Here is a 69,139-nt window from a genome sequence, read left to right as displayed (position 1 = left end):
GGAGGGGCAGGGAGATAAGGAGAGAACTGCCTGGTGGAGGACTGTGGGGCATCAGGGAGCACTCGCCCCATATAAGGGGGAGGCAGCTTTAGGCCCCAACTAACAGCTTTGTGGGAATAGACTCAGTGGACCAAATCCTAGGATTCTGCGGAGACTGGAAATTGATTTTTTTCATTTTTATTTATTTTAGAGAGGCGGGGGAGAGGGAGGGAGAAAGTCTTAAGCAGGTTCCATGCTCAATTTCGCGGTTTTCAAGTTTGAGACTACTTAAAACAATTTTCTCTCAAAACCTCCTATCTGCCAACAGTGCGGGCAAAAAACCACATCTGGGCCAAATTATACTCCCAAGTCAAGGCTTAGCCTCTGTCATGTGAGGAAAATCACTGTTGAGTAAATGTTAGCATTTACAAGTCTACCACATTGCCTTATCTACAGTGAAAATCTGGAAAGCCCGGAAGATCATTTTTTCCATAAATTTTGTGTCCACACCTGACCAGAACTGGTGGGATTTATGACCTTTAATTATCCTACCTAGAGAGAATATTTATCCCCTTCACTCTAGAATTACTAAGGTGTTCAAGTACAAAATGCTGCCTGACCCACGCTGCACTGTGATTTTAATGAATATATAGTGTGTGTGTGTGTGTGTGTGTGTATTCACCTTCTTAAAAATCAGAAAATTTCTTGGGGCGCCTGTGTGGCTCAGTTGGTTAAGTGTCCAAACTTTGGCTCAGGTCATGATCTCACGTTTCGTGAGTTCGAGCCCCATGTAGGCCTTGTGCTGACGGCTCAGAGCCTGGAGCCTGCTTAGGATTCTTTATCTCCATCTCTCTGTCCCTTCCCCACTTGTTCTCTCTCTCCCTCTCCCCCCTCCCTCTCCCTCTCCCTCTCCCTCTCCCTTTCTCCCTGTGTCTCTCTGAAATGAATAAACATTAAACTTTTTTTAAAATAAAAATGAAAAATTTCTGATTTTCAAAGCATATCTGTCCCCAGAAGCTTAAGAATTGTGGACCTGACATTAAATCATCCTGCTGCTTTGTGCTACGGAGTGTTTTCATCACTCTGTAGATACTGTGCCACTTAGGAAATTCATAGCAGCTACCAACGTGTACCCTATGGTACAAGGGCACCTGGGTGGCTCAGTCGGTTGAGTGTCCGACTTCAGCTCAGGTCGTTGGAGCCCTACCTCTGGTTCTGTGCTGACAGCTCAGAGCCTGCTTCTGATCCTCTTTGCCCCTCCCCTTTATTCTCTCTCTTTCTTAAAATAAGTATTTAAAAGAATAAGCCCTATCATGCAGTGTTTTGTATATTATGGGTCATGAAAATAACTCACTGGGCAGTGGCCATAATTTTTTTTTAATGTTTACTTATTTTGAGAGAGAAAGCACAAGAGGGGAGGGGCAGAGAGAGAGGAGAGAGAATCCCAAGCAAGCTCCAAGTTGTCAGCACAGAGTCCGATATAGGGCTCAATCTCACAAACTGAAATCATGACCTGAGCCAAAATCAAGAGTCAGACACTTAACCAATTGAGCCACCCAGGTAACCCTGGCCATATATATATATTTTTTAGTGAAGTAAAATGAAAGAGACTAGAATAGAAAAGATCCCAGTACATTCTACTTGGTAAGATTCAGTGTTGTTTCATGAAGGTTTTGTTCTCGTTACGCGTGTGAATGAACAGTAATGGTATATGTCTTTGTTACTGTGGGTCATGGTTTAAAAAAAAAGGGTTGGAGAAATCTTGCTACTGTAGGAAAAATAGTAAAAGTTTTGGAGGCCAACTCACCTGGACTCAAATCCTAGAGGCAGTAATAGAAATCCCAGAATCTCGGGGTGCCTGGGGAGCTCAGTCAGTTAGGCGTCCAATTTTGGCTCAGGTCCCGATCTCACGATTCATGAGTTCCAGCCGCACATCGGGCTCTGTGCTGATGGCTCAAAGCCTGGAGCCTGCTTCATATTCTGGGTCTCCTTCTCTTTGTCTTTCTGTCTCTCCAAAATAAACATTAAAAAGAAATCCCAGATTCCTCATCCCAGGGGTCCGGTTCGAGAGACATTATGTCTGTCAACAAACGTTTAAAAACTGCCTGCTGCACGTCAGGTCGTGCTGTGCTGAGACCCAGCAGTGAGCAAGACCGAAGGTCCCGCCAAGGTGACAGACCTTAGTCGCCACCTCTCCCAACCGTGTATTTACTGACTGTAATACCCGTGGGCTGTGAAGCACAGTGGAAATGAGGGGCTTGGAGTAAGTCTCAGTCAGCACAGAAGTGTTGTTGTGATTCCCGCAGGGAGACTCCCATTCTGACCGATCCTCCTGCTGCCGGACATTCTGGGGGCTCATCCAGCATGGCCAGGGAGCCAGCCCTAGAAGGAAGGGAGTCTTCCTCCCGGCTCCCTTGTCTCTCCTGCAGCTCTGCCAGCCGGGAATGTGGAGGGGAAGGAGAGGGATCCTAAGTGAGAACCCCGGCCACTGAGTCCCGCTGAGTTCCAGTTGGCTGCCACCAAGGTGAGTTGAGGACCCCTCGTCCTGATCAGTCACGCCCTGAGGCTGCATGGCTGGCCTGCCTTTATTCAGGGCTCACTGTCCTATGGTGACCACCCCCCCCCCCCCCCCGTGATCCTCTTATATTGTCGCTCTCCTGCTCAGCACCCTTCTGGGAGTCCTTCCTGCTTAGAAAGTAAAATCCAGGTTTCTCAGCCCCGCCCTGCAGGACCTGAGTCCTGCCGCCTTCCACAGCCTCCCCTCCGGTTCCCCCGCATAACCAAAACTCCCGTCCTGGCCTGGTGGTGAACTGTGCTCAGCCGCCACCTGCTGCCTAGGTCGCTCAGTGGGTTAAGTATCCTGCTCTTGATCTCAGGGTTCTTCTGAGTTGGGCTCTGCACTGGGCGTGGAGCCAACTTTTTTTTTTTTTTAACTGTTTACTTATTGTTGAGAGAGTATGCAAGCGTGCAAGTGGGGAGAGGCAGAGAGAGGGGACAGAGGATCCGAAGTAGGTTCTGCACAGAGAGCCCAATGTGGGGCTCGAACTCAGGAACCATGAGATCATGACCTGAGCTGAAGTAGGACGCTTAACTGACTGAGCCACCCAGTCACACCCCCGGGCGTGAAGCCTACTTAATAAGAAGAGAGAGAGAAAGGAAGATGGCATCGAGAAGACACACAGACGCCTCAGGCAGTCGTACAGCCCAGAGTGGACCCGGCACCACCTGTGAGGGCTCCTGCCCTCCCCCTCCTCACCCGGAAGTCGTACTGCGTCTAAGCCGCTGCTTACCAAGCAGTGTCCAGAAGATGCGGTGGGCAGAGGAGCAGCCAGGACACAGCGACAGGAAGCATTCGCCACATCTCCGACGTGGGAGCTGCAGGCAGGACCGTGGGGGAATAAGGAGGGCAGGAGGGTATGGCTGGGGACTAAAACCCTTCGCGGTCACGGCAGCTCCGTGCGGGGCGTGGGCCTCGTGGGTTCTGATCCAGACAAGCCAGCCGGCAAGACATACCGCTGAGCCTAGAGCAGGCAAACTGTGGAGACAGAAAGCAGAAGCTGGTGTGGGGCTGGGGTCGGCGGGGAGCCGGGAGGTGGCGTTTGGTGGGGACAGAGTTTCAGTTCTGCAGGATGGACTGAGTTCTGGAAGCAGATGGTGGTATTGGCTGTACAACAGTGTGAGTATGTTTAGTGCCACTGGATGAAGTGGCCTTTTTTTTTACAATTAAAAAAAAACAGTGGGGGGAAAAACCACCATTGATATGTCAGACGAATCTGCATCCAGACTTTGCATATCGTCCTGGCATTCAGTGACATTAAGGAGTTATACCATTAATCCTGAAGTTTTCACAGGTGAAATCAGATACTGCCTAGGAGTAATTTTGAAATATTCCCTCCCAACCCCTCCCCCTTCTAAAAAAAAAAAAAAAACAGGTGGGGAAGAGGTTTAATGAACGAAACAGACCAATTTTTTTTAAGTTTATTTAATTTTGAGATGAGGGAAAGCGTGAGCCGGGGAGGGGCAGAGGGGGAGAGAGAATCCCAAGCAAGCCCTGGGCCATCAGCGCAGAGCCTGATACAGAGCTTGAACCCACGAACCATGAGATCATGTCTGAGCCGAGATCAAGAGTTGGACACTTAACCGACTGAGCGCCACAGGTGCCCCCTAACCAGACCAGTGTTAACAGGGACAGAAGTGAGGTGATGGGCACATGGTGGTCTGTCACGTGCAGATCTCCACTGTGTGTGTGAAAATTTCCATAGTAAAAATTTAAAAAGTCTTGAATGAACACTAAAAAGCAAAGGCCCAAGTAAGCAGATTTTAGGGACAGGCCAATGTGCATTGAAGTCCTGCCTGTGTGACCCTAAGGGGAACTCCTGTCCCCCTCTCCAAGACGCCGTGTATCTTGCCTACAAAACATGGTGATCCCCGGTGTCATCTCAGGGCTCCCAGGAGATGATTTTTGTCAAAGGCCTCATACATGGAGGGCACGGTGCACCAAGTAAGCTACTGGGTCCATCCCTGACCCCAGGCCCATGGTTACCAACAGTGTGCTATATTGCGGGAATTTGTGACCCACAGGGATGTAGCCATGGACTTCACCTTGGAGGACTGGGAGCAGCTGGGGCTGGACCAGGGGGACCTGTTCTGGGACACGGCGCTGGACAACTACCAGAACCTTTTCCTGCTGAGTGAGTGTCCGCTCCAGCCCCGGGGCCCAGTCCCTGCTCTGCTCTTTGGCCCCTCTGACCCACAGGATAAATTCTCGGCTCCCTAGTGCCTCAGAGCTGGCATAATGTAGCCCAGCAGGGCTCCGCTGGCCAGTTCTGTCCCCCCCCCCCCCGGGCCACTGGCAATGCCTGGTGACCTTTTTCATTGTCCGCACCTGGGAGCAGGGGTGTGGACCTGGCATCTAATGGGTAGAGCCCAGGGTCGCCGCTGCGTATCCTGGATGCAAGGGCAGCCTCTACAGCCGGGGATTATCTGACCCCAAATGTCACCAGTGCTGAGGTTGAGAAAGCCCATCAGCCACACCGCCTGCCGCTCTGTCCCCGTCAGCACTTTTCCCTTCGTCCTTGCGGGGCTGACACTCAGGGTCTCTGCATTTGCCTTCCTGCCTCCAGCCTTCCCTTTTTTAAGACTTCTTCTGCGACCTGTTCCCAAGTCCTCCTCCCCCACTCCGCCAACCCAGCACTCCTGCGCGTTCTAACTGCCCACTTTATGCTCTGCCTCCCTCTGCTGGGACGGGCCGCTTCCTGAGGGCGGGGACTCTCCACTGGTGCGAATCGCTGGTGTGTCCCCGGTGTTTAGGACTAACGGCTCCTGCCACGGGGACTTACTGAACAGTGGCTCAGTAAAGGAACGAGGAGCAGGAGTTGCCGGGTATCACGCTGCGTCAGCACTGAGGACTGGCCTTCAGTCTTGCAGTCACCCCACAAGTCCGACTCCCTGTTTTGACGGTCCCTTTGAAATCGAGGTCCAAGAGGGGGAGTCACCTTCCCAGCTGCGCGGGGGTTCCCAGAGGCCCCCTGTGTTCAGTGACTTAGGAGGAGGGGACTTGCAGGAGTCAGCATGTAGTCGTACTCACGTCCATGACGTCCTCCAGAGAAAGGACACGACACGGGCGGCAAAGGGGAGACCAGAGCCCTCCCTCTGGCTGCGGTCCCACAGGGTGCGCAGTGGGGGCGCGAGTCATGTGAAATGTCTGCTGGGGGCGCTCACTGGAGACTCAGCGCCTGCAGCTCTTATTGGGAGCTGGTCACACAGGCGCCCTCTGCCTGGAATGTACCAAAATTCTAGGCTCCCAGCCGGACAGTGGGTGTTCAGCATGACAGTTGAGGCACAGGGGGCCCCTAGTACTGGTTCGGGCATGCCAGAACCCTCCTGAGATCCAGGGTTCCAGAGAGCGGCCCAGGGACAGCCTCGCAGTCTTTCTAAGCTCTACTGAGCGTGTGCTGCAGAAGCAGCTTCGGGTGGCTTGGACCTCAGCATCCTTTCTCTAAATGACACCCCACGGTAAACGCACAACTCCCTTGAACCCTGCACACACTCGTGTGTCTATCCACATGCCGTATCAGCTTCCTGGGGCTGCTCTGACAGATGCCACAGACGGCAGCGTAAAACAACACGTTTGCTCACCGACGGTTCTGGAGGTCAGGAGTTTGAAACGGGTGTGAGCGGGCTGCAGTCGGGCCGTTGCAGGGCTCGTTCTGTCCGGAGGCTCTTGTGCCTTTGCTCTTTCTCGGCGTCTAGAAGCGCCTGCATCGCTTGGCTCGCGGCCCTTTCATTTTCAAGCCAGAAGGTGCTTTTCCTCCACTGTAGCATGTCCCCGCTGGGATTAGGGCTCTGCTCCCTTCCTTGAGCAGTTTGCCGAGGGCAGAGCGCAGGCATGTCCAGGGTCTGGAAACCCAGCATGTTCCACCGAGGCCTCGGGCTCCATGGCTGTATGAGTCAGTACGTGCTTCTCCACCTGGCAGACTGCCCTTCCCTCAAGAGCTGTTGCAAGTCCTTTGTATCCCCAGCCCTGGCTTTCACAGCTCTTATCACCCTGGATTGTGACGACGGTCCCTCTCCTCCACTGGACTGGGAACCCTACAGGGAAGGCGTCCCCGGAGTCACCCGGAGTGGCACTTGGCCCTCAGGAGCTGTACGCTGGATAAAGCACTGAATCGTCAGGAGAGCCAGAAGGTTCCCACTGAGCAGCCCTGGCCCTTTGTGTCCCGGCTGATGACAGCGCTCTTCTTTCCCTGCAGACCCCTGCAAACCCAAACTGACCTGTCCAGATGGCGGCGAAGAGCTGGAGGCCGTGGCCAGGGAAAGCCCAGAATCGGAGGGCCTTGGTGAGTGGGCTGGGAGGGGGCAGGGGCTGGTGGGACATGGCCCTTTGTCTGCCCTCCATCTTTGGAACTTCTGTTTGGACCCCAAACATCCAGACGTCTTGACCCTGGACTAATGCACTTCACTCTGCCGCGTGCTGGCTTCTGTCCCCCGTCCCGGCAGGGGTGAGAACCCTTGTCTCGTGTCTGCCTACCTCTGTGTTCAGCACGTGGCTGTCCTGGTGCCCTTCCTCTGTCCTCTTTTCGGTCCTTCCAGACTTAGCAGGAGGTGGCCTTCATGCCGAGTCCGTGTCTCCACCTTCCTGCCCTGTGCCCGCTGAGCACCGCACACCCCCAGTCTGTTTCGCCCCTGTCTGCACAAGTCTGCCCCAGAGGGCACAGCCCAGGGCTGCCTCTGCTAATAACTCAAGCCCAGGCCTGCTGCAGCCAAGAGCATTTGTTCTGCTCTTGTCTAGGCCGCGGTTCCTCCAGAGGGGACAGGTGAGGCAGGGAGGGTGTCACACTAGTTGACATGTCCCCAGCGGGAAAAGGCAAAGACAGGGGCCTTGCCTGGGGTGCGGGTGACTTTTCTCATGGTTACATCGTTAACATGAGACGGGCCCCTGAATCAGAGACCACAGTGTGGTGGCTGCGTGGCTCAGTCCGGGCCTCCACCACCCACCCAGTCATGGTGTAGCTGCGTTCTAGGCTCGCCTCTCATGAGCTGGCGAACATGGACCCTCTGTAGCCTGGTGAGCACCCTGGTGTGTGTGCGTAGGTGACCAGCATGGACTCCTGCCACCTCAACAATATATGGGGGCACCTGGGTGCCCGGTCAAGCAGTCAGTTAAGCATCGACTCTTGGTTTTGGTTATGATCTCACAGTTTGTGAGTTCGAGCCCCACATTGGGCTCTGTGCTGACAGCATAGAGCCTGTTTGGGATTCTCTCTCTCCCTCTCTGTCCCTCCCCCGCTCACTCACGCTCTCGTTCTGTCTCAAAATAAGTAAACAAACATTAAAAAAAAGCATAGGTTGTTTCCAGACACATGTAGCCACACCTTTACCAACCAAATCCGTTCCCCAGCAGTTATAATTGTACTGCATTAATATCATTTATATCTCCTTCCCTGTTGAACAGCGTCCTTCTCCAAAAAGTGGGCCATAGCCAATGGGGGTCATGGTAGAGAGTATCTAAGAGGCTCCCCTTCCCTATGGAGCCCCTGCGGCTGCCCAGCTCTCCACTTAACCATCTTGGAAATGGGCTCTCTGTTTCCTGTGATGCCAGTCCTAGCCGGGTCACCACTTTGGCCCCTTCTTCATCACCCCCTTGAGGGACGGGCTTACCAAGGAGCCATCACCCGTTCTCCCTCTTGTCTGTGTTCTCACCCTGCAGCTCCTTACTGTTCACCCGGGAGGACAGGAGACATCTGCACTTTCCCTCTCTCAGACGTGGCTGAAGTCAAGAACTGTCCTCTGGCACAAGACTTCTTGGAAGAAGGACTCTCCCAGGAGATCATGGAGACATTGTCCAAGGATGGCCTCTGGAACTCCAGTCTGGGGAAGGCCTGTGTTGGTGAGACTTGGTTAGATAGTTTGCTGGGAGATCCAGAAAGTCTTCAGAAGTCTGACGTTGTTGCCAACAAGGAAAGTCTCACAGAATGCAGAAGTCCCCAACTCCAGAGAGACCTCGGTCCCGAGTCACTCCTTTCTGTGGGAGAGGATTCTGTGATGCTTGATCTTCCTGAAAAGAGCCCAGCACCAGCTGAGTCTCAGGAACATGGGACAGACTTTGGCTGTGACTTAGACCAGAGCCAGCAGAATCCTGTCCCGGGAGGCAAGAAACTGTATAAATGTAGTGAATGTGAGAAGAGCTTCAGTCAGAGTTACCATCTTATCCAGCACTGGATCATTCATACTCGGGAGAAACCCGCTGTGCATGAAGAGTATGAGGAAGGTTTCAGCCAAATGTCTTGCCCCTTTGTGCCCCTGACGACTGACACGGGCTACAAAACCTGCCCACATGACGAGTGCGGGGAAGCCTGCAGTGAGAACACACAGCTGTGGGATCCAAAAATTCACCCTGGAGAAGAACCATGTAAGAATCAAGACAGTGACCCTCCATCAGATCTCGGCGTACAGCCTCCTGAGGACCAGAAACCCCAGACAGGTGATCAGTCCTACAAATGTAATGAGGGTGGCCAGGGTTTCAGCCAAACCTCTCATCTCACTCAGCATCAGAAGACCCACACTGAGAAACACTATGAATGTGCCAAATGCAAGGCGACCTTCAACTTGATCAAATACCTTCTCCAACATCAGGAGACCCATGCTACGGAAACTACCTCCGAGAGTCAGGAATGTGGGAAGGGCATCGAGCAGAGCTTGCTGCTCGTCGAACACCAGTCTATTCACACTGGAGAAAAGCCTTACGAGTGTGACCAGTGCGGGAGGCTCTTCAGGAATATCTCAACCCTGAAGGTCCACCAGAGGGTTCACAGTGGAGAGAAACCTTACAAATGCAATGAGTGTGGGAAAGCCTTCTACCGGAGCACTCACCTTAATGAACATCAGAGGATTCACACTGGCTACAGGCCCTATAAGTGTCATCAATGCATCAAGAGTTTCAGCCGGCCCTCCCACCTGATTCGACACCAGTCTGTTCATACCACAGGAATGTCCTACTGCTGTGACAGATGCAAGAAAACCTTCACCCATCATGAATACCTTGTCCAACACCAGAAGATGCATGCTATGGAGACCCTCCATGAGTGTCAGGAATGTGGCGAGCGCTTCTTCTGCAGCTCGACTCTAGCATGCCACCAGAGCGTTCACACCAGAGAAAAACAAGGACTTGATGAGAGCGGGAGTATCTTGGATCAGGACTCAGGACGGAGAGAACATTCAGGGATTGACAAGAAGCACTTTAAGTGTAACAAATGCGAGAAAACCTTCAGCTGCAGCAAATATCTGACTCAGCACGAGAGGGTTCACACCAGAGTGAAGCCCTTTGAGTGTGACCAGTGTGGAAAAGCCTTTAGCAAAAGTACACAGCTCCTTCGCCACCAGAACATCCACTCTCGAGCAAGGCCGTATGAATGTGGGGACTGTGGGAAGACCTTCATCCGCAGCACTTCCTTCACAAAACATCAGTCCACCCACAAGAGTGAGCACACCTTTACATGTAGTGACTGTGGACAGACCTTCAGCCAAAGTGCACACCTCTCAGAACATCAGTTAACTCACACCGAGGAGAAGAAACTCTTTAAATGTAGCAAGTGTGACAAAGCCTTTCCCCAAAGTAACTGCCTCACTCAGCATCAGAGAACTCCTGCTGGAAAGAAGTCCTTTGAGTGTGATGAATGCAGAAAATCATTCCATCCGAATTCATGTCTTTCAGAGCAGCAGAGAGATCACACAGGTGAGAAACCCCACAAATGCAGTGACTGTGAGAAAACCTTCAGCCTGGGTGCTCAACTTCTTCAACACCGGAGAGTTCACACCAGGGAAAAGCCTTATGTTTGTCAGAAATGTGGGAAAGCCTTCAGCCAGAACTCGTGCCTTTCTGTTCACCAGCGAGTTCACACTGGAGAAAAGCCTTATGTTTGTTCGGAATGCGGGAAGGCCTTTAGCCAGAGCTCATGCCTTTCTGTTCATCGGAGAATCCACACTGGGGAAAAGCCTTATGTGTGTGCTGAATGTGGGAAAGCCTTTTCCCAGAAAGCAAATCTGATGCAGCATGAGAGAGTTCACACTGGGGAGAAGCCTTATGCCTGCAGGGTGTGTGGAAAAGCTTTTGGCCTCAGCACCCATCTCAATCAGCACCAGAGGGTTCACACCCAAGAGAAAATGTAGCAATGTCGGTATTGTCAGAAAGCCCTCTGCTGCAGGTCTCCGTAGACATCAGCAAGTTCATACTTGATGGTAACAAGGAGTTACTTAGCAATAAGCAACAAGTAGCAATGCTACAGGGTCCCAGCAGCAGCAATAGGGTTCCAGACATCTAAACACATTCATCTGAGCCCTAAAGCTGAAACTCACACTGTAAGCTCCTTCCCCACCAAATAAATACATCTATTTATTAATAAGGAACAATTAGAAAATTTGCACACCTGAGTTTCATGAAAACACAGTAATTGAGAGGCTGTGTAGAATGACAATTCAGTGGTAGACTTGAGCCAGTCAGCTGGGTTAAATCCCAGCTCTGCCATGTGCTACCTGAGTGATCCGGGGAGAGCCCTGGGACTTCCTAGGGCCTCAGTGTGCTCATCTGTAAAGGAGCACAATATAGTTAGCTACCTCAGAAGGCTGTTGTGAAGATAAATAGATGTGAAGATACACTTAGAACTGAGTGTCCAGCACATAGTAAGTACTCACCAGATGTGAGCTACAAGTCCTCATGACATACAACCAATAGGTTAAAAAAGGGAGGGAAGAGTTAGCAATCCTCTATTTACTACAGTTAATGTTCTTACTAATACTATGCACAGCTTTCATTTTGAGTTTTTCTCCAAAATGCCTCTGGCTAAGTTTAGTCTCCAAAACACAGCACCTTACTCTTTGAAAAAATAAAAGGCGGGGGTGGGGGTGGTGCCTAGGTGGCTCGGTTGGTTGGGCATCTGACTTTGGCTCAGGTTATGATCTCCAGTTCATGGATTTGAGTCTCATGTTGGCATTTCTGCTGACAGCTCAGAGCCTGGAGCCTGCTTCAGATTCTGTGCTCACTCTCTCTGCCCCTCCCCTGCTTGCACTCTGACTCTCTCAAAAATAATCATTTAAAAAAAATGTTAAGTCTAACTTTCCCTTCCCTCTTCTCTGTTGCAGTATTTTCTTAACTAACCCACAGAAGCCAAGAAGAGTATGTAAACTAACACCAAATAGCTAGAACTTTGCTCTCCTGACTCTAGAACCTCACTCAAGGGACGCTCTCCACATAACATATCACCTCTTCTTGTAATTTTCTTCCCCGTTTAAAGTTGGTTCTGTGGTATGAGACCTAGTGTGTGGTGGGAGTGCCCAGTATGCAGCAAGCCCTGGCCTGGCTGTGAAACTTCTGGAATCAAAGGGAAGCGGATGGCCCCATTTCCACAGAGAACCACCGTTCGTTGACAAGTGACATCTTAAAATGCCACATTCCCTCCTGTCACAGCAAGTTCTGGGACCGTGAAGCGTTGCTGGAGAGCCCGGGGAGGCCCCGTCCTCCCTGCTGGCACCCGCAAGCCAGCTGCTCAGCGTCGGCCAGGCCTGTTCTCCAGCTAAGACACCGGGCACAACCATGTGCCCTATTGACGGCACCTCCTCAGCTCTGGCTTTTTGTGTCCCACCGAGTGGCCTGGTCACATGTCTGCTGAAGCACAAAGAGAACTTTCTGAAGACACTGACACTTTTGATACCATTCATAGTTTTGGTGCTAAAGAAGTTTAGGAGTATGTGCTCTGAGTTCTTGAGCCTTTTCAACCTTGAAACTTGGGTGTCTGGGTGGCTCAGTCGGTTAAGCGTCTGGCTTCGGCTCAGGTCATGATCTCACGGTTCGTGGGTTTGAGTCTCATTATCAGGTGAGCTCATGCCCCACTTTGGGGGAGCCCAGCATCTCACCCCCCACCCCCAACCCCTTGCTCACTTGTGCCCACTCCCTCTCTCTCAAAAAAAAAAACAAAAACCAAGAAACAAAAATCCTTGCATTTTGAGCTCTGCTGGTTGGTTTTGTTGTTGAAACTGGGAACTCACAGGCTCGCCTCTGGGCCCACACCACAGCACAGAGCATATTGGTTTTCAAAGGGCCAAAACACTGAACTCCCTGCACGGTCCCTGCCGTCAGATCGCTGTGTCATCTGGGCGACAGGCCTGTTCTGTACCACAGGGCAGGCCAGAGGCAGGAACCCAAACAGATAAGTTTGTTCAACGAGAGTTTTGACACCAAAGATGGGGGTCAGACGTCCTGTGGGAAATCGGCAGCCACGGTGGGCGGGCTCTGTAACCACTGACCTGTGTGCTGTGGGCTGGCGGAGGGATGACTCGTGTGTATGTGTTGGTTTGCTGATTAAAGTTTTTGAGTTGGTATGTGTCGGTGGCTTTCTTCGGCCTGGTGCTGCGTACCTGGCCAGATGTTGGGCACGCAGAGGGCCCTGTTCCTGCCAAGTAGAAGAGGAGGGCTTATAATGGTAAAAGCTGCCCCGTGAGGAGGGACTGTTGTGTCTGTTTTCCCGAAGCGCTGGTGGGGCACAGAGCACCAGGGAACCATAAGATTTCGGCCGGTCTCAGTTACATCATCAGACAACACTTCATCCTAGTGTTCGTTCTCAGCGACCCTGACCGGGGAGGCAGCACGACAGCCTGTCATTCTCTCTAGTTACAGAAACACAGCAGTCCTCAAGCTCAGACAGTCACTGGAGCTAGAAATTAGTGTCACTTTCCTCCCTTGGTCTTTATTTTAGTCCCTCATCCCACCCTTTCTGTAATGACAGGTGCTAGTTTCCCGCTCAATGGCAGTCGTAGAAAGTCCTCTTTAGAAATAAATTGATTTGGGGTGCCTGGCTGGCTCTGTTGGAAGAGCATACAACTCAATCTCCGGGCTGTGAGTTCAAGCCCCATGTTAGGTGTAGGGGTTACTAAAAAAATACACTAAAAAGTTACCTAAGTCAAAAAGGAGCTGACTTAAAGGGACATGTACGGCACACGTTTATGGCAAGGAATTGACAGTGGCATATAATTGAATATCCTTCTGGTCACCTGAGTGAGGAAACACCCTTAACACCTTGCATCTTCCCATCTCAGGCGGAGCAGGACTCCGCCTCTGCACTTGGGGTAGACAATGCAAGTTTCCGCTGCATTTTACTTCTAGCAAACTTCTATTCATGGCAAGTGAGACTGGCTGTCCACTCACGGTCGTGGTTGAAAGGTTTAAGGGTGTCGATTGAATGAAGTGGGTTGGGAGGGTCCTGGCACAGGCAGCTGGCATCTCGGGCAGAAGGGGGCCACTCTGTGAACCCAGGCAGGGGGCAGTACACGGATGCCTAATGTTGGGTAGATCCTGCTCTAAGAAAACGACCTAGGAACCCACTGTATAAAAAAGATGAAAGTGGGAGTGTCTGGGTGGCTCAGTCGGTTAAGCATCTGACTTCGGCTCAGGTCATGGTCTCAACATTTTGTGAGTTCGAGCCCCATATCCGACTGTGTTGACAGCTCAGAGCCTGGAGCCTGCTCCGAATTCTGTATCTCCCTGTCTCTCTGCCCCTCCCCTTAAAAATAAATACACATTAAAAAAGATGAAAGTGGATGTGCCTGACCGAAGGGGTATGAGGAACAGCCCCACCCCCACTACTGCCCCAGCCCCAGGGCACTACTGAACAGCTTGCGAACCTCTCTTTGAGAGGAGCTTTCCATGCTCCCTTGAGACAAGCAGGAAGCCCTTGGACAATATCCCAGGCTGGGTTGATGGCTGCTCGGAGCAGCCGACAGAAATCTTGTGGTGCTCCCTGCCAGGGGGACTCCCCCGGGGGCTGGGAAGAGCAGTACTCCTGAAGGAAGTGGCTTCCACCATATCCCACCATGACCCAAATGACCAATCTCCCATGCACCTCATGGACACTGGGGTACAAGGTGAAAGCTGTTGGCACCGCTGGTTACAGTGAACGCCTATCACTCACCTTTCTGAGACCCCCCCCCCCACTTCACCTCCCCAACAGCCCTGCCCTCTCTTGGCGACGCATGTAGTTCTGTGCCCGCTATATTCCGTGCCCAGTTCTACGCAAAGAATATACGGCCTAGTTTGGGCAATCAGCCGTTCCCTTCCCCGACCATTGTGATTGATTAGAAATGGGCACCACCTAAGCTGGGCCAAGCACAGTGAATCTCAGAACCTCTGCTAAAGGGCATCTGGGTGGCTCAGTGGTTAAGTATATGACTTGATTACAGCTCAGATCATAGTCCTACAGTTTGTGGGGTCGAGCCCCATGTAGGGCTCTGCACTGACAGTGTGGGGCCTGCTTAAGATTGTCTTTCTCAAAGTGAATAAAACATTTATTTTTTAATGTTTTAAAATTTATTTTTGAGAGCAGGAAAGGGGCAGAGAGAGGGGAAGAAGATCCAAAGCAGGCTTTGTGCTGACAGCATCAAGCCCAACATGGGGCTCAAACTCATGAACAGTGAGATCATGACCTGAGCTGAAGTCAGACACTCACCCGACTTAGCCACCCAGGCACCCCAATAAATAAAACATTTTTAAAAAAAGCATCTGACTCTTGATTTCTGCTTGGGAGATGGTCTCATGGTTTTGAGATCAAGCCCCAGGTTGGGCTCTGTGCTGGGCGTGCAGCCTGCTTGAGATTCTCCCCCTCTCCTTCTGCCCCTCCCCCTTCCTCTCTGAAAAAAAAAAAAAAATCCATGGAGCAATTGCTGGTGCAGCCACCTAGAGCTGCTAGGCGTGGACGGTAGTGGGTTAAACACTGCCCAGAACTCACGCTCATCTGGAAACACAATGTGACCTTATTTGGAAAGAATTAATAAAGGATTGAGATGAGATCATACCGGGAATAGGGTGAGCCTGAGAACCTACTATGTTGTACGCAGTGCTCCGGGTGCTGGGGACACAGCGGTGAAAGACACGCATGGACCTCGCCATCAGGGTGTTAGGGGCAAGCAGTAGACAGGAGACCTATCAGAAGAAATTATGATACATGCTATGAACAGGCGAGGGGGGCTGAGACAGAAACAAAAGAGCAACTCTGATCAGGAAATATAATAGCTTGAGACCATAAATGTGCAATAAAATGCACATAAATCTCAAGTGCATTGGAAAGATATACAGCAAAACCTTGGTGTGCAGGCATAGTTCATTCCAGAAACATGCTTGACACCCAAAGCACTTCTATAGCAGAGCAAATCTAAGAACCGTTGGCTCAGTTGTGATCAGGTGACATTGGGCGTCACCTACTACTTGTATTGCAAGGCATCGCTCGTTTATCGAGTTAAAATTGATTGGAAACGTTTGCTTGTCTTGCGGGACACTCGCGGACCACATTTACTCACAATCCAAGGCTTTACTGTATTCACATATAGCAGCTGGGGGTTGTCCTACCTGTAGATTTCTTCTTTCTAGTGTTCATGACCATCTGAGTTGGGGTTTTCTTGTCCTTGCTGTTGAAGGCATCCTGAAGTACCAGGAGAAACAGGATGAACGCTTTGCTTTGGGTCCTTTTGGCTACTTGAGTAAGTACATTATCTCTGTAGTTTGAGCTATTTTTGAGTTTTCTGTTCCTTGAAACCCAAAGTATCCTTGGTAATATAGTCTTAAACTATTCTCATTTTTTAAAAATAAGTAAACAAGACAGTGGCAAAGACAAGAATAAAAATTAGCTTCTTTCTTTCTTATATTTTGTTTTTATTTTTGAGAGACACAGAGACAGAACACGAGTAGGGGAGGGGCAGAGAGAGAGGGAGACACAGGATCCGAAGCAGGCTCCAGGCTCTGAGCTGTCAGCACAAAGCCCAATATGGGGCTCGATCTCATGAACTGTGAGATCATGACCTGAGCCAAAGTTGGACGCTTAACTGACTGGGCCACACAAGCGCCTGAAAATTAGCTGCTTTTAGACTAAAAATACAAGTATTCTACATTAGCATGTTAATACAGGGGTGGGGGTGAGACTTTGTGAAGGGAGTGGGCTAAATGTGCTAGGAAAGGTACATACTACATGGTGGAATATATTAGGAGGAGGGGCTTAAAGATGCTACCCTGCTGGCTTTGAACATAGAGGGGGCCACAAGCCAAGGAATGCAGGTGGCCTCTAGAAACTGAAAATTCATACCGTAAGGCATGTTTAAAAATGCAGAGGGAGGGGCACCTGGGTGGCTCAGTCTGTTGAGTGTCCGACTTTGGCTCAGGTCATGATCTCATCGTTGGTGAGTTCGAGCCCCACATTCAGTTCTCTGTTGTCACCATGGAGCCCATTTCAGATCTTCTGTCCCCTGCCACCCACACCTCCCCCACTTGTGCACTCTCTTTCAAAAATAAAAATAAATAAACATTGGGGCACCTGGGTGGCTCAGTAGGTAAAGCATCCGACTTCAACTCAGGTCATGACTTATAGTTCGTGGGTTCGAGCCCTGCATCGGGCTCTGTGCTGACAGAGAGACTCAGCTCTGAGCCTGGAGCCTGTCTTCAGATTCTGTCTCCCTCTCTCTCTGACCTTACCCTGTTCATGCTGTCTCCATCTCTCTCTCTAAAATAAATAAAACATTTAAATTAAAAATAAATAAATAAATATTAATAAAAGTAAAAATTCAGATAGAATAAAAATCTAATTGTCTAAAAGTCATAAAAGTACTAGAATATATAGGATAATCTTTATCATAATTTTGGAGGTCAGGAAGGCCTTTCTTAGAATGATAGTAGGCCGAAGAACTAGAAAAGAAAATACAAATAGATTTGAATACCTAAAAAATTTTGAATTCTATATAGCAAAATACATCACAAACACAATTGAAAGAGCAATAACAAACGGGGAGAAGATATTAGTAACATATATGCCAGGTGAATGTGTGTAATACATAAAGATGTGCTCCTATAGATCCATACAAAAAGGCAGCCCAATTAAAAGTGGGCAAAGTACAGAAAAAAGCAGTTCAAAGACCAAACGCCAACAAACACATAAAAGATCATTAATCTCACTATTGAGAGGACATATTTACTTCTTAGATTAGGAACATTTTTAAAAGGCTAATACTGAGTAAGTTTTGAAGAAAGTGGGGGAACGGGGAAACAGGCATTTGTATACCCTTCCAAGAGTCCTGGGAACTGGCTCATCCTTGTTTGAAGGATTATTTAGCAATAATTATCAAAATTTTAAACGTGGACATTCTATGGTCCCACAAGTTTATTTCTAGGAATTCATCTTATGGAGATATTTTGCACAAGTGTCAAATAGTAAATGTCCAGTGATGGAAAAGAAAATAAAAATAATCTCAGTGTCAATCAATAGGGATTGGTTAAATAAATTCAAGAAACCCTAGTAGGAAGTATTATGCAGTTGTTAAAAATGAGGATACATATATATGTTTTATATACACATATAGGTTTTTTTTGCATTGTCATTATACCAAGTGAAACAGTGAAAAAAGTCACTTCTAAAATCATATGCGTGGGGGCGCCTGGCTGGCTCAGTCAGTAGAGCATGCGACTCTTGATCTCGGGGTTGTGGATTCAAGCCCCATACTGGGTGTAGAGATGACATAAACAACATACAAATCTTTAAGAAAAATATGTGTGTTATACCATACAAATTGTATACTATCTTTATGTGGCTAAATCTTGGGAATGAAGATTTATAGAGAGCCATAGCTTTCGTTTTTGTGTTCTCTGAATTATTCACCACAAACAAGTATTTCCTCAACCACGAAAGGAGTCATACATTAAAAGGAGTACATGGGAAGACTTTTAAACATGGTAATAGTTACCACGGATGATGTTGGCCAGATGCAGTCCCATCCGCCGCTAGTCAGGATGCCAGCTGATGCAGAACTTCTGGGAAGCCATTGGTCCACGTGACTGGGATCCTTGAAACATTCTTTCTTTGACCTATGACCTCCCTGCCAGGATTTCACTTGGAAACTAGAAGGTGCTCAGCCAAAGACTTGAGTAGATGGGATGTTTATAAAAGTCGAAAACTAGGAACAACCAAAATGTTCAACAGGGGATTGGCCAATTCACTGGCTGAATAAACATACACTATGCAACGCCCCCCTCCCCCCAACATCTGGCTGTTAAAGATTATTTGATGGCATGGGTAAATCATGATATTTAAAGACAGGGGCCCATGATATAAAGTTAAATAAATTAGAAGTATGCCAAATGGAGCTGCTCTGGAAAACAGTATGGAGGTTCCTCAAAAAATTAAAAATAGAACTAGCCTATGACCCAGAATAGCACTGCTAGGCATTTACCCAAGGGACACAGGAGTGCTGATGCATAGGGGCACATGTACCCCAATGTTCATAGCAGCACTTTCAACAATAGCCAAATCATGGAAAGAGCCTAAATGTCCATCAACTGATGAATGGATCAAGAAGATGTGGTTCACCTACACAATGGAATACTACATGGCAATGAGAAAGAATAAAATCTGGCCATTTGCAGCAACATGGATGGAACTTGAGGGTGTTATGCTGAGTGAAGTAAGTCAGGCAGAGAAGGACAGATACTATATGTTTTCACGGATATGTGGATCTTGAGAAACTTAACAGAAGACCACGGGGGAGTGGATGGGGGGGAAAAGTTACAATCAGAGAGGGAGGGAGGCAAACCATAAGAGGCTCTTAAATACAGAGAACAAACTGAGGGCTAATGGGGGTGGAGGAGAGGGGAAGGGGGGTGATGGGCATGGAGGAGGGCACTTGTTGGGATGAGCACTGAGTGTTGTATGGAAAGCAATTTGACAATAAATTATATTTAAAAATAATAAAATGATTTTTAAAAAAGCAGTATGCTAAATGGTATATTCAGTATACCCCAGATTTATTTTAAGTATATATGATATTAAAAAGTTTTTAAAGTAGCAGAAGTATATCCAAATGTTAACAGTTATCTCTGGGGAGCATTGAACTTTGAATAAAATCTGGATTTTCCGGATCTTCTAAATTTCCTATAAGAAGCATGTATTTATTTTTATAATAATAAACATTATTTTAAGAAAGAAATGTTATATATATGGAATGTGCTCAATCCCAATAGGACACAGCATAGCTTCTGAGCCTGACTACGTGGGCTTGAATCCGTCCTCCATTAGCTTATAGCTGTGAGGCTCTGGCTACTTCATCTCCCTGTGCCTCAGTGTCCTCACCTATAAAATGGGATAATACAGCCCTGAACAGGTGGGATTGTTAGAGGAATGAGGACTCATAATGTACCAAGGTGCTTGGGACAGAATTAGGCACACAGTTAAGTTACTGAAAACAGTAACCACTTTACACGTTTGACATAGGAAAAAATTATGATCAGTGCTCGTAAAAGTGTGGTGGAAATGCAGTCCTCACGCCCGGCTTGCCGGACGGACGAGGTCCAGCCCATCTGGAAAGCAATTTGACAAAACACTCCAGTAATCAGGAAAATGACTGGGATCTCGTTCCTGTTATTTCCATCCGGGAATATGACGTGGAGAAATAATCTCCTCTGGAGAGAGGAAGGAAGGATGGAAATGCTCATTAAAACACTATTCATAATTGGGGAAACTGGTGAACAACCCATCCGCCAGGGGCTTAGAACACAGCCTACAAGGGGGAATGGATTTGTAAATCATTTCACACCTGCCAATGAAATATTAGCCCAAATAACGAGGAGTATGAAGTGTCTGTAGTTACAAAGGACAGTGTTCATAGTATAAGGACAAATCAGAGAGGCCAACATTGTCCCTACACTCTGATCACAATGAAATAAAATAACATTTACTTTAAAATGATATTAGCGGCGCCTGGGTGGCTTAGTCGGTTAAGCGTCCGACTTTTGCTTAGGTCATGATCTCGCGGTTCGTGGGTTTGGGCCCCGCGTGGGGCTCTGTGCTGACAGCTAGCTCAGAGTTTGGAGCCTATTTCAGAGTCTGTATCTCCCTCTCTCTCTGACCCTCCCCTGCTCACGCTCTCTCTCTCTCTCTCTCTCTCTCCTAGAAATAAAAAATTTAAAAAAATGATATTCGAGGGCGCCTGGGTGGCCCAGTCGGTTAGGTGTCTGATGTTGGCTCAGGTCACGATCTCGCGGTTTCAGGGAGTTTGAGCCCCGTATCCGGCTCTGTGTGCTGACAGCTCAGAGCCTGGAGCCTGCTTCGTATTCTGTGTCTCCCTCTCTCTCTCTGTCCCTCCCCTGCTCACGCACACATGCTCTCTCTCTCAAAAGTAAACATTTTTTAAAAATAGAAAAATTAAAATGGTTGTAAACATGTGAAACGTATTCAGTATTTAAGCCAACTGCGGATTTTGCCATGAAATTTGTAGCTTAAAGTTTCAAAGGAAACTAAAATCATCTAGTGTTTACATTCAGCTAGTTATGCAGCTTGTACCCTAAAGGGTTAATCTTTCCAGCTGTGTGTGTTTTTTTTCTCCTTGAATTTTCAGGCTCCAATTTAATGAATGATCGATAAATTTGAAAAGTTCAAAGGGACCTTATGAAAGATATCAGATGGAGGGGTGCCTGGGTGGCTCAGTCCCTTAAGCATCCAACTTCAGCTCAGGTCGTGATCTCATGGTTTGTGAGTTTGAACCCCAGCTGTGCTGACAGCTCAGAGCCTGGAGCCTGCTTCGGATTCTGTGTCTCCCTGTCTCTCTGCTTCTCTCCTGCTCATGCTCTCTCTCTTCCTCGCTCTCAAAAAGGAATAAACATTAAAAAGAAAATTAAAGAGATCAGATAAAGTCACATTCCATTTACACCTCCTTTGGGGACACTGTAAGGTTGAGACATGGGAGAGGGAAGCTGAGATTTTAGAGGGAAGCTCCAAAAATGATCAGAAACTGTCCCGGCCGGTGCCATCTCTTTGTAGGAAATAGAGAAACCAAAGCTCGCACAACTCGGGGTGAGGGCTCCTTCCGGGGAAGGAGGGGGTTACCGGAGCGGACGCAGGCTGAACCGAACCCGGCCGCAGGCCCACAGTCGGCTTCCCTTCTCAGGCTTCCTGGTCAGCAGGCGTCCTCTGATCAACGGCCAGCTGTGCGCTCCAAGCCACTGCCTTCTCGAAATCCTCGCGGGCGTAGGCGTCGCGCACTGTGCGGGGCGTCGGGTGTTGAGGCAGGTGTGAACCGCAGCTGAAATCCTCCCCGCGCTCCCTGCGCACACAGCGTCGGCCACCCGCGTGAACCTTCTGGTGTTGAATCAGGTGTGCAATCTGGGTGTAGGCGTTTCCACAGCTGTCACATTCATAGGGCTTCTCTCCCGTATGGATCCTCCGGTGCTGAGCAAGGTGGACGCTCTGGCTGAAGGCCTTGCCGCACTCGTTACAGGCGTAGGGCTTCTCGCTAGTGTGGACTCTCCGGTGCTGAGTGAGGGACGAGTTGTGACTGAATGTCTTCCCACACTCTTTACACGGATAGGGCTTCTCGCCCGTGTGGATTTTCTGATGCTCGATAAGGTGGGTGCTGCGGCCGAAGGCTTTGCCACACTCCGCGCACTCGTAAGGTTTCTCTCCAGTGTGAACTCGCTGGTGTTGGAGGAGGTGGGAGATCTGGGTGTAGGCCTTCCCGCAGGCCGCACACGCGTACGGCTTCTCCCCGGTGTGAGTCCTCTGGTGGCGCGTCAGCGAGGAGTTCTGGCCGAACGTCTTCCCGCACTCGCAGCACTTGTAGGGCTTCTCACCGGTGTGAACCGTGCGGTGTTGAGCGAAGGACGACGTGTGGCCGAAGGCCTTTCCGCACTCCTTGCACACATAGGGTTTCTCGCCCGCGTGAACGCTCTGGTGCCTCATGAGGTGGGAAATCTGTGTGTACGCCTTCCCACACTCGCGACACGCGTAGGGCTTCTCGCCGGTGTGAATCCTCCGATGCTGCGTCAGGGAGGAGCTGTGGCCGAAGGCTTTGCCGCACTCGCGACACTCGTAGGGCTTCTCGCCCGTGTGGACCCGCTGGTGCTGCGACAGGGACGAGCTGTGGCTGAAGGCCTTCCCGCACTCGGTGCACCTGTAGGGCCGCTCCCCGGTGTGGATCGCCTGGTGCTGGCTCAGGGACGACGCGTGACAGAAGGCCTTGCCGCACTCGCCGCAGCTGTGGGGCCTCTCGCCCGAGTGGCTCTTCCGGTGGCGCGTGAGGTGCGACACCTGCGAGTAGAACTTGCCGCACTGGTCGCACTCGTAGGGCTTCTCCCCGGTGTGGCACCGCCGGTGTTTGAGGAGCGAGGAGCTCTGCGTGAAGGCCTTGCCGCACTCCCCGCAGCGGTACGGCCTCTCCCCGCTGTGGATCCTGCGGTGCTCGGCGAGCGAGGAGCTCTGCGTGAAGGTCTTGCCGCACGCGCCGCACGCGTGCGGCTTCTCGCGCGTGTGAACCACGCGGTGCCGGACGACGGAGGGGCCGCGGGCGAGCGCCCTCCCGCAGCCGCCGCACTGGGCGCGCCGCTCGCGGGTGTGGACTCTGCGGCGCGGGCTGCAGTCGGGGCGGGACACGAAGGCCTCGCCGCACTCGGCGCAGCGAAACGGCTCCTTCTCCGCCGACGTCCCGGGGCGTCTCGGGCTCCTTCCGGGCCCGCGCCTGCTCGGGGCCCCCTCCCCGCCGGGCCCCCCGCGCCTCCCGACGGGGGCCGGGGGCCGCCCGGGGCTCGGCGCGGGCTCGGGGCCGCCGCCTCTCTGCCCGCAGACGGCTTCCTCGCGAGGAGCGGACAGGCGCGTCAGGGGCGTCGCCCGCTCCGAGCGGCCGCTGCACGGCCAGGGGCGCCCCCCTCCGGCGACTCCGCGCAGCGCCCCCCAAACCCCCTCCACCTTTGCCGCGGCGGAAGCGGCCTCCTGCGAAAGGCTCTTTCTCACCAGTGCCTCCTGGGCGGGTGCAGAGCTTGGCTCCAAGTCTGGAAGAAACAGAAACCGTGATGAGCGCCCAGGTCGGGACAAAGGAAGCGGATTGCGTAGCACCGGCTCTACGCGTTCCAGGGGCGCCTCGGGGGCGGGGGACGGGCTCGGCCGGTTAAGCGTCCGACTGCCGCTCAGGTCGTGATCTCGCGGTTCGTGGGTTCGCTCGAGCCCCTTGGCCGACAGCTCAGAGCCTGGGGCCTGCTTGGGATTCTGTGTCTCCCTCTCTCTCTAACCCTCCCCTGCTTGCACTCTGTCTCTCGCTTTCTCAGTAAAACAAATAAACATAAAAATTTAAGAAAAAGACAGTTTCACAGTTTATGTTGCTGTTTCAAAAGACATGAGACAGATTCTTGTTGTGGCCTCAATATATAAATATAAATATAAATATAAATATAAATATAGGATTGAGTTTTGTTGTTTATGTACATGTGAATCTGTGTATGCATGTGTGTGGTAGGCTGGAGGGTTTTCATTTATTACATTGATTTTTTGATTGTGATAAAATACATACAACATAAAACATTTAAATCATTTATAGGCGTACGGTCCAGTTGCATATACACATTCACACTGTCGTGCCGCCCTCACCACTATCCGGAACTTTTTCATCTTCCCAAACTGTCACACTGAACCCAGTAAACACTAACTCCTGTGCCCCTTCCCCAGCCCCCACCAACCACCATTCCACTCTGGCTCTATGATCTTGCCTACTCTAGGCAGCCCATGTAAGCTGACTCATACAATGTGTCTCCTTTTGTGTCTGGTTTATTCATGCTTTTATTATACACTTTTGTAATTTTAAAATAAGTAAAGATTTGGGGTAAAATGTTAAAAGCAGGGGCATCAAGATGGTTCATTCGGCTGAAGATCCGACTCTTGATTTGGGCTCAAGTCATGATCCCAGGGTCGTGGGATGGAGCCCTCCATGATGAACATGGAGGCTGCTTAAGATCTCTCCCCCTCCCTCCCTATCTACCTATCTCTCTCTCCCTCTGCACCCCTCCCCCGCTTGTACTCTCTCTAAATTCAAATCAAATCAAATCAGATAAAAGTAACTTTTTTGACCAATAAGCAGGATAATGGGGAGATTTCCATTTTCTGCGTTATTTCTTCTTTAGATCTTCAATGTTTCTGTGATGAACACAAATGACTTTAATTTGATCAAAAGATACCAATAAATATTGAATGTATGTGAGAATTTACAGCACAATCTCTCAATCTGGAGAAAGGGGAGTTTAGAGAAGAGATGATAAGCAGGAAGCAGAGCCATTTTGGATCTGTTGAAGGGGACTGATTTTTTGATGTTAGTAGATTTGTTCATGGATACCTATTTAATAGAATTTTTAAAAACAATTTTTTTTATTTATTTATTTTGTTTTATTTATTTCTGAGAGACAGGAAGACAGTGTGAGCAGGGGAGGGCCAGACAGAGAGGGAGACACAGAATCTGAAGACAGGCGACAGGCTCCGAGCTAACTGTCAGCACAGAGCCCGATGCGGGACTCGAACCTACAAACCGTGAGATCATGACCTGAGCTGAAGTCAGATGCTTAACCAACTGAGCCACCCAGGCACCCCTATTTAATACACTTTTTTAATTTTTTTTCTTTCATAGTTTATTGTCAAGTTGGTTTCCATGTAACACCCAGTGCTCATCCCAACAAGTGCCCTCCTCCATGCCTATCAGGTTTTTAATTTTTTAAAGTTTATTTATTTTCAGAAGGAATGAGTGTGTGTGTGTGTGTGTGTGTGTGAAAGAGAGAGAGAGAGAGAAGGAGGGAGGGGCAGAGACAGAATCCCAAGCAGGCTCCACGCTGCCAGCACAGAGCTTGACATGGGGCTCGATCACATGAACTTTAAGATCGTGACCTGAGCTGAGATCAAGAGTCAGATGCTTAACCAACTGAGCCACCCAGGAGCCCCCATGGGATACCTATTAACTGTATAGTTGTTACTTGCTAACCACAGTGCTGGGGGTACAGGCCTCCGTGCTGAACAAACATCTGACCCTTGCCCTCAGAGAGGGGAAGGGGCAGCCTTGTATTTAGACATTTTGGACACACCCTCCTTGTCTCCATCGCATCCCTGCCCTTGAAGAACCACTCTTCCCCTTTCCATGTTGTCTTGGTGGGGCTGTAAATCACAGTCTCCCCCACCCCCATTTAAGGAGTAGGCATGAGACCGAGGAGGGCCAGTTAGAATACTCTATCCCCAAAACCAGGATAATTGGTTCAAGATCCAAACAGAGCCAATCAGAGTCTTCCTTGAGACTGATATCTCAAGGTGTTGCTAGGCAGAATATAAGTTTGAGTCCACAGGGAGCAATATTGACTGCCACTTGGAAAGGCCTGAGGATAGACTGAAGCTAGAAACAGACAGAATCAACACATGGGGGGAATGAGGTAAGGAGAGAGAGAACAAGTGAGCCCCGACAACACCACTTACTATGGCCTTAGATTCATCTATACCTAGTCTTACACCACAACACTTTCCACTTACATGGGTCCAAAAAAATCAATTTTACCTAAGCCCTTTTGATTCTTTACATGCAAAAGAGTCTAGACTAATATATCAGGTAATCACGATATTAGTAATAGGATAACAATTACTATTGCAATAGGTAACATTTATTAAATGCTTTTTAGGTACCAGGCACTGTTCTAAGGTTGTTCTATCTAGTAACTGATTTAGTCCTCAAAAATAATTCAGTGAGGTGGGTACTAGTAGCATCCCTACTTTATAAATGAGGAAATGACGTTAAGTCACTTACCCACAGTCACATAGCCCGTCAGTGGCAGAGCAGGGATCTGAACTCAGAGAGTCTGGCTCCAAAGCCCCTACTCTTAACTACAACAGGAATGAACACAGTAATAGCAGCTCCATCAAGGAGCTGTGTAAACACTGAGAAGGGGCAGGTCACTCAGCCTGGAAGTCAGGGAAGACCTCCTGGATGAGGCGATCTATAATCTTCGTCTTGAGGAACATGAAGGTGTTTGCCAGGAAGACAAAGCTGGGAAGAGTGTTCCAGGGAGGAGGATCATCATGTGTGAAGGCTCAAAGGTAGGAACACACATTCAAGGTGTTTTTCAGGTAGAGGGGCGCCTGGATGGCTCAGTCGGTTAAGTGTGTGACTCTTGGTTTCGGCTCAGGTCATGATCTCACGGTTCATGAGTTTGAGCCCTGCACTGGACTCCCCACTGAAGGTGCAGAGCTTGCTTGGGATTCTCTCTCTACCTCTCTCTCTACCTCTCTCTCCGCCCCTCCCCCACTCATGCATGCACTCTCTCTCAAAATAAACTTAAAAAAAAAAAGTGCAGACGGGGGCAAGTGTTTCAAAGGGGTCCGGATGTGGGGTAGAGCCATGGTGGACCGGGATGAGAGGGGAGGCCAGAGACAGCACAGGCCGGACCACACAGGGCCTCCAGCCCCAGGCTGAGGGGCTACGACTTGCTCTCAGGGGTACTAGGGAGCTACGGGAGGGCTGTGAGCAGGGAAGCAGTGGGATCAGCTCCCGGTGTGGGAAGACCCCGCTGGGGCTGTGTGAGATGAACTGGAGGGCATAAGACTGGAGGCCAGGAGGCGAGGGAGGAGGCCGGGGTGAGGTTCTGGCCGAGGGGAGCTGAGGCCGGAGCAGGGCTGTGGGAGACAGCACAGGGGACTGGAAAAAGTTAGGGGGGCAGAGGGACAGGACTGGGGGGTCTGACAGGGTGCGGTGAGGTGTAGGGGGCAAGCCCCACCCACAAGACGGTAGACAGTGATGGAAACAAAGATGCTTCAACCCTCTCCTCTCATGGAGCTGTGAGCCAGTGGCGGCAAAACCTGGCTTCCTGTTCCCCAACATGTCAGGCCGGGTCCCACTTCTGGGTCTTTACACAGATGCTTCCCAGTAAACAAACACCAATAATCATCGTTAGCCTATTCTGACCAGGGGTTACCGTGCGCCAGGTGCTGGGCTACGCTTTACGTGCTAATTCATTTCTTCTTCCCAACCCTGGGTACTATTATTGACTCCATTTTGCAGATGAGGGGACTGAGACACAGAGGGACAAAATGACTTGCCCGAAGGTCACAGAGCCAGGAAGTGGTGTGGCTGGGATTCAAACCCAATGCCCACATCATGGCCTGTGCTGCCTCACTCTTGTCACTGATCGTGACAGACCAGGTAGGAAGATGGCTCATACCTCCTGGACATCCTCACTCACCTGGACAGGAAATTTGCCAGGCTTCTCTCTTCTCCATTCTGGGCTCCTCCCCTCGCTCCAGACGGCAGATCACGTCGGGTTTGGACCCTGGAGGCCCTACCCCTAGAAAAGACACAAGCTTTGGCCAGTCACAGGGAGGCCTCAGGGCTGGGTCCCAGGTCCTGGGTCTGCCAGGGAGATGCATACCTTGGGTGCCTAATGATTAGAAGCTTTACTGGTCAATGTAAGAATCATTTGTTGAGTACCTACTACATTCCAGAAAGAGCCCGAGCCCTGACGTCACTCTTTAAGGCTCTGGTTCTGTGTTGTTCAAGTTCAATGTGAAATACACACCACATTTTTAAGACTTATTACGGAGAAAGATGTAAAACATCTCATTAGTAATCTGTGTGTTGATTACAATTGTGACACATACCAAAAAGAGCATATTTTGGACAGATTGGGTGCAATAAACTGTATTAGTGAAGTTAATCTCATCTGTTTCTTTTTCCTTTTTTATGCTGCCTGTCTCTGCAGATCACTGATTTCTCTCTTCCTCCAGTGGGCTAAATGGTGTTCCCCCTGAATTTTGTCCACAGAAACCTCAGAATGTGACCTTACTTGGCAAATAGGGGCTTTGCGGAGGTAATTTGTTCCGGCGAGGTCCAGCGGGCCCTTAGGGAGGGACCCGCAGACACACGCGGAAGGGAAAGGTCATGTGAAGACAGAGGGCAAGACTGGGCTGATGGGGACACCAGGCAAGGAAAAGCAAGGGATGCCGGGGGCCTCTGGAAACTGCATCCAGGAAGGACTCCGCCCCGGAGCCTTCGGAGGGAGCAGAGCCCTACCCACACCTGGATTTTGCACATCTGGCTTCTGGACTGTGAGGGAATAAATGTCTGCTGTGTTAAGCCGCCAGCTTTGCGGTGACTTGTTACACAGCCCTGGGAAATGCGTCTCCCTACTGACCGTTCCCAGGAGGGGACAAGCTCCCGCCTCAGGAAGCAAACCTTCTTCCCCCCGGGGAAGCGAGGAAGGGAGAGAACGGACAGAGAGATGGAGGAGGCCGCCAGGGGCCAGGCCACGCACGGGTCTGAAGCTGGCAAAGGCGGTGCCCAGGATGGTGCACGACTGTCCCTGAGATGGGGGGGTGGGCAGAGGTCTGCGGGGACACTGTGAGCTCAGGGGAGGCCACCAGCTGCATCAAGTTGGACCTCAGGGGACAGACCGAAGGACCTCGTTCTGTACCCACAAGTTGTGCAGAAAAGGTTCACACAGCAGGTTGCCGGCTCCTTCTGGAAAGCCCTGCTCACAAGGCTGCCCTTGGTTGGCGTCTGGGAAGCTGGATTTCCAGAGGGTTCCCGGTACTCCCTGATCGACAGGAGAGGCTGCTGTTTGTGCAAAGAGGGCAGCTTCTGCTGACCACCGGCTTTCCTTCGGGGAGTCTGGAGCTCAGTATGTGCCAGGCCGAGGCCGCTGGCAGGACCAGACCTCAGCGAAACCCCGGGCGCCGGCGGGGTCTCTAACAAGCATCCCTGTTGGACGACACATCACACGTGATGTCACATCTTGTTGTAGGTCCTGTGGGACTCAACGGGGAAGGGACTCTGCGCTGGTCTCTGCTAGATGTCGCCCTGGGTGCCTTATCCCTTTGCGGCCCCTGTTCTGTGTCCTTTCACTGCAAGGAATCTCGGCTGTGAGCACACCTACATCTGAGGCCCTTGGGGCCCCCCAGAGACGCACCCGAAGCTGGGGGCTTGCCTGGGGCCCCGACCCTGAGGCTGAAGCGAGCTCTGGCAGAGTGTGTCCGATGCACGTGTGCAAGTGAGGATGGCTCAGGAAGGGGCCTTCAACCCACCATTGCTTCCATGGAAAAGGGAAGACAGAAGGACCAAAAAAGAAATTGAGGAGAGACGGACAGACGGACAGACGGACAGACCACTGAGGAGGCCGGAGTAGGGCCAGGGGGTGAGGACAAGCCCAGGTCAGGGCTGGACTGCAGGGACGGAGTGGGGGGCGATGGACAGATTGCTGAGGAGCAGAGAGGACGTGCCGGGTCCTGAGGTGGGGGGCGGGCGGAGCAAGGAGGGTGCCCGGTGGGGGGAGCTGGGCGGGGCTGGGGGCTGGGTGGCCCGGAGGTTTGGAGCAGGTCAGTGTGCAGATGCTGAGCTCAGGGTAACAAACGCGAGAGGGACTTGCAGGGGCGCACGAGGCGGGCGGGACAGCCATGTGGGGCCAGGAAGACACACTTGAGGGACAGCATTTAAGTGCTTTGGAAAGATCCTGAGATGGAGTCAGATGAACATCTAAGGAGCACGGGGGCTCCGAGATTCTGGGACACGCACTCCAGGAAAGCGTGAGAAGAAGGTGGAGGCACACGCTGAAGATTTTGCAGGACACGTAAAAGACAGGGGGCCCTTGGGGACGCTGGGACTCAAGGAGAAGCCGGTGGAGAGACAGGGACAGCAGGAGCCCAGCCAGGAAGGACCAGTTAGAGGAACAGAGAGGGAACCATGTGACCTCAGCAAAGGTCAGTTGTTAAGCAGTGGGTGGGCACAAAGGAGATGAGGGCAGAAGGGGGCGGGGCCTCACCCAGCGAGAGAAGGTTCTGGTAGTTCTCCAGCATCACGTCCCGATACAGCTCCCTTTGGCGAGGCCCCAGCCGGCCCCACTCCTCCAGGGTGAAGTCCACAGCCACATCCTTGAAGGTCACTGATTCCTATAAGGGCCAATTTTACAGGGTGGAGGGACCCATCCTTCTAGAACTCTGGGGCTGGAGAGGTCATGGGTCAAGAGCCTCCCACTGCTGGCGGTTGAACCAGCTGGAACATTCTAGGCTGGAACATACTGACTCAGCTGATTTGAGACAGTCGCTTGAGTAAAAATGGCCTACAGAGGGGCGCTTGGATGGCTCAGTTGGTTAAGCATCTGACTTTGACTCAGGTCATGGTCTCACGGTTCATGAGTTCGAGCCCCGCATCGGGCTCTGTGTTGACAGCTCGGAGTCTGGAAACTGCTTCGGATTCTGTGTCTCCCTCTCTCTCTGCCCCTCCCCCTCCCATGCTCTGTCTCTCAAAAATAAACTAAAAATTTTTTTAATTAAAAAAATGGCCTACAGACATGCAGAAAGTCTAAGGCAGCTGCTAGCCCAGAGGCACCTTGGAAGAAGGTAGCGGTAAGTTCCTTTCCGGGGTGACTCTTTACTGCCATCTGCTGGAAAGTTTTTATAATAAATCCAATTCTTGATTTCGTCTCAGGTCATGGTTTGTGAGTATGAGCCCTGCATGGAACTCTGTGCTGACAGCCCAGAGCCAGCGTGTGATTCTCTCTCTCTCTCTCTCTGCCCCTCCCCACTTGCTTTCTCTCTCTCTTTCTCAAAATAAATAAATAAATAAATAAACTGAAAAAAATTGCCACAATATACCAGTGTGTGAGGTATAAGATGTAAATCCTGCCACTGAGATGAGGCGTCCTTGTGCAGTGTGTAACCTGCATACCTGTATGTGGCAACCCTAAGAAACACTTTTTTTTAAAAAACTATCAAGCTACTGTGTACAAGAGCGACTCCTGCGTGGCACTCCATCCCAGACCCGAGCTGGATCCAAATTCCCATCCCTGACTCCAAGGATAAGGCTTGGGGGTGGAGCAAAACCATCCAATGCCCTCTTCATTTGGCAACCCAAAAGCTCCCGTGCTTTCGATGACTGATTTTTAGACTGTGTCCCGGCTCAGAGCATCCTGCCCCCGTCCCCTCTCCTCCCATACTTCCAGCCCCAAAGCTCCTCCCACACTAGCCTCACCCCCAGGATTAGGAGGGGCAGAAGATCTTCAGGCCCCGGGCAGAGATGGGGATGGCTCTCTGAAGGGGCCACAAAATCATCTTGGGGAAGAGTCTTGGGGAACCCAGACTCACCTGGTCCTCAGCCATCAGGGTCCTGGTGGCCACTGCAGGGTCCTGCGCATGTGCCTCCAGTAGAAGGACGAGGCCTGCGTCTGCAGGGCTGGAGGAGGAGACTGGAGCAGACGGGGGGTCAGTTCTGGCTCAGACAGACAAACACTTTCCCAAAGAGGCCTCGTGGCAGTGGGGGCCCTGGTCTCCTAAGAGACGGAGCAATGGCTCAGAACAGGCTGCCTGAGGCCCCCATTCCGTACCAGCGACCACTAGGAATAAGGTTGAGCTCACTGCACCCACACAACAGCTCTCAAAGAAGTAGCTAGAGGGGCGCCTGGGTGGCTCAGTCGGTTAAGCCTCCGACTTCAGCTCAGGTCATGATCTCACATTTCGTGGGTTCGAGCCCCACGTCAGGCTCTGTGCTGACAGCCAGCTCAGAGCCTGAAGCCTGTTTCAGATTCTGTATCTCCCTCTCTCTCTGACCCTCCCCTGCTCATGCTGTCTCTCTCTCTCTCTCTCAGAAATAAATAAAACATTAAGCTCTTTTTCGTGGCAACTCAGAGGTGGTAGGCAGCCTCAAGATGAAGCTGAACATCTCTTTCCCGGCTACTGGCTGCCAGAAACTCATTGAAGTGGACGATGAACGAAAACTTCATACCTTTTTATGAGAAGCGAATGGCCACAGAAGTTTCTGCTGATGCTTTAGGGGAAGAACGGAAGGGTTACGTGGTCCAAATCAGCGGTGGCAATGACAAACAAGGCTTCCCCATGAAGCAGGGTGTCTTGACCCGTGGCCGCGTCCATCTGCTGTTGAGTAAGGGGCATTCCGGCTATCAACCATGGAGGAGTGGAGAAAGAAAGCGCAAATCTGTCCGGGGTTGCATTGTGGATGCCAATCTCAGTGTTCTCAACTTGGTCATCGTGAAAAATGAGGAGAAGGATATATACTCCTGTGTCTCGTCTCCTGGGGCCCGAAAGAGCTAGCAGAATCCACAAGCTTTTCGATCTCTCAAAGGAAGACGATGTCTGCCAGTATGTTGTGAAAAAGCCCCTAAACAAAGAAGGTAAGAAACCTTGAACCAAAGCACCCAAGATTCAGCGCCATGTCATTCCCCGTGACCTCCAACACAAACGTCAGCACATTGCTTTAAAGAAGCAGCGCACAAAGAAAAAAAAAAGAAGAGGCTGCAGAATATGCTAAGCTTTTGGCCAAAGAGGCCAAAGAAAAATGCCAAGAACAGATTGCCAAGAGACAGAGGCTGTCTTCTCTGAGAGCTTCTACCTCAAAGTCTGAGGCCAGTCAAAAATGAGATTGTTGTTGGGGCGCCTGGGTGGCTTAGTCGGTTAAGCGTCCTACTTTCTCTTAGGTCATGATCTCGCGGTTCGTGGGTTCGAGCCCCGCATCGGGCTCTGTGCTGACTGCCAGCTCAGAGCCTGGAGCCTGTTTCAGAGACTGTATCTCCCTCTCTCTCTGACCCTCCTCTGCTCATGCTGTCTCTCTCTCTCCTAGAAATAAATAAAAATATTAAAAAAAATGAGATTGTTGTAAGAGGAACAAATAAATAAGATCAGACATCAAATAAATAAATAAATAAATGAAACATTTAAAAATTTTTAAAAAAATTCCGGGGCACCTGGGTGGCTCAGTCCGTTAAGCGTCAAACTCTTGATTTCAGCTCCGGTCATAATCTCATGGTTTTGTGGGTTCGAGCCCCATGTTGGGCTCCACACTGACATCCAGGAACCTGCTTTGGATTCTCTCTCCCGCTCTCTCTGCCCCTCCCCCACGTGTGCTCTCTCTCTCTCTCTCTCTCAAAAAAAAAATTAAAATGCAATTAAGATTATAAAGCTTAAAAATCCCTCCCCCCCCAAAAAAAATCTCTGACAGAGAAAACTTGTTCAGGCTATGGTCACCCCCACTCATTCATCAAATATGCTCGGAGACTCGAGCAGCGTTGGTGATATAGTGGTGAGCACAGCTGCCTTCCAAATATGCTCAGAGACTTATGTGAGGGTGACACGCTCATGGGAGGACAGAACGATGGGTGACATGCAACTCCGCCCGAAAGGGGCTCCCTGCCCGGTGGGCGAGGCAGGCCTGGACACAGACCAGGCAGTGGGCTGAATAATGGCCCTAAAAAGATATCTTGTGGGATGGACCTGTGATGTGATTAAGTAAGCGCCTTTACACAGGAAGATTATCCTGGATCATCTGGGTTGGGTCCTAGATGCAATCATAAGTGTCCTGAGAAGAGGGCGACAGGGGTGGTGGGGAGAGATCAGGGAGAGATGAGAGACCCAGAGAAAAGAGAACACCCTCAGGATAAGGAGGACCGAGGCAGAGGGCATGATTGTGCCTGGTGCGCGGAGGCTTTCGTGTCAGACATCCCAGGGTGTGATCCCAGGACGACCCCTGGGACCAGGGAGACGCCACAGGGTCTGTTTCTTGACCTGCGAAGCGAGGAAACACACAGTATCCCTCCTGACTTCGGGCAAACAGCAGGCGCCCAATTCCTGCGCGCTGAGGTAGTCCAAGCGGTGCGTGGCAGAGGCGCCCTGGAGCAGCCTAGAGACTGATAGGAGGGGGCGGGACGCCGCCCACAGCGCCCACCCAGGCACGACGCGGCCCCGTCCCCTGAGCGCCCGCCAACCTGCCTGGCATGGTCTACACCCACCGGCTCGGGCTCCGGGCTGCCAGGTCGGGACTCACCTGTGCGCCCCCCGCGGGTGACGGCTGGGCGGCAAGGCCTTCCCTCCCTCAGCGGGCCGCGGAATGCGCCTGCGCGGTTGCTGTCTCGTAACTATTTAAACCCTGGTTCTTTAAACTCGGCTTCACAGTTTGACTACATTTCCCAGAAAGTTTTGCGGGTTCACGCTCCTCGGGGCCTAAGGTCTCTACAGGCAGGGGAATGCTGGGAAATGGAGTCTGGGAGTACGATGTGGGGCCAGAGAGAACCCTGGTACTGAGAAATGCCTGGCTGTACTGACACCATCAGTAATAATTCCATTTTAGCTAGAGTCTTTTAACTGCCCTCCACAAGACGTGCCGTTAGAGTCCATTTAACCCAAGTTTCCCCTGTAGCTGAAGTCCACAGGACACATAGCAGTTCGCCCCATCTAAACTGTTGCTGAATGAATTGAGACTATGTCACTAAATTACTCGATATCTCTGGGCATCTGGTCCCTGTTTGCCTCAGTGTCACCTGTCGCCTAACACCTCTGTAAGAAATTGACCCCTACAGTCGGAGCTGGAAGATGTATGTCCAGGAGTGCAAGGATGGTTTGATATTGGGCTATTATATAATTTGCTAATTGATATGACATGGTTACAGGTAGTTAGGACCTAGTGTAATATGTGTGCTTGATGGATATAGCCCAGGGCATTGTATGAGCACAGAGGAGGGTCTTCAAGCCAGTCTGGGCAATCATGGAGGACTTTTGGAGGAAGTCTCAACTTGGCTGTAACTTGGAAAATAAGAACGAATAGGCTAAGAGACATAAATGTGATCAATTAATGCAGAGAATAAGGTGGGCTGTTCCAAGCAAAGGGAATAGAGCAAACAGAAGCCTAGAGAGAAGAAAGAGATATAAATAGCTCTTTATGGCTGGCATGCAAGGGTGGGATGTGGGAGTGTGCTATAATCGAATGTTTGAGTCCCTTCAATTCATATTGAATAAAGCCCTAATGTGACTTTATTTAGAGGTAGAGCATGTTGGGAAGTAATTAAATTCAAATGAGGTCAAAAGGGTAGGGCCTTGGTCCAATAAGATTTGATGTTGTATAGAAGTCAATGGGCACAGAGCTTGCAGGTAGTAAGGGCTCAATTACTCTAGGACCCTGTAGCAAGGGCCACACAGCATAGTGGTTAATCCCACTTATTCTTTGTGCAACACTGAAAGTCATCAACCTCTCTGTACCTCTGTTCCCCCACTGTACATGGAGAGATAATAATTACCTTAATAAATGAGATTTGAATAGGTTGATATAAGTAAAACCATTAAAACAGTATGTTACAGGGACACCTGGGTGTTCAGTCTGTTAAGTGTAGGACTCATTTCAGCTAAGGGCATAATCTCACAGTTCGTGAGTTTGAGCCCTGCATCAAGGCTCTGCACTGACAGCACAGAGCCGCTTGGGATTCTCTCTCTCTCTCTGTCCCTCCCCCCTTCCCCTCCCATTTGCTCTCTCTGTCTCTCAAAAATAAATAAGTAGGGGCGCCTGGGTGCCTCCTTGGTTAAGCATCTGGCTCAGGTCATGATCTCACATTTTGTGAGTTTGAGCCCTGCATCAGGCTCTGTGCTGACTGTGCCCACCCTGCTTTGAATCCTGTCTTCCTCTCTCTCTGCCACTCCCCTGCTCTCTCACTCTCTCTCTCAAAAATAAACATAAATAAATAAATATCTAAAAGCCCGTATGTTACAGAAAACATCACCTTCATGTTTGCCATCAGTATTATTAACATTACATGTTATTTTTAAAAGTTATTAATAGTTCCGACCTCTTGACCTTTGTATTTGCTGTTCCCTCTGTCAGGAACGTTCTGTCTCTTGGAAAACTACGTTACTTGCAACAAGCTTTTACAGCCATTCCTACGGGAACGTTTCCCCTCTCCCCACCCAGCCCAGCTGGAGCAGGCAACTCGGCTCGCTCCAGGGATTCCACAGGAACGTCCAGAAACCTAGCGCTGATATTATAAGAATGGTATTGCAGTCATTTGATAACTGTCTCTCCGGCCCCAGACTGTGCTCTCCCGGAGCATTCATCACACTGTAATTTCTTTATCTGGTTACTGTGCACTGTTCCAAGGAAGGTTGGGAGTAGCTGGACTTGTAGAGTGAACAACACTGCCAACCTAAGACCCCTAGGCTAGAGTCTTCGCCGGAGTGGACGTGGGTCAGGACACCAGCTTGAAAAACAAACGCGAGGTCGAGCATCTTTGATTTCTCTGCTGTAGCCCTGCCCCCGGCCTGCGCGCTTAGTGAGGGTGACGTCATGCGTGCCCGGAGCGACGTCACCAAGGCCACCAGATCTGTTACCTCCAACGAAGGGCGTCCGCGTGGGCAGGTGGGGGGCGGGGAGGGGGAGAGGAGGCCGGAAAGTACCATTTCTAGAATCCTTTGGATTGGCGCTTCTGCTCCACATCTCCCAAATCGCCCCATTCCAAGTGCTCTCTACTGCGCATGTGCCAAAACCGGTATCCTGGCAACGGAATGGAGTCCAGCTCTTTAAGCGCACACTCTCCTGCCATTTACTGTAGTGGTTTGGTAGTATCTATGGCAACAGACCCAGTTGTGGGGAGGAGAGGATTCTGGGAAATGTAGTTAGGGTCCGGTGAGCTAGTTCTACACTTAAAACTTTATTTGCCAATCTCTAGCATAAAAAATATAAGCAACACTCAGCCCCAGATGTTTCCCTGTCACCTCATAATGGTAACAAAACGTGTCTTGGGTCGGTCTTTAGTATTTGAAAAACTTAGTTGCCCATACTACTTTCGGACAGATTTCACATTAAAAAAATTTAATTTCTGGGTTCCCTTGAAAACTCAGAAGATCTGGGCGCCTGGGTGGCTCAGTGGGTTAAGCCTCTAACTCTTGATTTCCCCTCAGGTTATGAGATCTGATCAAGCTTCGTGAGATCCATGTTGCGCTGTGTGCTGACAGTGCAGAGCCTGCTTGGGATTCTCTCTCTCCCTCACTCTCTCTGACCCTCCTCGGCTCGCTTGCTTTCTCAAAATAAACATTAAAAATAACAACAACAACCAACTCTGAAGGTCTGAAAACACTGGGCTGTTATTTCACCGCAACCACAATGGACTGGAGCTGAGTATTTTCTGTTCTCTATGAATGCGAGTGTTAACTTTATCTTCCTTGACCCATGCAATATTTGGGGTCCCCATCCCAGACCCTGAGGAAAGCCACCAAGCTCTTTTCCCTGGCATGTAAAGGCCCTCAGTATATGGATCAATATCCTTTTTGGAGGCTTCCAACTCCCCTCCCCCTTCTCATTTGCTTAATATTTACTGAGAGCCTCCTCTGGGGCAAGCATTGGGCTGGGGACTAAATCTTCAACTACATTTGATTTTTCTTACCAACCCCCATCCCTCCCACCAAACACCTTCATTATCCAAATCCTGAACGAGATAGCAATAGTTTTCTGTTCAGGAGCAGAAGGACACTATGCTCTCCGCATGTCTTTGCTTCCTACTTTGGTTAGCAAGTAGCAAGAAATGTATCTGCATCTATTCAGGAACACAGAGGGTGAAAATTTAAGAGCTCAGACAGGGAGGGGGACCTGTATTCTCTGCATTGACTACTGTTGTTACTGTCCCAGACCATGCTTGAAGGTCCCACTACGGAGGGTGTCATCTTTAGGATCCCAGAGTAGGAATGGTTGTTTTTTCAAACCCTCATCGTAGGCCGTCCATTCCTCTTGAAGGTCCAAATCACTCCTGCTTTGATGTAGGGCAACTGGTACCTACAGATGAGTGAGACCTGGTCCCAACCGTTGGGGAGCACCCAGTTGGGTCCTCCAGAAACTGGCAGAGACGTTGAGGAATTTGTCATAGACTTTATTAAACTTCTTTTCCTTTCCCCTTACAAACCTCCAAACCACAGCCCTACTGCAGCAGGAGTTTTCGGTTTTGCCTGTAAGTAATAGCCCTGGTGGGAGAGAAAAAGCCTGGAGGTTACAAAGAGAACTTCAGGTCCCTGCAGATCAACCGTCCCCCGCCCCCAAACTTCCCTCCAATCATCAGCCTTATGTGGCTCAGCCTGTGACATCATGGGTATCTGGGCAGATTTCTAGGGTTCTCAGCCAATCAGGAGGAGGGAGGAGAGAAAATTTGGGACAGGTCGTGAGCGTAAAATGTGGAAACAGAAAGAGTGGGCGAGACCAGAGAGGTAGAGGGAAGCCAAGGAATTGCCATGGATGTCACAGAGGCCGAGGGGCGAGACAGAGCTTGGGCAAGAAGCTGTGGAGGAAGAGAAACAAGATTCAAGGCAGAATGGGAAATCCAGAGAAGTGAGAAGGGAAGACAGGGCAAGGCAGAAATGAAGACTGAGTGAAGGCTGTGGGAGAGGTTCAAACCTGGGGGAAGGGGAGAGACAGGTGGGGAAGGTGCTGGAGAAAGAGAGGGGAGATGGGAGGGGAGATGGGAGGTTTAAAGAAGCAGAAAGGGCTGACAGGGCGACAGTCTGCAAGGCAGATGGGATGGGAGCCAGAGACCCAGAGACAAGGAGAAACATTCAGAGACAGAGGCAGAAAGAGACTGAGGGCACAGATTCAACGTGGGGGCAAGGGGGCGGGAGAGAAAGAACGGGACTGCAGGAGGGGTGTGGCCGAGAAAGCCACACGGGAGAGGCTGAGAAAGGGAGGGAGAAGGGGACACAACAAGCTCACAGTGAGAGCTGACACTCGTGCGAGTGCAGATTTAACTCACCATCGGGTACCGGGGAGAGGAGGGGGAGGGGCAGGAGGGGGAGGCAGAGACTGACGGAAAATGGGAGAAGAGGAGAGGGGGAAGGAGAGATGGAGACACAAAGTGAGCGCAGAGAGGGGCGCCTGGGTGGCTCAGGCGTCAGACTCTTGATCTCAGCTCAGATCATGATCTCACAGTTTGTGGGTTCGAGCCCCCCCATCGGGCTCTGTGCTGACAGTGCAGAGCCTGGAGCCTGCTTCAAGTTCTGTGTCTCCCTCTCTCTGTGCCCCTCCGCTGCTCCTGCTCAGACTCTCTCTCTCTCTCTCTCTCTCTCAAAAATAAAATAAAACATTAAAAAAATAATAAAGTGAGTGCAGAGGGGCTCCCAAATGACAGAGTGACTGAGCCAGGGCAGTGCCATTTTTGAAGGGTCCAGTGGGGCATTTGGAGGCCTCAGAAGAGGGCAGGGATGACTTACGAAGCCACGATAACCCCGAAGGCAAGGACAGCCAGAAACACAGAAATGGTGACAAACAGGGCCTGCTGCTGCTGGTATCCACGCCCCTTCTCATACTGCAGGTTCATGCGCGGCTGCCTGTCAGCTGGTGGGATGGGGGAGACAACCTTGACTTCCAAGTCATCACCCTTCCTTGGCCTTGCACGCACACTCACCCCCTCCCCCAGACAACCTGGGCCTCTCTCCCCTCCTCACCACCCATCCCCTGTCCCTCCCGGGGTCTGACTGCATCCATTCCTCAAATTCTGTGTCCCAGGCACTGTTCTAGGTGCTCTGGGTACTGCCGTGAGCCCCACCGGCAAGCATCCCTGACCTCACGGCCCGACAGCCTATATGGCCCATCACAATGACCGCTAAGCGTCTAGCGCTGTCAGTCTGCATCTTCGCTGGGGACCCTGAAGGTCCTTGGGAGCCCCATTCTGCATCTTCCAATCGTCCCCCCATCCCTGCCTTTTATTCTGCCAGCGGAGCTTCTTGGCTCCACCTTCTGAATGGATCCCGAGTCTGATCCACCTCCCCGGCGACCTAAGGTCCAGCCCCCATCAAAGCGCCTCTCCGGGGATTCCGGCTTCTCTTCACCCTACAGTTCCCCACATGGCCCCCAGAGGGCGCCCATTCTCACCTAAGCCTTTCACGTCCCTCTTCCCTCACAGCCTTCCGTGAGGGCGCGTCTCATTCCGAATAAAAGCACCAAGTCCTCATCATGGTCCACCAGGCCATGCATCAGGCTCTGTGCTGACCGCTCAGAGCCTGCTTCGGATTCTCTGTCTCCATCTCTCTCTCTCTCTGACCCTCCCCCCCCCTTTTTTTTTTTTTAATTTTAACGTTTATTTATATTTGAGAGACAGAGAGACAGCGAGTGAGCAGGCGAGGGGGATAGAGAGAGGGAGACACAGAATCTGAAGCAGGCTCCAGGCTCTGAGCTAACTGTCAGCACAGAGCCCGACACGGGGACTCGAACTCACAGACCGTGAGATCACGACCTGAGCTGAAGTCAGCCCCTTAACAGACTGAGCCACCTAGGTGCCCCAACTCCCTCTCAAAAATAATATATAAACATTTTTTTAAATAAAATAAAATAGGGGAGCCTGGGTGGCTCAGTCGGTAAGCGGCTGACTTTGGCTCAGGTCGTGATCTCACGGTCTGTGAGTTCGAGCCCTGTGTTGGGCTCTGTGCTGACAGCTCAGAGCCTGGAGCCTGCTTTGGATTCTGAGTCTCCCTCTCTTTCTGCACCTCCCTGCTTACTCTCTGTTTCTCTCTCTCTCAAAAATAAATAAACATTAAAATAATTAAAATAAACATAAACTTAAAAAAGAAGTGGAAAACATTTACAATTGAATAGTATGAGAAGTCCTTTCGTTGTGTCCTGGTTGGAAATAATCAGCTGTGAAAGATATTCTGGGGACATTTAGGGAAGTTGCAAAAGGGACTTAGAATCACTTGATATTGAAGAATTGTTGCTAGGTTTTTTTCGGTATGAGAATGGCCTTGTATTTTCATAGGAAATGCCCTTATTTTTTAGAGGTGCACCATATGGGCGAAAGCTCACAGTGCTTGAATACTTTTAAAATACCATGTCTATGGGGCACCTGGCTGGCTCAGCTGGCAGAGCATGTGACTCTTGATCTTGTGGTTGTGAGTTTGAGCCCCATGTTGGGCATAGAGCTTACTTTTTAAGAAATACTATGGCAATAAATAAGGTAAGTGAAGCAAATGTGGCAGAATGTCCATCTGTCAACATAATTTGATAGGAAGTGCTACTTCAGAGTGTGATCAGGGTGAGTGTGACCTGTTTGAGGTTGTGAACTTGGAGACTTTTTTGAAATGAGGGAGTGAGAGGAATAGTGTGACAGAGAGAGAACAGCACGTGAAAAGTTCCAGCATGATTATTCGAGCTTGATAGATATATGGGGGCTCATTGTACTATTCTCTCTGCTAGAAGGATATACATTTAAAAAAAAATCTCTGAATGATTGAATGAATTCAGCAGATCCTTCTGGACTACCCAGGTATGGCACTGGCTAAAAACACAATGTCTTTCTAGCACCTGCCATTCTGGCAATAAAGACATCTTAAAGTTACAGGTATCTGGTTGGTTCAGTCGGTGGAGCATATGACTCGATCTCAGGTCGTGAGTTCAGGCCCCACATTGGGTGTAGAGATTACTTAAAAATATTTTTAAAATCTTGAAGAAAATAATAAATAAAAATAAAGCTACAGTGGGGGTCTTCCTTATTTAACAGTAGGGGGAAAACAGATTTCAGAATGTGGAAGCAACATCTGGCGAGTGCAGGACTGAAGGCTATCTGTAGGGGAACGCAAAGCCCATCTGCTGGGTCATGGCTGTCTTCATCTCTCATGCACCCCTGGCTTCCCCCACTCCCAGGAGCTTACCAAAACAGTACTTTCTTTGGATACAGCTCGGACTGATCTTCTGGCAATGTAAACAGTCCAAGACAACTTCTTTCAGCAAGTCTGAACAGGAGGGAAAGGCGGGGGTGAGGGCAGATATCAGAGGAATGGCAAGGGCACAAAGGCAGCGGGGAAAGAGAAGATGCTCTCCTGAATTTGGAGGTTCCACGTGCAGCAAAGCAAGCTGAGCAAAATGCACTGATTCGCATAAATAATGAATTTTATACAGGGGCGCCTGGGTGGCTCAGTCAGTTGAGCATCCAACTGGATTTCCCACTCAGGTCATGGTCTCAGGGTCCTGGGATGGAGCCCCGTGTTGGGCTCTGGGCTGAGCGTGGAGCCTGCTCAGGATTCTTTCTCCCTCTGCCCCTCTCCCCGGCTTGGGCTCTCTCTAAAATTAAATTTAAAAAAGAAGCCACAACCTAGGTGCAGCCTATATCCTGAGTCACCATTTTTGAAGAACTGTTCAACTCTCAGTGGAATTTGGGTAGGAGAGAAATAAATCTTTCCTTTGTTCAACCACGGAAATCTGGGGTTTGTTTGTTACTACGACATGGCTTATCCCATCTGACTCCCGTCCCCGCCAAAATACTTTTTTGCAGGTTGCAACCACTTGCAAAATCCCTCGGAAATCAGCGATCCCTGTATACTGTAGCTTTGGGGAGGAGGAAACACCAGATGGAGCAGGTGATGGCGGGGCTTGATTTGGGGGAGACAGGGTAAAGAGGTGCAGGAGGGGAGAGAAGGGACAATAAATCGAGGACTCACGGCAAGTTCTGCGATTGCAGGCTGCGAGAGAAAAGAGCTGAAGTGAGTTAAGTCAGGGCAGCGATTTGAGAATTTCATGGGAAGGGACCAGGAGGGAAAGAGCGCAGGGAATATTGGGGAGAGGCAGGGAAAGCCTTCTCTGTCATGGGGTGGGGTGGGGGGGTAGTGAGCAAAGGGTTTGGGAGGAAAAGTGGGAGAAGCGGATGGAATGATAATGGGGGAGGGGAAGGGAGCTTGGTGGAGAGAGATGCCTCACCTTTTACTTCATACAATTTTAAAACTTTCTTGAGCTCCTTGATTACGCTCTCCCTGAGAGCTATCAGTTCTTCCAGCAGAGGCCCATCTGAGGGGAGAGAGAGAGAGATCCTTGTGGGGTGGGAGGCACCCAGCAAGCCCACCCCGTCTGCAGCTTCAGAGAGATGAGGAAACTCCTTTTCATTCGCCAGGAGTAACCAAGACTGGGTGTTACTTAGGTCCACTGGGCAGATCTGTGGTCCTGGAGGTCCGACATCTAGGTCCTGATCCACTGTGGGTGCTCCAGGATGGACCACTTCCACGGGCCTCAGTTTCCTCATCTGGTAAGTAGTAGAAGGGTGGACTTGGTCACCTCTCCTTTCCTTTCTCTGATCCGCTCTCCCGTCTTCTCTGTCTACACTCACTCCTTCATCCAGCTGTTCTCATCCAGCCTCATGACTTTGTCTGTTACCTACATCTGCACCATCCAATATGGCAGCATTCTATATGCCTGGTTTCCTCCTTTTTTGAAAGCTTTCTTGAGCAATAACTCACAAACCATACATTCACTCATTTAAAGTGCACAATTCACTGGTTTTTAGCATATTCACAGGGCGGTGTAATCATTGCCACCATTTGAGGCTCCTCATTACCCCAAAAAAGAAACCCTGCACCCCTTAGCGTGTATTGCTCTTTTAAAGCTTTTATATTCACTAAATGGTCAGGTAATTCTAAAAAAGGAGATAAAATCTGATTTGTTTTAATAACACCATTCAAATGATGGTTATTTCCTCCTGATTCTGGGACTATTACATGTTCCACTTTAAAAGAAAAAACGGCTGAGGGGAGGAGAAAGGAAGAGGAATGGAAAACTACACAATTTGACAAACACGGGGAAGCAAGCAAGCCTCACCCTCAGTCCCTCGACCCTAGGACACGCGGCATCAGTATTTCGGTGACCTCCTTCCTACCGCTTCCAGGCATTGCTTTCTACAAGCCGCACACGTGCACGCGCGTGCACACACACAAACACACTCATCTTCAACGAAGATGGTGGGCTCTTCTGCGGGGTCCGCTTTCCTGCTCTAGCTTTCTTTTTTTTTTTTTTAATTTTAATGTTTTTTATTTATTTCTGAGAGAGAGAGACAGCGTGAGCGGGGGAGAGTCAGAGAGAGAGGGAGACACAGAATCTGAAACAGGCTCCAGGCTCTGAGCTGGCAGTCAGCACAGAGCCCGACGCGGGGCTCGAACCCACAAACCGCGCTGAGCCGAAGTCGGACGCTTAACCGACTGAGCCACCCAGGCGCCCCCTGCTCTAGCTTTCAAAGTGGGGCAAACCTTCTGGGGCTTAAGTCTCCCCACCCGCCACCGGCTCTTGTCCACAGGGCCCTCTACTGCCCTCTGCTGGGGGACTGTCAGAAGGCCCTCGAATGACTAACCCCCTGGGGCCACTGACCACAAAACCGGAAGGCACCCGCCCTGCAGGGTGGTTAGCAGCACCATGTCTGAGCTGTGTTCTTTGGCAAAGTCACCTAACTTCTCTGAGCCTCAGTCACCTGCTCTGTAAAGGGCAGATCACGGTAGCGCTCACGGTGATGAACTGTCCTGGACTTTGAGGACACCACTTTAGCATCCTGCCAGACGACACACACTAAAGGCTATATGCACGTTTTTATTTTGTTTTGTTTTGTTTTGTTTGTTTTGTTTTGTTTTGTTTTGTTTATATCCAGGGGAGGCGTGGTGGACCCGCGGAAAGGGAGGGCGGGGAAGGGGACTGGGAAAAGGCTTTCCCCCTTAGCTCCTACCTCTTAGAGAATTAACCAGTAAGTGGCTTGTTTGGTTCTTGATAAAGGACGCCACGTGTTCTAGGTGATCTATCCCTGGAGGCAAGAAGGGAGGAAATTCCAGTGGGTCCCCCAGAGAGCCAAGGGACACCCCCATCTTCCTCCAGGACCGGTCCCATCTCCCCCTCTTGGGGACTGTGGTCCCCGAAGCGTCTGTCTCCCACCCCAGCCTGGGGCTACGCCCCACGTGTCCCTTTTCCCTCGCTGTGCCAGGCCCCCTCCCCTCTCCAGCACGCACCCACTTTCCCCACAAACGCGTTCAGAGCGTAGTCCCGGAAGAAAGGCCCCTCCATGCCCAGCAGAAGGGTCTGGGCGCGGACCTGCAGCTGCTCCTGAAGGAAGCGCTTGGGGATGAGGGCCAAGCGCAGCTGGGTCAGGGCCTCCTGCACCGAGTGGTCACACTGCAGGCAGCCCCGGCCTCCGCGGGCGCTCAGGCCCAGCAGCAGCAGCAGAGCCAGGGCCGGAGGCATGGCAAGGCCTTTGTGACGTCATGGAGAGAGAAGCTGGCTGGCCCCACCCCCGAAGCAGGGGCGGGGTCAGGGAGGAAGAGGAGGAAGGGAGAATTCCCTGTGTGTATAGGCACCTGTTTGCTGGGCACTTGCTATGTGCCAGGTGTGGTTCTAGAAGCTAGTAAGAGAGTCTAGAAAAACAGAGAGCTCTGCCTTGCCCTCCTGGATCTTACATTCATTCAGGCAACCCATATTTATTGAGCACTGTGTGCCAGGCTCTGTTCTAAGCACCTGATACAGAGAGGAGGCTAACAGGCTCTGCTCACATGGACTTACATTCGTTTGTTCAACAAATTCCAGTGGAGCAGCCACTGCTGGAGGTAGACTGGGGCACCTGAGTGGCTCAGTTTGTTAAGCATCCAATTCATGATTTCCATTCAGGTCATGATCTCACAGTTGTGAGATTGAGCCCTGGGTCAGGTTCCATGCTGGGTGTGAAGCCTGCTTAAGATTCTCTCTCTCTCTCTCTCTCTCTCTCTCTCCCTGCCCCTCCCCCACTCACTCTCTGTCTCTGCTTCTCTCTCAAAAAAGAAACCACTAAAAAAAATGGGCAAAGGCCTCGAACAGGCATTTCTCCAAAGAAGATATAAGAATGGCCAATAAGTGCATGAAAAGATGCTTCACATCACTGAGCACCAGGGAAATGCAAATCAAAACCATAATGAGATGCCACCTCACACTCATTAGGATGCCTACTTACCAGGAAAACAGAAAATAGCTAGCGTTGGCAAGGATATGGACACATTGGGACCCTTGTGCACTGTTGGTGGGAATGTAAAGAACTGCTATGGAAAACAGTATGGAGGTTCCTCAAAAAAATTAAAAAAAATATCTAGAAAGATCTGGAAATTTTGCTTTTGGGTAAATACCCAAAAGAACTCAAAGCGGAGCTCAGGGGTATTTGTCCACCCATGCTCACAGCAGCATTATTAGCAGAAGCCACACTGTGGAAGCAACCAAAGTGTCTACTGACTAATGAGTGGGTAAACAAAATGTGAGATACATTTACAAAGGGAGATTATTCACTCTCAAAAAGGAAGGAAATTCTGCCAGGCTACAACATGGATGAAGGCCATTATGTTAAGTGGATAAGCCAGTCACAAAAAGACACATACCGTCTGATTCCACGTCCAGGAGGAATCTGGAGTATTTAGAGTTGTGAAATTCGCACTCAGAACATTTAACATTGGTTTGATTGATTCAACCCTGATCAGACTTTCCCAAACACCTCCTAACTCCTCCACTTCCATATCACCTCCTCTAAGAAGTCCTCCCAGATTATAAAATCATGCCTGCCTTTGTTGTCCCCTACTTCAGGGATCAACGCACTTTTTGAAGGCCAGGTTGCAATATGGAAATGAGTAGGCTGTGTTCCAGTAAAACTTTATTTATGGACACCGAAATGTAAATTTCATAGAAATTTCATGTCACAAGATATTCTTTAGTTCTTTTCAAACCATTTAGAAATGTAATAACAATAATTAGCTTGGGGGCCATAGTTTGCCACTAACTAATTATCCTGTTGGTTTCTGTCCTCACGCTAATTACAACTGATAATATATTTTTTTTGTCTTGCTCCCCTATCATCCAACAAACCCCTTGAGGCCAGGAACTATGTATGCTGTTCACCATTATGTCCCTAACCCTTTGGAAGGAACCTGGTATATGATAGATGTTCAATAAATATTTGTTGAGTGAAAGAAAGAGGCAAAAAAAAGTCAGTTTCCTTTTCTGGGCTTCAATTTTCTCCTGTGTAAATTGGGAGTCACAATATACCTGCCTCATGCCAACGATGTAATGGTGTAAAGCAATGTCTGTGCCGTCCACTGTGTGAGCCACTGGTCACATGTGGCTGTTGAGCGCTTGAAATGTGGTGTGACTGAGTAACTGAACTTTTTTAACTTTTTTTTTTTTTTTTTGAGAGAGAGCATGAGAGCAGGAGAGGGGCAGAGAAAGAGAGGGAGATATAGAATCGGAAACAGGCTCCAGGCTAGCTGTCAGCACAGAGCTGATGCGGGGCTCGAACCCACGAAACCGCAAGATCATGACCTGAGCCGAAGCCGGGTGTTTAACCGACTGAGCCACCCAGGCGCCCCAAGATCAAGTGTTTTTAAAGAAAATTTAGTGTCCAAATTGACATGTGCTATCCTGAGAACGTATCAAAGACTTGGTACCAAAAAAAAAAAGTAAAATGTTTCAGTAATTTCTATAATGGTTGCATGTTGAAATTATAACATTTTGGGTATGAGTTAAATAAAATATTATAATTAATATCACTTGCCTCTCTTTACTTTCTTAACATGGCTAGCAGAAATTTTGAAATTACATGTGGGACTCATATTTCAATTGGATATCGCTGTTTTAGCACAATGATATCCAATGCATACTATTTACGTTGATGTGATTAAATTCGCTGGGGTTGGTGCGGGGAACCACACAACGTGTAATGGGCAATCAGACCGCCAGAGGGCGCTCACACCCGAGTGAAATTCCTCTCCCCAACCTGAGTCTCACCCGTGACTTCCTTCTGCCCTCGCCTACCCAGAATTAGCCACTTAAAGTCGTAGCTAATGCGGCAGAGCCCATACTTTGAGATAAGAACCGAGATAGGAACGCGCTGGCCTCCCCTCTTCTCCCATCACCATGCCCCATGCACGCGGAGTCGAGGGGCTGTCCGCCCTAAGATGTCTTCAGAACGGGATGGAAAACAAAGGTAGGAAAACAAAGGCTGTAAATTCCACAGCTTCTAAGCACCAAAGCCTCAGGTCCAGGTCTGAGGCAGGAAGAATCAGGAAGCAGAACCGGTTTTATTTCTCCGAAAATACAGCCACGTTAAAGCGCAGTTTGGGAACACCCTCAGTTAAATTAAACATCTGCAGATTTCACAGCCCAGCAATTCCACTCTTGGTGAAGAGGCTGAAGAAGTTCTCAAACTTGCCCACGAGGGGCATGGTGTTCATCAGTGTTATTTATTTTTAATTAAAAAAATTTTTTAATGTTTACTCATTTTTGAGAGAGAGCATGGGCAGGGGCGAGGCGGAGAGAAGAGAGAATCTGAAACAGGCTCCAGGCTCTGAGCTGCCAGCACAGAGCCCGACATAGGTCTTGAATCCATGAACTGTGAGATCATGACCTGAGCTGAAGTCGGCCAACTGACTGAGCCCCCCAGGCGCCCCAGCCACAGTGTTGTTTATGATGGGAGCTGTTAACGGCAACCTGGTGGCCATCTCAGGGGAGGAGGAGGCCCCCCCAGCGTGCAGGGTGGAGGCTTCTGCAGCCACGAGGAGCAACGGACTGGGCTGTACACGAAGCAACAAGAATGGATCAGAGTGAAAATAGTAACAACCAGAGCAAGAACTACCACCCAACGCTGTTGATATAAATTTAAGATTCATACATCGTCCTCCAAGAATATGCAACGTGTAAGGAAATCGATAAACAAAAGGATTCAGATGAACAGGATGAATGGCAGCTCTGGCAGGGAAGGAAAGGAGTGTGGGTGGGAGCGCAAAGTGGAGTTAACGGACTAAGGAATATAAATAAGACTTGGGGCGGCTGGGTGGCTCAGTCAGTTAAGTGTCCAACTCTTGATTTTGGACTCAGGTCATGATCTCTTGGATCATGGGTTCAAGCCCCACATCGGTCTCTGCACTGACAGTGCGGAGCCTGCTTTGGATTCTCTCTCTCTCCCTCTCTGCCCTTCCCTGCTTGCTCTCGTGCTCTTTCTCTGAAAATAAATAAAAACAAATAAATAAAACTAACACTGACTTTGTGTGAGCCAGGTGGTTAAGGGTACTGCCAGGGTGGGTCAGGCTGTCTGCGTTTGAATGAATTAATCATTAAGCTCTTGCACCTAATTACTGGGTGGCCTCAGGTACATCAGGTAACCTCTCTGTGATAGTTTCTTCACCCATAAAATGAAATGAGAAGACTCCCTACATTACAGGCTTGTCCCAAGGATTAAATAAGAAGATGTATTGGGGTCCCTGGGTGGCTCAGTCGGTTAAGCACTCCACTTTGGCTTGGGTCATGATTTCACAGTTGGTGGGTTCAAGCCCCACTTCGGGACTATGCTGACAGCTCAGAGCCTGGACCCTGCTTCGGATTCTGTGTCTCCTTCTCTCTCTCTCTGCCCCTCCCCCACTCGTGCCCTCTCTCTCAAAAATAAATAAACATTTAAAAAGATTTTTTAAAACGTAATAAAAAAATGTATAGAGTGTAAATCAGTACGTAGCAAGAGCTATCAAAGTGCTGGGTATTTTTATAAGCTTTATGAAATGAAGATTATGATTGATGTAACCTTTTGCACCTGAGGTTATTAAAAATGGAAGGGCAAAGGGGGGCCCTCTGAGCTGGGGAGGGGAGACAGAAGCAAAGAAGGAGAGAAAACAATAGATGTGGATGTAGAACTTTTGAGAGTGGAGGGGTGACGAGACATGAAATATGCCCATATTAGTCAGGAGTGGGCTGAGTTATGCTGTTATAACAGCCAGGCCCACTGTCTCAGTGGTGTAAAACAACAAACTGATTTTTCACTCATATCATTGTGGCTGCCTCGTCTGGACTCTGGAAGAGGGGACCAAAAAAAAAAGAAGAAACCAACATTCACTCTTAAATGTTTCCACCCACAAATGACACCTGCCCCTTGGCCAGAGTGAGTCATCTGGCCACACTGCACTTCAGGAGAGTGAGGAAGAGTGAGCCTTTGGGCACCCAGAAGGACTGAGAGTTGGAATATTTGTGGGCAGCTTGAATGACTGGCTCGAAGCCCTCTTTAAGCTAAAGGACCTGAGAGCTGAGAGCTTCGCCCTCAAGTCTGGGGCTGGCTCAGAGAAGTTCCATCATGCCATTGCAGCAGCAATGTAATAGTCACCTGTTGCTGTGTAACAAAAAGAACAAGAACAACAACAACAAAAAAAAACCCAGACACAGTGCCTAAGAACAACAATGAGTGTTTGTTATCTCACGGTTTCTGCGGGTCAGGAATTAGGAAGTGGCTGAGCTATTCAGTGGCGGCTCAGAGTTTTCTGATGTTCACCCGGGCTGCAGTCATCTGAAAGCAAGATTGGGGCTGGAGAATCTGCGCCCCAGGGTGTCCCTCTCACAAGCTGGTGCTGGCTCGTGGCAGAAAGCCTTAAGTCCTTGCTCTCCGAGTCTCTCCACAGGCTTATTTATTTTTGAGAGACAGAGACAGAGTGCAAGCAGGGAAGGGGCAGAGAGAGAGGGAGACACAGAATCCGAAGCAGGCTCCAGGCTCTGAGCTGTCAGCACAGAGCCCGATGTGCGGCTCGAACTCATGAACCGCGAGATCATGATCTGAGCCCAAGGGGGCCACTTAACTGACTGAGCCACCCAGGGGCCCTGGGAGCTATGTCTTTTGTTAACCTAGCCGCAGAAGTCACATACCATTATTTCTACCATGTTCTATCTGTTAGAAGCAAGCCATTGAGTCTGGCTCATGTTCAAGGGAAAGGGAATTAGTCTCCACCCTTTGAAGGAAGAAGGGTCAAAGAATTTGTGGATAATATATTCTAAGACCACCAAAGGCAACCATTTGGTGGAATGGTGGTCTATGGGAAGGCTCCATAAATGTCCCAGGGCATTATGGGAAATGTGGAAACTGCTACTGGACACCAAAATCTGGTCCCCCTTGAGCATGTACTAAGTGCCACATGCTATTCTAGATACTCATGTTTAATTCAAGTAATTCTCACAACAATCCCATGAAGTAATAAAACAACACCTAGAGGGAGCTCGATTGGTTAAGCAACCGACTCTGGATTCAGGCTCAGGTCATGATCTCAGCGTTCGTGGGTTTAAGCCCCATGTGGGGCTCCTCGCTGACAGGACAGAGCCTGCTTGGGATTCTCTTCCTTTTTCTCAACCCCTCCCCTGCTTGTGCTCCCTTTCAAAATAAATAAATAAACTTAAAAAAAAGAAAAAAGTAAAAGGTAAAACAACACCTAACATTTATTGAGCACTTATGTACGACGTGTCCTAACTATGTCGTTAGGCACTGTCCTAACTACGCTTTCCGTGCATCAACTCAGTCTCACAGCTGCTCAGTGACCCCCATTGATAAACGGGAACACTGAGGACCAGAGAGTTTAAGTAACTATTCTAAGGCGGCACAGCTGGCTGATGGGAGAGCTGGGATTTGAACCCAGGCAGTGCAAATCCAGGATAGTGCTTTTGCCAGAGACACTGTGTCATAGAGAAAGCACAGGGTCCGCATCCCGCACACACTGCCACTGCCGAAAAAGCTGTTACCTGCTCCTGGAATATTTACAGAGGTTTCCCTGTGCTCCATGAACCTGGTAAAGTACTCGACACAAGCTAGTGTATTGTCTAAAGGAAGGCAGGCTTTAGCACATTAAATCAGCACACAGCTTGGGAAAAAAAATCCCTATTTGACAGATGTGGCAAATGAGGCTTAGCGGGTCGAGCCACTCACGCTGGGATGCGTAGGTAGGGACAGAAGCAGGAGTGGGCCCAGGCAGCCAAGATGAGGTCACTGGAACCCTGCTGGGCGGCCTGATGGCCTGGCTCGGCCGCTGGCCGTGGCCGCGTTGGTGCGAGGCTGGTGGGAAAGAATGCCGGGAAACGGTCGGTCGGAAGGGATTTGGCTTTGGGCCCATGGGACGGGACGAGGCAGAATTAGAGGAGCGAGCTCCAGGGTTGGGTGGGGGTGGGACGCGGGTGCGGTGTTGGTGCAGTGGGGGAGGGGCAAGTGCGTTGGTTTGGGGGGAGGGGCAGCTGCGGTGGTTTTGGGGAGAGTGGGAGTGTGGTGGGGGAGGGGAGGGCTGCGGTGGATTGGTTGGAGAGCCTGTGGGTGCTGTGGAGGAGGGGCGGGTGCCGTGGGTGGGGGAGGGCCCAAGGAAGTGGGCAGGGGCAGGGTACGGAGGGTGGGGGAGGGGCAGGGTGCATTGGGGCAGGGCAGGGTGCAGTGTGGAGGGGTAAGGGGGCATGGTGGGGTTTGAAAGGGCTGGGCTGCCTTGCGGGAGAGGCGGGTGCGGTGGGGGGGAGGGTTGGGGTGTTGTGGGGGTGCGAGGTGGATGGGCGAGGGTAGAGTGGTGGGTGGGAGAGGGTTTGGGTGCAGTGGGGGAGGGGCAGGTGCGGGTTGTGGGATGGAGGGACGGGGGAGGGAGTGGTGAGTGGGAGAGGTCTGGGGTGCGGTGGGCATGGGGCTGGGGGCGGTGGGGGTGCTGTCCCCCAGTCCACCGCCGGCGCCCACCCCCTCTCCAGTCCGCAGCCGCCGGGCTCTGGTCCTCAGGCGCTGGTGTGGGAGGCTTGATTGGGAGAACCCCTTAGGACGCGGTCTGGCAGGATCCCCGGGCCGGTCCGTGCGCACTCGGGAGAAGTGTGTGCACACACCCGCCCCGGTGCACGGAGGCGAGCGCCGCAGCCTCACTGTGTCCTCATCCCAGGCCGGAAACCACCCGAACGTCCATCACCCGGAGACTCCCTGGATAAGCGCACTGTGCTTTTCTAGATTCGTAAGAGAGCTTTCCTGGTCCTTAGTTTCCTAGGGACCAATTGTAAAAATCACGTGTAGCTTTCCGGTTCTTAAAGAGTATTTCAGGGGCGCCTGGGTGGCCCAGTCGGTTAAGCCGCCGACTTTGGCTCAGGCCATGATCTCACGGTTCCTGCGTTCGAGCCCCGCTATGGTTCTGTGCTAACAGCTGGGAGCCTGGAGCCTGCTCCAGATTCTGTGTCTCTCTGACTCTCCCCTGCTCCCGCTGCCTCTCTCTCTCTCTCAGAAATAAATAAAACATTTTAAAAAATCAGAGCATTTCAGAGATTCTTTTTCTTAAAATGTTTATTTTTGAGAGTGAGACAGCATCAGCAGAGTAGGGCCAGAGAGAGGGAGACACAGAATCCTCTAAGCAGGCTCCAGGCCCTGAGCTGTCAGCACAGAGCATGACATGGGGCTGGAACTCTGGCGGGAAGTCGGAGGGTTAACCCGCTGAGCCCCCCTCCCCCGCCCCACAATCCCCCCAAGATTGGGCCTTTCAACCATCAAACAAAACTGCTCTAATTGCCAGTTGCAGAAATCTGGAGTGGTTTTACATTAATCTTTTGCGAATGCAGTTAACTGACAGTTTGTTTTGACTGTGTGGTCCCACCGCAGCACGTTCAACCGGGCCATTCATTCCCCTCGGCACCGGAATGGTCTCTGGAATGGTCTCCAGACACCATCTTGGATGCATGTCTTAGATGTGACTTCAGGCCAAAGAAGCCACAGAAAAGAGATGTGATCTAAGATTCCATCGACAGAAAGTGCAAAACTGGCGGAAGCAGAAGCGACCAGATCACCAGGAGAGGTATGTTGGAAGAGCCAGGAGGGAGGAGCTGTGAGGAGGGGGCGCAGGGTCCTGTTTTGTGGCTTGCTGGTGATTAGGAGGCTTTCATTTTACACTCATTAACTACCCTGCAAATTGTGACTTATAAAATCAATTCTATAGAGGCGCTGGGTGGCTCAGGCGGTTAAGTGTCCAACTTTGGTTCCGGTTATGATCTCACGGTTCGTGAGTTCAAGCCCTCCTTCGGGCTCTGTGCTGACAGCTCGGAGCCTGGAGCCTGCTTTGGATTCTGTGTCCCCCCCTCTCTCTCGGCGACTCACCCGCCTTGCGCTTTGTGTGTGTGTCTCTCTCTCAAAAATAAATAAACATTTAAAAAAAAGTACTCCGCTGGATGGATAGACCACATTTTATCTGTTCAACCGTCGACAGACACTTGGGTTGCTCGTACATTATGTGTTATGTAGTTTTCTGGATGTACATTATATTTGACAGTAAGAAAAAAAGCTTTAAAAATAAAAAACTTGCAGTGCTATTTGCTGGCTACATAGCACACATGCACACGGGCGCGTGCACACATACACACTCCCTCACACCCTGGACAGGGCCTGGGTGTCACCCCGAGAAAGAGGTGGGGCCCGTGACCTGTGTCCTGGGGAATTTCTCACACCCACGGGGCGGGGCACAGTCACACCCACCCACCAGACTCTCTGCTTCCAGTCACCTGTGGGGGGGGGGGACGCGGGGGGGGAGGGGCACCATGCCATTTCTGCTCAAGTTTCAGCTGCAGGTGGCCTCTGGGGCCAGGACGCCCCCACCCTCCAGTCCCAGAGCCTCTCTGCAAACAGCTGCTCCCTCGGCTCTCTCTCTCCCGGCTGTGCTGAGATGGTGAGGTGACCCTAGGCTGTCCACCCTGCTGCTGTCCCAGCTGTCCCCCTTCCTCACTTTTAGTCCCCCACTGTTCTCTTTTTGCCTCTCCCTGTCTCTGGGCCTCTGTCTCGCATCTCTGGATCTCAGCCTTTCTGTGTCTCTCGTTTTCCCTCCTCGCCTGCTTTTCCTTTTTCTGCCTTCCTGCCTTTCTTTAACTTCTCTTTGATTTTTTTAAATCTTTATTTATGAAGGAGAGAGAGAGCGTGATCGAGGGAGGGGCAGAGACAAAGGGAGACACAGAAAATGAAGCAGGCCCCAGGCTCTGAGCTGTGAGCACAGAGTCCGACGCGGGGCTTGAACTCTTAACCTGCGAGATCATGACCTGAGCCGACGTTGGACACCACTGAGCCACCCAGGTGCCCCTCTTTAACTTCTCTTTGAGGTGTCACCTACTTGCTGTGTGACCTTGGGCAAGAGTTTTCACCTCTCTGTGCCTCCCAACTGAGGCATTACTGACATTTGGGGCTGGTTGAGTCTTCCTTGGGCAGGGGTGGGGGTGGGGGGCACATCCTGTGCACCATATGTAACATGTGTACCAGCATCTCTGGCCTGCCCCCACCCCCAGCTGTGACAACCACAGCTGTCTGTAGTAATTGCCACGGTCCTGCATTTAAGGACCCATGAATGACTATTAGGCACTGGAGTGCAGGGATCAGGTGAGTGGGGCCTAATCACAAAGGAAAACTTGGAGGCTTCAAAGGACACCATCAAAAAGTGAAAAGAGGGGGCCGCCTGGCCGGCTCAGTCAGGAGAGCATGCAACTCCTGATCTCAGGGTTGTGAGTTCAAGCCCCACACTGGGCACAGAGCTTACTTTAAGTGAAATTAGGGCCACCTGGGTGGCTCAGTTGGTTAAGCATCTGACTCTTGATTTCGGCACCAGCCATGATCTCAGGGTTTGTGGGTTCGAGCCCTGTGCTGGGCTCTGCACTGTCAGTGTAAAGCCTGGTTGAGATTCTCTCTCTCTCCCTCTCCCCCCACCAAATAAATAAATAACCTTTATATTGCAAATGTGATAAGTGACTTGTATCCAGTATATATAAAGTACTCTAAGAATCAACACTTAAAAAAAATTAAGTAACTCTGGACACCTGGGTGCCTCAGTCGGTTAAGCATCCAACGCTTTGTTTCCTCTCAGGTCATGATCTCACGGTTTGTGGGTTCAGCCCCCACATCGGGCTCTGCACTGGCAGCGCGGAGCCTCCCTGGGATTCTCTCTCTCCTTTTCGCTCTGTCCCTCCCTCTTTTTCTCTTTCTCAAAATAAATACATAAACTTAAAAAATTAAACAACCCACTTAAGAAATGGGCAAAGAACGTGAACAGACATTTCTCCAGAGAAGACGCATGATAACCACATGGAAAGATGCCATTAGTCATGGGGGAACTCCAAACCCAAACCCCAGTGAGACCCGGTCTCACACCCCTGGGAAGGCTATGCTCCAAAGAGTCAGGCGCTAATACGTGTTGGCCAGAATGTGGAGAGGCTGCAACCCTCGTGTGTTGCTGGTGAGGATGTAAAGTAGTGCAGGTGCCTTGGAAAACAGTCTGGAAATTCCTCAGAAAGTTCAACATCAGGTTTCCATGTGACGCAGGAGTTTCACTCCTTGTAAATATCCGAAAGCATATGTCCACACAAAAGAGCGCACACGCACGTTCAGAACAGCACGATTCACAGCAATCGGGAGGCAGAAACAGCCCAGATGCCCGACAACTGATGAAAGAATACACCGAATGTGGGCTATTCATGCAGTGGAATCTGATTCAGCCACAAAAAGGAACAAAGCACGCATATGCACTATGACACGAATGAATCTTGGAAACATGCTAAGTGAAAGAAGTGGGGGGCACCTGGGTGGCTCAGTCGGTTAAGCTTCTGACCTCTACTCAGGTCATGATCTTGCGGTTCATGGCTTCAAGCCCCACATCCGGCTCACAGCTGTCAGCCTGTCAGTGCAGAGCCCCCTTCCGATCCTCTGTCCATCTTTCTGCGCCTCCCTGACTTGTGCTCTCTCAAAAATAAATAAACATAAAAAAAAAAGAGAGAAGAAATTCTAATCGATCAAGACTCAGCCTCCATCCTCTCCCTCATCCTGCCCTGGCCTCTTCCCTGGCCTCCTTTCCTCCAGTCTCCCCGCTCCAGTCCATTTCCTCCAGGGTCCGTAGACTCACGTACTTGGGGAAGCCCTTCGTCACTCCCCATACCCATGTCCATGCAGGTTTCCTGCGGCTCGAATGCCCTCCCTATTCTCTCCTTCCCCACCTGCCCTGTGAACTTGGTTCCGCGCCCAGGTCACAGCCTTGCACGTGCCCTTTGACCTAGTGACTCCAATTCTAGGAATTCAGCCTTCAGGTAAACTCACACATGAGCTCAGAGAACGTTTGTTCCCCGCAGCACCGCTAATCATGGTGGGGAGGGAATAACTTAAACGCTCATCGAGAGGGGACGGTCAGGTAAATCTTAGGGGGGGGCTTCTAAACAGCTTAATGTGATAGATGCAGGTGGTTACAGACAGACGCCTCTTCAAGATCATTACTAAGGGAAAAACACCAGGTGTAAAACCCGCACAACCCATCCTCACTTCACTGTGTGACCTTGGGGAAATTACTTTGCCCCTCTGAACCTCCATTGCCTCATTTATAAAATGGGATATTCAAAATCTCAGAGGTTTCAGTAAAGATTAAGTAACAAAACATCAAAACACGTGGGGAGGAACATTCAGAACATGTTAGCTTTTTTATTTTGAGAGAGAGAGAAAAGGAGAGAGTGAGCAGGGGAGGGGCAGAGGGAGAGGGAGAGAGAGAATCTTAAGCAGGCTCCAAGGCCAAAAAGGAGCCCAACACGGGGCTTGATCTTGCGGGGCTTGATCTCACAACTATGAGATGATGACCTGAGCCAAAGCAGGGGCTTAACCGACTGAGCCACCCAGGTGTCTCAGAAAATGTTCGTTTTTAATACTAGGGCAGAGGCTGGAAAAATCTTCTGGGAAGGGCCAGCTAGCCAATATTTTTGGTGTTATAGGCCATATGGTCTCTGTCGCAGCCACTCAACTCTGTTATAGTTGCACAAGCACAGTCACAGGCAGCCGCACCAACAAATGTGTGCAGCTGTGTTCCAGACAAACTATCTAATAAGACAGACAGCCGGCCTGTGGGCCGTGGTTTGCCATCCCCTGTATTAGGATTGAAAGAGAGACCACTGTTTGTTTTTATAGGGTTTCTGTGGCCCGCCAACCTTTGAACTCTTCTGTCTCACAGTCCTTATCAGACCGCATTGTGATATCGGTTTCTCTTTCCCTTTAGGGCTCCAGGCCCCCACCCCCACCAGACATTAAACCCTGCCAGGGCAGGAGCTTTATCTGAGCTACATGGGTCTCTAGAACCCAGGCTCCATCCCTATTCTGGGAGCGCAGCAGAAATATTTTTTGCATGCATTGATTCATAAAGGCAGTGTGCAACACCAACTACGTGCCGGCTACTCTTCTGGACACGGAGACTAGAACACAGAAACACACTCCTGGGTCTCATGTTGTAAAAGCAGTCCATAAGTCCAATAAACACCCGAAATGTATATAAGCCATTGGGGGGTCCTAGGCACCGAAGAGAAGCAAATAAAGCAAGAAAGGGGTAGAGAAGTGAGGGAGGAGTTGTTAATGTTCACGGTTCGGCCACTGGAGGCCTCCCTGAGATATGAGGGAGGTCAGGAAGGAGATGAAGGAGTGAGTCATGAGGATATCTCAGAGATGAACCTTTGGGTGGAGGCAAGAGCAAGTGCAAAGGCCCTGAGGTGGGAATGAGCCTGGAATTTTCGAGACACAGCAAGGAAGTCAGAGCGACAGCAGCTGAGTGTGTGAGGGGAAGAGCTGAAGATCCAAGGCAGGGTCACGGGTGACGGGGTGCGGGGCACTGATCCCCGTCATGAAATCTCCACCCTCATGACCTAATCCCCCCAAATCTCACCTCCTAATACCTTCACTTTGGGGGTTAGGATTTCAACGTACAAGTCTTAGGGGGACGCAAACATTCAGACGGCAACAAGAATAAAAATTGTCTCCAAGCATTGTCCCCTGAGCGACCCACTTGCTTCTTGCTCAGAATCACTGATCTAACGCGCTCCTGCCTGTAGAGGTCAGAATAAAGTGGGGTACACGGCAGTGACGGGCCAGCCCCAAAGACAGAAAACCGCCAAGGTCTGCTTCTTACTCATGCTCACGACCCTCCCCGGCAGCTGAGAACTCCACCTCCAAGTCCTCATCGTTCTCCCTACTGAACCCAGGCCGACCAAACAGCCACTCTTAGCGACACTGCTGCCAGTTAGAGGGAGAAAGCAGCGGGCTTTCTCCTCCCGGAAGTGAGGACTACGCCTGCTCTCGCTTCATTGGCCCAAGCAAGTCACATGACAGGAAGTGCGACCTTACCACGGGCTAAGGAGGAGGGATAAAGGAAAATTTTTTTTTAATTTTTAATTTTATTTATTTACTCATTTTTAAGTTTTTAAATGTTTTAGCACTTATTCTGGAGTGAGAGAGAGAGAGGCAGAGCACGAGCAGGGGAGGGGCAGAGAGAGAGAGAGAGGGCTACACAGAATCCCAAGCAGGCTCCAGGCTCTGAGCCTTCAGCACAGAGCCCCCCAGCTGGGGCTGGGACTCATGAGGTCATGACCTGAGCTGAGGTCGGAATCTTAACTGACGAAGCCCCCCAAATGTCCCAACGAGCTGTTTGTGAACAGCTTACAATGCTGCCTGAACACTTGCATATTGGAATTCATATTATTTTACTATATGTTATTTTTCACTGTATTTCTCCTTTATTTTTTTTAACCAGGCTCCACGTGCAACATGGGGCTTGAACTCACCACCCCAAGATCAAGAGTCTCCGGCTCCACTGACTGAGCCAGCCAGGTGCCCCTCCTTTATTTTTTAATTGATTTTTTAAAATTGATTACATGTTAATTCACTTTTTGAAATTACCTGTACAGATAGATAATTGATTTTTTAAATTACATGTGCGGGTAGGTCATATTATTTGTGAATTCATTTTAGCAGAGTAAAAGGGTATGGGGAAGCATTTGTTATAAAAAGGGGACAAGGCAGGCACCTGGGTGACCCAGTTGGTTAAGCGTCCAACTTCGGCTCAGGTCACGATCTCTCAGTTTGTGGGTTCGAGCCCCGTGTCGGGCTCTGTGCTGACAGCTCAGAGCCTGGAGCCTGCTTCGGATTCTGGGTCTCCCTTTCTCTCTGTGCTCCTCTTTTGCTCATGCTCTGTCTCTCAAAAATGAATAAATGTTAAAAAAAATTAAAATATAAATAAAAAGGGGACATGACATATCCAGCAACAGTGTGTATATATGTTCACCAAACTCCACATACGGAAACCGGATGGACAGACTACAGCCTGGGGGCCATCTACCATCTGTGGTGTGACTTTGGGTGGCCCCGAGCAAAGAATGGTTTTATATTTTTAGAATTGCAAAAAAGAAAAAAACAAAAGAATACGTGATAAAGATCATATGTGCCTCATAAAACCTAAAATATTTACTATCTGGTCCTGTACAGAAAATGTGGAACAACCTCTGTACTAGAATGTTCTCAGCAGCCCTATTGTAATAGACCCAAACAGGAAACTACACAAATACCCATTCACAGTTGGATGAATAAATAGATAGTGTCATATTTGTACAATGGAATGCCATCCAGCAGGGGTTGACAAACTTTTTCTGGTAAGGGCCAGATAGTAAATATTTTCGCCTTTCCAGGCCATACGGTCTCTGCCATGGCCATTATAGCAAAGAGCTATAGACAGCAGTAAGTGAAGAGGTGTGGCCGTGTTCCAATAAAACTTTACTTATTCATTTAACTATCTTAACGTTTATTTATTTTCGGGAGATAGAGACAGAGACCGAGTGCAAGTAGGGGAAGGGGCAGAGAGAGAGGAAGACACAGAATCTGAAGCAGGCTCCAGGCTCCGAGCTGTCAGCACAGAGCCCGACGCGGGGAATCCACAAACTGTGAGATCATGACCTGAGTCAAAGTGGGACGCTCAGCGGACTGAGCCACCCAGGCGCCCCTGGAGTCTTCTGTGTTTTAATTTGGCTTCACTGACCTGCTCACTGTGGGATAAGTGGTTGAGCTGTGCACTTATGATGCAAGTCCCTCTCGTGCGTGTTTATTCCAAACACAGGCTGGCAGGGGCGCTGGCGGGGATGGTTTGAGACCTTGCGCAGCAGCTGACGCTCATCAGAGGCGCCCCAACTTCTCCCCGCAAGCGGCATCTGACCGCTTCCCAGCCTCGCAGCTGTTGGGGCCTCTCAGAGCCGCTGATGGAATGAATTCGACGCGGCGGCAAAATTCTCAGATTCTTAACGAGAACCACGCCTCCGCGACAACTCCCTCTTAATCTCGCCAGTTTCAAACCAGGAAATGAGCAGGAAAACAACAACAAATTAAAAACCACCGAGATGCCAAGGGAAATGTCACGAACGCCCGGCAGTGAAATTCACATTCATCGCTCATAAGAGAGGGTTGTCTACTCCTCTCCTTCAGGCTGTGACTCCAGGGTCCCCTCCACAGAGAGACCTTCCCTGGCCACCCCATCTGGGGGAGCAGCCCTTAGCCCACCACCTCCTGTCTGCCTTCTGTGCTTTGGGTTCTGCCTTAGCGTGGGTAGGGGTTGGCTTGTGTGTGCCTCCCCCGCCAACCCCCATGCCAGGAGGGGATGTTGAGGTCCTCAGCCCTAGGACCTCAAGAAAGTAAAAATAGGGCTGTTGCAGATGGAGTTAGTTAAGATGAGCTCATCCTGGATGAGGGTGGGTCCCAAATGCAGTATGACTGGTGTCCTTATTGGGACGCCTGGGTGGTTTGGTCGGTTAAGCATCCGACTCTCAGTTTCGGCTCAGGTCATGATCTCACGGTTCGTGGGTTTGAGCCCCGCGTCGGGCTCTGTGCTGACTGCTAGCTCAGAGCCTGCAGCCTGTTTCAGATTCTGTGTCTCCCTCTCTCTCTGAAATAAATAAAACATTTTTAAAAATATAAGAAAATGAAACATTAAAAAAAAAAAAAAAGAATGCCAGGGTGTCTGGGTGGCTCAGTTGGTTGAGTGTCCAACTTTGGCTGAGGTCACGATCTCAGTTCATGAGTTTGAGCTTGACATTGGGCTTGCTGCTGTCATCTCTGTCTCTCTCCCTCTCTCTTCTTCCCAAATAAGTAAATATTTAAAAAATAAATAAAAATAAATAAAAAGAATGCCATGTGAAGACACAGAGGCACATGGGGTAGTGACATGTGACAAAAGACAGGCAGAGACCAGAGCGGCAGCTGCAAGCCAAGGGACACCAAAGGTCGCCTGCACCCATCAGAAGCTAGGAAGGATTCTCTCCTGCGGATTTCGCAGGGAGCACAGCCCTGCCCGCACCTTGATCTAGGGCTTCTGGTCCTCCTCACCTGCAGGACACGCATTTCCGTTGTTCTAAGCCACCTAACTCAGGGCACTTTTTTTTTAAGTTTTATTTCTTTATTTTGAGAGGGAGAGAGAGCAGGAGCGGGAGAGCGGCAGAGAGAGAGAGAGAGAGAGAGAGGAAGAATCTCAAGCAGGCTCCTCGCTGATAGCTCAGGGCCAGGCACAGGGCTCGAACCCACGAACCGTGAGATCATGATCCGAGCTGAAATCGAGAGTCAGATGCTTAACCGACTGAGCCACCAGGCATCCCAAACCCACGGCACTTTTGGGTGGCAGCGTTAGGAAGAGTATGGTGTGTATCACCCTCTGACTTATTATTTGCCTTGTTTATTCTCTCCCCACTGGGATGTAAGATCCACAGAGGGAGGGTTTGCGTCTGCCTTGCCCACTGCTGCATCCCCAGGGACCAGCACAGAGCTTGGTCAGTAAACGTTGAACTGATCCCTTTAGTCCTGAAAAACTAGAGCAAGCACTTTCCATCAATGCACAGTGAGGACAGAGTAGGTGTCTAGGTTTTCCCACTGCCCTCAGCAAGCTCGAATGCTAAGACGACACTTATAAAACACAGATAAAGGGGCGCCTGGGTTGGCTCAGTCGGTTGAGCGTCCAACTTTGGCTCAGGTCATGATCTCGCGGTTCGTGGGTTCAAGCCCCATGTCGGGCTCTGTGCCGACGGCTGGCTCAGAGCCTGGACCCTGCTTCTGATTCTGTGTCTCCTTCTCTCTCTGACCCTCCCCCGCTCATGCTCTTTCTATCTCTCTCTCAAAAATAAATAAAACATTAAAAAAATAAAAAATAAAACACAGATAAAGGGGCGCCTGGATGGCTTGGTCAGTTTCGGCTCAGGTCATGATCTCGTGGTTCGTGGGTTCAAGCCCCGCATCGGGCTCTGTGCTGACAGTGTGGAACCTGCTTGGGATTCTCTCTCTCCCTGCCCCTCCCCCACTTGCACTGTCTCTGTCTCTCTCAAAATAAACTTAAAAGAAAGCACACACAGGCAAAAGTAACTAGACACGTCTGCATGAAATAAATGTGGAGGAGGAGCTCTGGAGAGCTGGACAGACAGATTAGTAAGGGTTGGGAGGGAGCATGTTTGGGAGGAATCAGGATTTGAGGGGAGTATTGACAGGTTGAATTATGTCGGCCCGAAAAGATATGAAGTCTTGAGCCCCAGGACCTTCGCATGTGCCCCTATTTGGAAATAAGGTCCTGGCAGACGATCGAGTTAAGATGAGGTATTAGGGTGGCTCCTAATCCAATTTTACTCATGTCCTTATGAAATGGGGGAACGGGGGTGGGGGGGCACCTGGCTGGCTCAGTCGGTAGAGCATCTGCCTCTTGATCTTGGGGTGATGAGCTTGAGCCCCACGTTGGGGGCAACTTACTTAAAAAGTGGAGGCGGGAACTCGGAGGCAGACACACAGGCACAAAGGGAAGACAACGTAAAGAAAGGAGACAATATCATCTACAAGTCAAGTCACGCCTGACGCCAAAGTTGCCAGAAACTGGGGCACATTCTCCCTCGCGAGGAGCCAGTCCAGCCAACACCCTGGTTTTGCACCTTCTAGATTCCAGAACCGTGAGAGCACACGTGTCTGTTGTTTAAGACACCCGGTTTGTGGAATCAGTGATGGAGGCTCTCGCGAGCTACTACAGATGGGTAACACTGAGGTCCGTGAGACAGTGAGGGCAGCCGAGGCTCGGAGGTTGAATATTTCTGCCTCTGCTGGGCTTCCGTTTCCTGTTCTCAGATTTCATCTCCTAACTGCTGTGTTCTCTCTGTCCCCTTGGTCGGCATTAAAAAACTTATCACCACCTGATATTATATCATGTATCATATATTTTATTGCTTACTTGCTCATTGTCCATCTCCTGTCCCCACCCTGGAAGGCGAGATCCAAGAGGAGAGAGACTTGAGACTCTGTGCTGTCTCTGGTAGTGCAATTCCTAGTACCTAGTAGGCACTCAAAAAATTCGTGTTGGGTTTTTAAGAATGCAGGCACTGAATGGGGCACCTGGGTGTCCGACTTTGGCTCAGGTCATGATCTCACGGCTCGTGAGTTCGAGCCCTGCATCAGGCTCTGTGCTGACAGCTCAGAGCCTAGAGCCTGTTTTAGATTCTGTGTTTCCCTCTCTCTCTCTCTCTCCGACCCTCCCCACCCCGTGTCTCTCTCTCCTTCAAAAATAAACATTAAAAAAAAAAAAAGTGCCCAATGCCGGGGATTCATGCCCCGATTCTGCCCCTTGCTTGTTTCTCTCTGAGCCTGTTTCTGTCTCGGTAAAATCGAGACACGGCGCCCAGAGGGTGAAACCAAGCAGGGACTGCGTGGGAAGTTTTTGCCACACGTGGCTCATTTTCTTTTAATGTATCATTTTGAGAGAGTTTCAGACTTCACCACAAAAGTTGCAAAAGTAGTGTGAAGAATTCCCATATATATTTTTCACCTCAGTTTCTCTAAACGTTAACCCCTTACATAACCACAGTAAAATGATCAAAACCATGACATGAACCTGGGAACCTGCCTATGAGCCAACCCACAGACCTTAGGCAAAGGTCACCGATATCCCAGTCCTGGGGATATTCTTTTTCAGATCCGGGATCTCACATCGCAATTAGCTGTCATGCCTCCTTGGTCTCTTCCAGCCTATGATGCTTCCGCAACCTTTCGTGACCTCGGCCCTTTTGAGAAGTATTGGCCACTTATTTTGCAGAATGGTCCTCAGTTTGGATTTGTTTGATGTTTTCGCCGTGATTAGATTCAGGTTATTGTGCTTTGGGCAGGAATACCACGGAGGTGATGCTGTGTCTCTCTTGCTGCATGACATCAAGAATGGTGGCAGGTCCCATTACTGATCATATTAACGTTTGTGGCGGGGGAGGGGGGTGGGAGGGAGAATCTTAAGGGAACTCCACACTGACAGCAGGGATGTGGGGTTTGAGTCCATGACCTTGGAAATCATGACCTGAGCTGAAATCAAGAGTCTGGTGCTTGGAGCGCCTGGGTGGCTCAGCCGGTTGAGTGTCTGACTTTGGCTCAGGTTCAGGTCCTGATCTTATGATCTGTGAGTTCGAGCCCTGCATTGGGCTCTGTGCTGACAGCTCGGAGCCTGGAGCCTGCCTTGGATTCTGTCTCCCTCTCTCTCTGCTCCTCCCCCCTCACGCTCTGTCTGTCTGTCTGTCTCTCTCAAAAATAAACAGTAAAAAAAAAAAAAATCGGATACTCAACTGACTGAGCCACCCAGGCACCCCCCCCCCCGTCACATTGGTTTTGATCACTTGCTTAAGGTACTGTCTTTCTAGAGTCTCCTCTGCAAATTAACTATTTCGTACACAGGGCAATTTTTTTAAGTTGTTTGTTTTTTTTTTAATTTATTTCTGAGAGAGAGAGAGAGAGAGACAGCATGAGCAGAGGAGGGTCAGAAAGAGAGGGAGACACAGAATTCGAAGATAGCCTCCAGGCTCTGAGTTAGCTGTCAGCACAGGGCCCGACACGGGGCTCAAACCCACGAACTGTGAGATCATGACCTGAGCCGAAGTAGGACGCTCAACCGACTTAGCCACCCAGGCACCCCATACACAGGGCAATTTTGATGTGAACTATTATTTATTATTTTTTCCCAACACACATTTACTGAGCACCCACTGTATGCCCAGGCCCTTTCTAAGATTTTGTGGTGACCAAGATGAGTAAGCCTTGTCTTCTCTGGAAAGTCACACTCTCATAAGGAAGCCTGAAAGGTGGCCAGAAACTCACGAAAGAGACCAGTGGGTGGCTAAGGTCTTGAAAGGTATTACAGGGGTGTGGAGGGTGTATACTGATCTGCCTGAGGGAGTCAGAGAAGGCTTCCTGGAAGAAGGGATATTTGACTCAGGTGTTGAAGGATGAATCGGAGTTCATCAGGGAAGGGGGACTGAATTCTGGGTAATGGGAGAAGTACTTGTGCACAGATGAGAGAGACCATTTCCAGGGCCAAGTTGAAAGGCTGGGATATTGTCTTAGAAGCATTGGGGAGCCGTGGGCAGACTGAGCAGGGGAAGGGCAGGATCAGCTCTGCGTATAGAAAGAGCTTCTGGGGCCCTGTGGGGGACAGTGCAGAGGGGACAGCCTGAGGTCTGGGGGGAGACTACGGTAAGGGCCCAGGGTGGAGAGGAGGAGGCCTGAATCGAGGCTGTGGCTCAGGGGATGGTGAGAAGGGCCTGGGGCAGGGGGGACAGCTGCGAGGGTTGAGCTGAGAGGAGAGAGGCAGTGATGGCCGTGCCCCTGTCATCTAACCTAGGCGACTGGGTATTTGGAGAGGCCATTTACCAAGAGGGAGAATACAGTTTTGGCAGGAAAGATAACGAGCTCCATTTTAGTGGAAGTGCAGGGCACGTATGTTTGTTTGGTTTCTTTTTCAAGGTAACTCTGTGTGCAACATGGGGCTCAAAGTCATGACCCTGAGATCAAGAGTCACCTGCTCTACTGATCTAGCCAGCCAGGAGCCCCATGTGCAAGGCACATTTGCAAAAGATTTCCTTTAGGGGCGCCTGGGTGGCTCAGTCGGTTAAGCGTCCAACTTCTGCTCAGGTCATGATCTTACGGTTCATGGGTTCAAGCCCCGCGTCGGGCTCTGTGCTGACAGCTCAGAACCTGGAGCCTGCTTCTGATTCTGCGTCTCCCTGTCTCTCTGCCCCTCCCCTGCTCACACTCTGTCTGTCTCTCTCTTTCTCTCAAAAATAAATAAAAACTTTTTAGAAAGTTAAAAAAATAAAATAAAAACGATTTCCTTCCTAACCAAAAAAAAAAAAAAAGACGGAAAGAAGAGAGAAAGAGAAAGATTTCCTTGGCGGATGGCTGGCCTCACAAGATGTGTGGCACTTAAAGAGTTAATCCCTCTGCTGTTTGGAAAAGAAAGGGCTTGGCTGGAGTGTCTTTCCCACTTGCTCCTCCTATTTCTCTGAGAATAAACATAAGTTGGATAACTTGGTCAAGAAAGTACCTGGCACTCAGTAAATGCTCGTTAGCTGGCACTTATGTGTGGACTTTTTTTTAACATAATGAGTAGCTACGAAGTGCCAGACAATTATTATTATGGCTGGATGTTTTTCTTCTCATTTTGCTGCTTCTTTATTTCTGCCTTTCCGCACCCGCAACGGGAAGGCAGTCGTCTGGTCTGGCACGGTACCTCTGTGTAATCTTAGGAAATGCAGTTGTTTCTGCAAGAGACTGGTTGGTTTCCCTGTAGACATTTCTAGAACTTTCCGTGATGATGGAAATATTGCATATCTGTGCTGTGGAAATGGTAGCTCACAGATTTATGTGGCTACTGAATATTTGAAATATAGCTAGCAAGACTGAGGAACTTTTTTTAAAGTAATCTCTACCCCAACGTGGGGTTCGAACTCATGACTCTGAGATCAAGAGTCACATGTTCTCCCCACGGAGCCAGCCAGGCGTCCCAGGAACTGAATTTCCAATCGTATTTAATTTTCATTCATTTAAAAATCTTTTTCATGTTTAGAGAGAGAGAGAGAGAGAGAGAGGGAGGGAGGGGGGAGGGGCAGAGAGCAAGGGAGACACAGAATCCGAAGCAGGCCCTGGGCTCCTAGCTGTTAGCATCTGTGCTGACAGCCCCCCAACATGGGGCTCGAACCCATACACTGTGAGATCATGACCTGAGCCAAGTCAGCTGCTTAACAGACTGAGCCACCCAGACGCCCCAATTTTCATTCATTCACATTCAAACAGATTCCTGTGACTGGTGGCTACCATGTTGGACAGCGTGGTCCTAAAACTAAGCCTGCTCTCAGGGAGTATAAAAATCTGCCGTTTCCCCCAAAGCCACACAGCCTCGGGGATTGCCAAGGTGGCAGGGAAGTCCTGGCTGAAGGGGGAGAGAGAGGAACAGAAAAGGGGTAAATTGGGAACTTCCTCTGTGGGTATCGGGAGTGCAAATTGAATGAGTCAAATGAAAAGAGGCACACATCCCTTCCGGGACCCTGTGACAAAAAGATAAACGACCCGATTCAAATACGGGCCAAAGACCTGAACAGACACTTCACTAAGGAGGAAATACAAGGGGCCGATAAACACATGAAGGAAATGCCCGTTAGGCGTCAGGGACGTGCAAAATGAAACTAGGAGATATAACACCCACCAGAGCGGCGACTGTGAGGGTTGAATGTCACAAGGGTGCAGAACAGCCAGGACTCCCAAAGGCTGTCGGTGGGAATATAAAAAGTAGGTGTGCGGGCACCCCAGGGGGCTCAGTCAGTTAAGCCTCTGACTCTTGATTTCAGCTCAGGTCATGATCTCATGGGTTTGTGAGTTCAAGCCCTGAGCCTGGTTCTTTGCTGACAGTGAGCCTGCTTAGCCTGCTTGGGATTCTCTCTCTCTCTCTCTCTCTCTCTCTCTCTCGCTAGCTCGCTCACTCGCTCTCCGCCCCTCTCCCATTCATGCATATGCTCTCTAGCTCTCTTTCAAAAATAAATAAACTTAAAACAAATTCTCTCCCTCTGCCCCTCCCCCTGCTCATGCACGCTTTCTATAAAAAATCTATAAATTAAAAAAAGGTAGGCATCGGGGCGCCTGGGTGGCTTAGTCGGTTAAGCGTCCGACTTTCTCTTAGGTCATGATCTCTCTGTTCGTGGGTTTGAGCCCCGCGTCGGGCTCTGTGCTGACAGCCAGCTCAGAGCCTGGAGCCTTTTTCTGTTTTTGTTTCCCTCTCTCTCTGACCCTCCCCTGCTCACACACTCTCTCTCTCTCCTAGAAATAAATAAAAACATTAAAAAAAATTTAAAAAAAAGGTAGGCATCTAATCTAATCACAATTATATCTAATCATATAATAACATTTAATAATAATAATCATCATCTAATAAGAAAGATGTCCACGTCCTAATCCCCAGAACCTGTGAACATCTCCTTACATGGCAAAAGGGACTTTGGCAATGTGATTAAATAAGAATCCCGAGTTGGGGAAGTTATCCTCCATCTCATCTTGGGTATGACCTTGGGTTTCATCACAAGGATCCTTACAAGAGATAAAAGGGCGGCGGGCAGGTCACAGTGTGAGAGGGAAATGTGCCGGCAGCAGAGAGTGGAGTGATCAGCCGTCCAGCCACAGAGTAAAAGCAGCCTCGCTGGAAGGGGCTGGAAATCAGTGTTCCTTCAGAGCCCCCCGGAAGGGGGCGTGGGTCTGATGACACCTTGAGTTTAGCCCTGTAAAACCCACCTCGGACATCTGGCCTCCACATCTAGAAGGTAATAAATCTGTTTTAAGCCACTGAGTTTGTGAGAATTTGTTACAAAAGTAGTTGCAAGCTAGTTCACCCCCCTTGGGAAAAGGTGTGGCATTTTCTTATAAATTAAACCCACACAT

At 50.1% G+C, this 69,139-nt stretch overlaps 3 protein-coding genes and 1 pseudogene across 5 annotated transcripts in view; 2 read left to right on the top strand and 2 right to left on the bottom strand.

Annotated features, from left to right (window-relative positions):
• ZNF473 (zinc finger protein 473) overlaps positions 1–12,852 on the top strand; it is a 14,358-nt gene extending 1,506 nt beyond the window's left edge. For 2 of the 3 annotated variants that reach the window (XM_039247320.1, XM_039247311.1), the window contains 4 exons: positions 2,286–2,503; positions 4,561–4,670; positions 6,732–6,818; positions 8,189–11,426. In XM_039247320.1, the coding sequence (XP_039103251.1) occupies positions 4,571–4,670; positions 6,732–6,818; positions 8,189–10,647 (2,646 nt within the window). In that variant the 5' untranslated portion in view covers positions 2,286–2,503; positions 4,561–4,570 and the 3' untranslated portion in view covers positions 10,648–11,426. Of the gene's footprint in view, positions 1–2,285; positions 2,504–4,560; positions 4,671–6,731; positions 6,819–8,188; positions 11,427–11,616 lie in introns of those variants that run through there. The other variant, XM_039247328.1, reaches the window with a different exon arrangement.
• An 8,489-nt stretch (positions 12,853–21,341) lies between these two features.
• Positions 21,342–23,930, bottom strand: LOC120241801 (zinc finger protein 883-like). The gene is made up of 2 exons (XM_039247150.1): positions 23,891–23,930; positions 21,342–23,317 (listed from the first exon to the last, which is right to left on the bottom strand). Exons 1-2 carry the CDS (start codon positions 23,928–23,930, stop codon positions 21,438–21,440), a joined length of 1,920 nt encoding a protein of 639 aa, XP_039103081.1. The 3' UTR covers positions 21,342–21,437.
• Positions 23,931–31,962: 8,032 nt separating this feature from the next.
• On the top strand, positions 31,963–32,704 carry LOC120239922 (annotated as a pseudogene).
• Positions 32,705–37,942: 5,238 nt separating this feature from the next.
• IZUMO2 (IZUMO family member 2) lies at positions 37,943–45,057 on the bottom strand. The gene is made up of 7 exons (XM_039249104.1): positions 44,826–45,057; positions 44,549–44,623; positions 42,766–42,852; positions 42,510–42,530; positions 41,724–41,804; positions 39,291–39,414; positions 37,943–38,054 (listed from the first exon to the last, which is right to left on the bottom strand). The coding sequence occupies exons 1-7, from the start codon at positions 45,055–45,057 to the stop codon at positions 38,012–38,014; spliced, it is 663 nt and encodes a 220-aa protein (XP_039105035.1). The 3' UTR covers positions 37,943–38,011.
• Between the last annotated feature and the right edge of the window lie 24,082 nt (positions 45,058–69,139).

This window comes from Hyaena hyaena, unplaced genomic scaffold, assembly GCF_003009895.1.
Source record: "Hyaena hyaena isolate Hyena2069 unplaced genomic scaffold, ASM300989v1 scaffold_9, whole genome shotgun sequence".
Classification (NCBI taxonomy): Eukaryota; Metazoa; Chordata; class Mammalia; order Carnivora; family Hyaenidae; genus Hyaena; species Hyaena hyaena.
The sequence above is the reverse complement of the archived record's forward strand: the minus strand, read 5'-3'. Positions and strand labels throughout refer to the sequence as shown.

Bases quoted from the DNA above. Each gene is read 5' to 3' on its own strand.
- IZUMO2 (XM_039249104.1), bottom strand. From the start codon at position 45,057: ATGCCTCCGGCCCTGGCTCTGCTGCTGCTGCTGGGCCTGAGCGCCCGC. The intron at 44,624-44,825 runs GTGCGTGCTGGA...TCTTGCCTCCAG, and splicing joins CGCGTTTGTGGGGAAAGTGG to GGATAGATCACCTAGAACAC. The intron at 41,805-42,509 runs GTGAGTCCTCGA...CCTCCTGTTCAG, and splicing joins CTGCAATCGCAGAACTTGCC to ACTTGCTGAAAGAAGTTGTC.
- LOC120241801 (XM_039247150.1), bottom strand. From the start codon at position 23,930: ATGAAAAAGTTCCGGATAGTGGTGAGGGCGGCACGACAGT. The intron at 23,318-23,890 runs GTGAATGTGTAT...TGTTTCTTCCAG, and splicing joins GGTGAGGGCGGCACGACAGT to ACTTGGAGCCAAGCTCTGCA.